This window comes from Spinacia oleracea, chromosome 5 (genome assembly GCF_020520425.1).
Source record: "Spinacia oleracea cultivar Varoflay chromosome 5, BTI_SOV_V1, whole genome shotgun sequence".
Classification (NCBI taxonomy): Eukaryota; Viridiplantae; Streptophyta; class Magnoliopsida; order Caryophyllales; family Amaranthaceae; genus Spinacia; species Spinacia oleracea.
This window is the reverse complement of record NC_079491.1, coordinates 62,894,628-62,966,716: the sequence shown is the minus strand read 5'-3', so window position 1 is coordinate 62,966,716 and position 72,089 is coordinate 62,894,628. Positions and strand designations below refer to the sequence as shown.

The 72,089-nt window shown below is 37.1% G+C and overlaps 1 protein-coding gene and 2 pseudogenes across 2 annotated transcripts; all 3 read left to right on the top strand.

Annotated features, from left to right (window-relative positions):
• The first annotated feature begins 32,498 nt into the window (after window positions 1-32,498).
• Window positions 32,499-38,403, top strand: LOC110792066 (alpha,alpha-trehalose-phosphate synthase [UDP-forming] 1). 2 transcript variants are annotated; one of them, XM_021996871.2, is made up of 18 exons: window positions 32,499-32,763; window positions 33,169-33,347; window positions 33,432-33,529; window positions 33,632-34,020; window positions 34,190-34,304; window positions 34,679-34,780; window positions 35,082-35,232; window positions 35,530-35,618; window positions 35,830-35,878; window positions 36,036-36,136; window positions 36,257-36,444; window positions 36,545-36,668; window positions 36,749-36,922; window positions 37,000-37,122; window positions 37,220-37,307; window positions 37,391-37,521; window positions 37,604-37,702; window positions 37,794-37,972. In XM_021996871.2, exons 2-18 carry the CDS (start codon window positions 33,206-33,208, stop codon window positions 37,827-37,829), a joined length of 2,199 nt encoding a protein of 732 aa, XP_021852563.2. In that variant the 5' UTR covers window positions 32,499-32,763; window positions 33,169-33,205; the 3' UTR covers window positions 37,830-37,972. The 2 variants fall into 2 exon arrangements, with proteins under 2 accessions (XP_021852563.2, XP_021852559.2); XM_021996867.2 differs by having other exon boundaries at window positions 32,500-32,763; window positions 37,787-38,403.
• Window positions 38,404-39,601: 1,198 nt separating this feature from the next.
• Window positions 39,602-44,126, top strand: LOC110792067 (glutamate receptor 2.7-like; annotated as a pseudogene).
• Window positions 44,127-56,519: 12,393 nt separating this feature from the next.
• On the top strand, window positions 56,520-60,597 carry LOC110792060 (glutamate receptor 2.7-like; annotated as a pseudogene).
• Window positions 60,598-72,089: the final 11,492 nt, after the last annotated feature.

Genomic DNA, 72,089 nt, shown 5'->3' with positions numbered 1-72,089 from the left:
GAGCTTTTGGTTGTAAATGCTTTGTCCACAATAATGGCAAAAGAAACTTAGGAAAGTTTGATGAAAGAAGTGATGAGGCAGTGTTCCTAGGTTATGCCTTAAATAGCAAAGCCTACAGAGTATATAACAAAAGGTCAATGTGTGTGAAGAAAGTGTACACATAATTTTTGATGAGTCTAACAAATTTGATGCAGCACAGGAACAAGAAAGTTTCGAAATTGGTTTGTCCCGTGTTTCAGATAATGATGAAGAGATTCACCCAATCAGACAAATGGCTAAAGGAACAGTCCAACAGAACCAACAAGTTCCAATTCAAGAGGAACAACCAGAAGATCTAGTTCCAGAAGAACCAGAAATAGCATCTGAACCCGAGGAACTCCATGGCATACAACAAGGAACTGAGGTCACAGAAGGAACAGAGAGAGTTGTCACAACACCAGTTGCACAGTTCCAACCCAAACCTTGGAAGCACCAGAGTTCCCATCCAATAGAACTCATTATGAGTGATATTAGAAAAGGAACTCAGACGAGATCTCAACTGAGGAACTTCTGTGCAACTCATGCGTTCCTCTCCATGATTGAACCAAGAAACCACAATGAGGCCTTGGAAGATGCTGACTGGATAATTGCCATGCAAGAAGAGCTAAATGAATTCAAAAGGAACAAGGTATGGCACATGGAACCCAAGCCAAAACATCAAAAAGTGATAGGACTGAAATGGGTGTTCCGAAACAAGAAAGATGAACATGCAACAATCATAAGGAACAAGGCAAGGTTAGTTGTTAAAGGTTATAATCAACAAGAAGGTATTGACTTCGAAGAAACCTTTGCTCCTGTTGCTAGACTAGAAGCCATTAGAATTTTAATTGCCTTTGCTGCATTTATGGGTTTTAAACTTTATCAAATGGATGTTAAGTGTGCCTTTTTAAATGGGTTCCTAGAAGAAGATGTATATCTGGAACAACCTCCTGGCTTTGAAAAACTTGAATTTCCAAACCACATATACTAGTTAGACAAAGCACTCTATGGACTAAAACAAGCCCCCAGGTCTTGGTATGAAAGACTTTCAAAGTTCCTTTTACAAAATGATTTTAAAAGAGGTAGAATAGATAAAACTTTGTTTCTAAAATAAAAAGGAACTGACTTATTAGTTGTTCAAATTTATGTAGATGATATATTATTTGGGGCAACTAATGAAAATCTGTGCAAGGAATTTGCAAACCTAATGAGCAGTGAATTTGAAATGAGCATGATGGGGGAACTCAACTTTTTTCTTGGTCTACAAATCAAACAAACAGAGGAAGGAATCATGATCCACCAGCAAAAATATGTGAAGGAACTCCTAAAGAAATATGAGCTGGATTCTGCTAAGGTGAATCACACTCCCATGGGAACAACCACCAGATTAGACACAAATCCTAATGGGAAAAGTGTAAATCAAACGAAGTATAGAGGTATGATTGGATCACTCCTATATTTAACTGCTAGTAGACCTGACATTTCTTTCAGTGTAGGACTATGTGCAAGATTCCAATCCAATCCAAAGGAGTCTCACTTAACTGCTGTAAAAAGAATACTTAGATATCTCAAAGGAACTGATGACCTATGCCTATTCTATCCAAGAAGTGGATCATTTGAGCTAAAAGGATATGCTGATGCTGATTATGCAGGTGACCTAGTAAATAGAAAAAGCACACCAGGTATGGTGCGGTTCCTAGGTCCATGCATGGTTTCTTGGGGTTCCAAGAAACAGAATACTGTTGCTCTATCCACAGCTGAAGCTGAGTATGTAGCTGCTGCAGCTTGTTGCTCACAAATTCTATGGATAAAACAACAGTTAAGAGATTTTGGTATTATCTATGATTGTGTTCCTATCTATTGTGATAACACTAGTGCTATCTGTATTTCAAAAGATCCGGTCCATCATTCCCGGGTCAAACACATTCACATTAGACACCACTTCCTTAAAGATAATGTTGAGAAAGGTTTGATTAAATTAGATTTTTGCCAAACTGATCAACAAATTGCTGACATTTTGACTAAGCCCTTAAACAGGGAGAAACATGAGAAAATGAGGATGGAACTCGGGATGATCAAAATAAGATAACTGCAAAAGTGAAGTTCCTCTGAAGACAAAGACAACAACAATGGTGCATGATACTGATTATTTCAAACACAATTTTCGTGTGCAAACACAGTTGAAGCTTACCATCGTAAAAGATCGACTCACACAACATTTAAGCCAGGTAAGCACCTCTCTAATAAATCAGTAAATATTAGAAAATTAATCAAGCAATTTTTATTAATTTTTTTTAAAACAAAAATGAAAAGCTATTACGTTTTTAAATTTTTTCAAAAACAAATCCTATTTTTTCGTTCCAAAATAAATCAGTAATATAAAAGAAACTCTTCACCTTCCATCCATCCCCCCTTCTCAATTCCTTCACCTCCCACACGGTTTTCCCCCCTTAACCACATAAATTCCCTACACCTACAAAACGCCTACAACCATGAGTGCCTCAAATCACACCATCAAACTTCCCCAACTCAAAAGAAAAAGAAATCCTAACTCTCCGATTCCGATGGAAACCTCACCCGCTCAATCACCAATCAAATCACCATCACCACTCCAAATTCAACCACCCCCTGTACTCGCTCTCACCTACGGCGAGTGGACCGACCAACCAATGGAAACCCAAAGTCCCACTCCTCCACCTGGCCGTCGATCTTCTTCAAGAACCAAAAGACAAAAAATCGACAAGACCGAGGAACCGGAAGCTGAAACTCAGGGGGAAACAGAGAAGCTAGAGGAACTGGCTAAGGGTCTCACTGGTGGGTTTGCGATCAACTATGTGTGGTGCAAATCGGAAAAATTGGAACAGCTCGTTGGAATTCTCGACCACCAACAATGGGTAAGCCTTTTTGATACACATGCAAGACTTCCAATCTATCCCCTAGTTGTCAATGGATTTTGTGACAAATTCGAGTGTAAAGATGGGGTAGTTTCTAGCATAGTCAATGGAAATCCAATTTCTTTTGATGCAACTTATCTGTCCAATCTGTTTGGTGTACCCAACGAGGGTTTTGAGGAATATGTGAAAAAGAAAACCACAATCACGATAAATGAAATTGATAGTAATCAAATTGTGGCAAACATAGGGGGAAATCTCAAAGAATCATCCATCACTAACCACAATCTTCTTTCACCACTCCATAAATTGCTTTTCAACTTTGTTTGGAGGGGGGTAGTCCCTAGGACTCAAAAGAGAGATGATGTCATTTTCTATGATGCATGCCTAATCTACTGCCTTGAATTTGATGTTCCAATAAATTTTCCAGCCATCATGATCAAACACCTAGCCCATTGCATTTCTGGTAAATACAAAATTGGGTATGGTTCCTTACTCACTGCCATATTCAACAACTTCGCAGTTGACCTGAGTTCCTATGAATCCCAACCCCTAACCCCTTCTCAAACTATTCAAGACAAATTCCTAAGAAACCTGAAGTTGGTTGTGGTGGATAAGGTGTTAAGTTTCCATGGTAAAAAGGAGGTAGAACCTGAAGTTCCTATTGTGGAAGAAACTGTGTCATTAAAGGCTAAGAGTGTTCCTAAGAGGGGTCTAGGAAAAGTATGAGAATTGCCACCAGACCTCGCAAAGTTCTTGCTCCTCTTATTTATATGGATATCACCTGTGAAGAAGAAGAGGAGGAAGAGGACACAGGAACTAAGCCAGTTCCACAGGAAAAACAGGAACTGACAAAGGCTCTTAGGACCAAATCACTAGTTCCTAAGAAACCTGCGTTTGTTCCTTTTACTAAAGGAACTGGAACCGTTCCTGTTCCTCAAGCTGTTTCTGCTAAGGCTCCAGGTTCTCTAGGTGGTTTTGCTGGTTTCTCTCGTTCCTCTAGGTTTGGAACACCACCTGTTTCTGCTAAAAAATTTCAGGAACTCCAGGGTTCGTTGACTCGCTTAATGGCACTGCAGGAAGGATCAAACCTTCGAATTCAACAGATGCAGACACAATTGAATGCCTTGGTCAATGCTGTTCAAACACTCCAAACCAATCTGCAATAATATGCTGATCAAGCCAACAACACTCGCACTGAGATTCTGCAGAAAATCAACTACCTTGAATCTTTTGAGGAAGTTGTGGTGGAAGAAACAACAGCCTCAGATTCTCCTACCCAAGCCCAAACAACCCTTCCTATCTCTTTTATTACTGCCTTGTTTATGGAACAATTTTTTTTTTTTGGGTTATGTATAACTAAACAATGGGTCTTCCCTTTTTGGTTTTGACATTTTCAAACTTGCTTGGTTTAATATCTATATATTTCTGGTTTATATGGTTGTTGCTTCTTGGATTACTATGGTGTGTAAGCAGGTACAATACTTTGAGGCTAGCTTGACTTGCCAAACGTTGATCGTAGGGCACTGTGCTTGGAATATATGTATTTGCATTGTTCTTTTTGTTAATGTCAACAGGGGGAAAATCACTTGAGCAAACTTCTTAAGGCGATCAAACTTGGTTTGAGACTCAAATTCCTTGTGTTCCAACCACATTAAGGGTAACATTTTTTTTAATTGTTTATTTTATTTTCAGACTAAACTTCACCAAATCTATGTATGTGTTTTAATTTCTTATAGTAAAAAGTTTGCGTATGTTTTCATCACCAAAAAGGGGGAATATTGTTGACCCTAATTTTGGTTGATGACAAATAACAAACTTCCTGATTATGTTTCTGTTGTGTCTACAAGTAAAAGTTCCTGAGATGGCTGCTGTGAAGGAAATAATGCCCTTGGTCCAAGTATGCATTCTATGTTAAGTCTAATAAATGCAGTTCAGTATTAATTAACAAGTTAATAATTCAGTGAGATCAAGTGAGCTGAATGCCTAGCTAGAGGCCGCTTCAGTTCAAGTGGAATTAATGATATTAATCCACAGCTTACTCTTGACTGAAACCGTAGGGTCACACAAATAGTACGTAAACGGATCAAGTATTTAATGACATTAAATACTCTATCTATGGATATTCGGAATCGACGGATCTTGGTTTCAGTGGGAGCTGAGATCGTCACAAGCAAGAAATGAATACTCCGGAAAACGATGATATTGCCGGAAACGGAAAAATGGATCGTATCGGAAATATAAATATTATCCAAGTCGTAGATGTTGCCGGAAACGGAAACATGGTATGTATCGGAAAATATTATCGGAAATGGATATATTGCCGGAATCGGAAATATTGCCGGAAACGGAAATATTGTCAGAATCGGAAATATTATCGGAATCGGAAAATAATTCCGGAAACGGAAATATTAAATATTTGTTCGAAACGGAAATTAATTCCGGAATCGGAAATAATAAATATTGTTCGTATCGGAAATGAATTCCGGAATCGGGAATTTAATCGGAAGCGTATCGTACGAATTAGCATCGGACGAGGCCTGCTAGACGAAGGCCCAGCACGAAGCCAGGCCATCGACCAGCGAGCCGCACGCACCAACGCACGCCTCGACCAGGCCCAGTGCAAGGCCAAGCCCAGCCAAGGGCGCGCGCGCGCGAGAGCACAGCAGCGTGGGCTGTGCGCCTGTCGTGGGCCACAAGGCTTGCGCGGGTGCACGGCTCGTGCAATGCTTGTGCGGGAAATCCTAATCCTATTAGGATTTGTGCAAAGATTAAAATCCTAATCCTATTAGATTTATTTTGTTATTTAGAGTCCTAATAAAGTTCTAACTAGCAAATCCACATCCTAGTAGGATTACAATTCCTTTTCCATACTCCTATAAATAGGTGCCTAGGGTCACAATTTATGGGCACGGTTGAAGTATTCAAAGGGTAAGTTTTTGAAATAAAAATCAGCCATACACTTGCAAACACTAGCCGAAATTCCTAAGCACCTTAAGGGCGATTCTAGTTGGTCTAACTTGAGGCGGATCCGGACGTACTGTGGACTATCTACGGAGGGACGACATTTGGAGTCCTAAAGACTTGTTCTTTTTCGGTTCGGGCGTAGCTAGGGAAGGCACGCTACAACATGTATGCATCTATTCTATGCTAAATGATTATGTGTAAATAATATGCTTTCCTGGCTTTATGGTTTTTCCGCATGATTTATGAATTGTCATATGTATCATAACCTAACAGTGGTATCACGAGCCTCTTATTATTTTCATAATCTAAATTGCATAAATATGGTTAAATATTACAAATTTGCAAGAATTAAAAGGGGTGATTAATTTTCGTAATTGTTAATTAATTGCAAATTGCGTTTATTTAATTATACGTACGCAGTTTTTCGGCAGTTTCTTCGTTACTCATCCAAATCGAGTGATTTTTGTGTCAATTCCGCATGTAAAAGGCATTCTAAAATTTTGACAAAAATAGGCATTTTCGGCCGAACCCAAAATTCTCAAATTCGAAGCCTAACTATGACTTTTCGGAGGTTTTAGTTTTTCGAACGCAAAATTTCGTAAATTTAAGATGTTAAATTAAATATTTGCGATTCTTGTTGTTAAATCTTGAATTTTTGATTGACCTACTGTATATGTTTAACAAGTTTGAATGCCTAGCCTTGTTAATTATGCAATCTAATTTGTAATTATGATTAATTTGTTGAAAATTGGAATAATTTAGAATTAATTTGATTTTCATAATTAGTTATAATTTAATTAGATACCTATGATTAAAAACCACCATAAAAAATTGTAAATTTATGTTAAATTTTAAATTTTTATGACCTAGACTTGAATCCATGTTAATCGGAAAAATTAATAAATTTTCGATTTTTCGCCCTAAAATTATGAAATTAATATGATTTATTAATTTGTCATTAATTTTGAAAATAAATTTTTAATTTTTTATGCGATTCGCTCATATAACTTGCACGCACAAAGCAATGAACGCTACGTGTTACCCTTAAGGGGTGTTGTATAGTGCGGGCATGCGACGACGAGCAAGGGAGCTCCTCGCCCATGCGGTACGAATGCAGGGAGCAAGGGCATGGTGCACGAGCACAAGGCAGCAGCCCTGCCTTGTGTCGTGGGCTGTGTGCGATGGGCGCATGGGCAAGGGCGAGAGCAAGGCACGAGCAGTCGCGTGTGGGCAGCAAGCGAGCTGCGCCACAACGCGCACTGCCTCGCGCAAATGTGCGACGAGCGCTGCGCCCAGCGATGGTGAGCAGCGTACTTGTTGCGACGAGCGCTGGCGCGTGCCTTGCGATGGTGAGTAGCAGCGATGCGACGCAGCGCATGGGTTGCGCGCACATGGCCAGCGATGGCTGTGTGCGTGTGGCCTATGGTTGTGCGTTGCGTGGTGATGTTGCGTCACGATTAGATCGTTTTAAAAATTTTAATTTGAAATTTTCAGTTTACGTAATTTTATTTAATTTTAAAATTAATGATTTAAACTATTTTCTTGGATTTTAATTTTGAATATTGTAATTATAATAAATTTTATTTATTCTAATTATTTTACTAAAATTAAAATCATGAATTAATTTAAATACGACTGAAAATAAATTAAATTTGTGGATTCAATTATAAATTTATATGAGCTTTTAATTTTAATTAAATTTGTATGTTTCCGGTTAGACTAGAAATACATTTTTATGTTTAAAATTAGTAAAGCATATGAATTTAGTGGTTTAAGTGGGAGCCCTTTTAGTCATAAACTCTTGATTAGGTCTACAAATCCTTAAGGTTAAAACAACTTGATTAGAATTAATAAGGACTGAATAATTGATAGATTATTGGTGCCCTTGATTAATTGCTGCAAATGTTTATGTGATGCATAATGTGTTTTACTAACCAGCTATGTGGGCCATTCATGATAATGAATGGGTGAATGGTATATATTGTATATGTACTGTTTTGCAGGTTATGAAGTGACTAGTATGACCCAAATAGGATAGAAAATATGGTCTGCGTACCATTAATTTGAATGTAATTGGTCTAAAGTACCAAAATTGTTTTTCAATTCAAATATGGTCTGTGTGCCATCAAATAGTTGTAATTAGTTTTAATTATAGCTTATCCTATTTGAAGAAAATGGTGCCTCCCACGGAGATTTTCAAGACGGACTTTGAAGTTGAAGCTTCAAGATGAAGTCGGGCCATACTAGATAACATTTATCTTATGCATGTTTTAAGTTATTTATTGCTTTTAAATATGTCTTAAATATGCATAAGATCAAAGCTTGATTATGTTGCATGATTAAGGATTTTAGTTCACTTAAAATCTAACCAACATAGTAAGAGCCTTAAGTTCCAAACTTAAAAATTGAGTTAAAAGGTGCCATGCCAAAATATACACTTGCTTGGATATCCTTTACATCAACTAGTAATAGTTTTCGCTCAGCGAGGTGTTACTTATTGGTCCTAAAGGGGCAAGGTACACAAATAATTGTGAGTACATGTTAGTTTTGGTGAAACTTAACGATATAAGTAAGGAGTCCTTTGATGTCGTGGCAAAATCGATAGGTTTACCTAATAAGTTCTTAGACGTACCTATCAACCAAGAATAGTTTCTAGACTATTAGCAAAAGGCTTTTGCTTACCTAAAATGTTTTAGAATTAAGTCGACAAACTGTGCTTAATTCTTCAATGATTTTAGGATCTTGGAATCATTTTATTCACACCTGCCGGAACACATAACTTGAATAAAATGCTTAATGAACATTGAATTATGCATGTATGCTAGAATTTAAGTTTATTAAGAGAAACTGTGAATGGTTATTTATTTGTTTATTCTTTTCAATTGTAGTTTTAACTATGGCAAACAACAATTCATTCAACATTCGATCAATTCTCGAAAAGGAGAAGTTGAGCGGGAAAAACTTCCTTGACTGGCAAAGGAACTTGCAAATAGTTCTTATGCAGGAAGAAAAGGAGTATGTCCTGGAAGAGGAGATGCCCGAAGCCGCAGGCGACGGGGTCACTCAGGCAGCCCTCAATCGTTGGATTGATGCGAACAAGGATGTGAAATGTCTAATGCTCGCCACCATGAGTGCAGATCTGCATAAAACGTTCATCAACTCAGATGCTTTCACAATCATCAGTGAGTTGAAGAACATGTTCCAAGATCTGGCTCGAGTCGAAAGATTCGAGACTCATAGGCAAATTCTTGAGACCAAGCTTAAGAAAGGCGAGCCCGTAAGTCCACATGTTCTCAAAATGATTGGACTCATTGAGAATATGAGTCGGCTGGATCAGCAATTCTCTCAGGAAATGGCTGTAGACACCATCCTCCATTCTCTTCATAACGGGTATGATCAGTTTAAACTGAACTACAGTATGAATAGTCTGGACAAAACGCTCACTGAGCTTCACGGTATGCTGAAAACCGCTGAAAAGACGCTCAAAAGTGATAAGCAAGATGTGCTTATGGTGCATGGGGGCAAGTTCAAGAAATCTGGAAAGAAGAGGAATGCTAAGAAAGGTGGCAACAAGGCCAGCCCAACTAAGCAAACTGGCGCCAAGTCTGAAAAGAGGAAGGTCAGTCAACCCACTTCTGAATCCGAATGCTTCTACTGCAAGAAGAAGGGGCATTGGAAGAGAGATTGCTTGAAGCTAAAGGAAGATCAGAAGAACGGAACAGTCGTTCCATCTTCAGGTATTTTCGTTATAGACTGTATACTTGCTAATTCAACTTCTTGGGTATTAGATACAGGTTGTGGCTCACACTTATGTTCCAATCCACATGGACTAAGAAGAAGTAGAAAGTTAAGCAAGGGTGAAGTCGACCTACGAGTGGGAAATGGAGCACGGATTGCTGCATTAGCTGTAGGAACTTATTATTTGTCGTTGCCCTCCGGGCTAGTTTTGGAACTGGAAGAATGTTTTCATGTTCCAATTCTTACTAAAAACATCATTTCAGTTTCTTGCTTAGATGCTAAGGGATTTTCCTTTTTAATAAAAGACAATAGTTGTTCGTTTTATCTTAAAGAGATGTTTTATGGATCTGCTAGATTAGTCAATGGACTTTATTTATTAGATCATGACAAACAAGTTTATAACATAAATACCAAAAAGGCCAAAAAGGAGCATTGTCGATTAGGCCATATAAACTTGAAACGCTTAGAAAGACTTCAAAAGGAAGGAATTCTAGAACCATTTGACTTAGAGGATTATGGTAAATGCGAATCATGTTTACTTGGCAAAATGACAAAGCAACCTTTCTCTAAAGTTGGAGAAAGAGCAACTGAACTATTGGGTTTAATCCATACAGATGTATGTGGACCAATGAGTACAAATGTTAGAGGTGGTTTCAGCTACTTTATCACTTTCACTGATGACTTCAGTAGATATGGTTATGTCTATCTAATGAAGCATAAGCCTGAATTCTTTGACAAATTCAAGGAATTTCAGAGTGAAGTAGAGAATCAATTAGGCAAGAAGATTAAGGCACTGCAGTCTGATAGAGGCGGTGAATATCTGAGCTATGAATTTGATGACCATCTGAAAGAATGTGGAATTCTATCAGAATTGACTCCTCCTGGAACACCACAATGGAACGGTGTATCCGAACGGAGGAACAGAACCTTGCTAGACATGGTCAGGTCAATGATGGGTCAGGCCGAACTTCCATTAGAATTTTGGGGACATGCACTAAATACAGCTGCACTCACTATAAATAGAGCTCCGTCTAAAGCTGTCGAAAAGACTCCATATGAGTTATGGTTTGGAAAGCCTCCAAATGTGTCTTTTCTTAAGATTTGGGGATGTGAAGTATACGTCAAACGATTAATTTCAGACAAACTTCATCCGAAATCTGACAAATGTATCCTTGTGGGCTATCCAAAGGAAACAAAGGGGTATTACTTCTACAATACATCTGAGAACAAGGTGTTTGTTGCTCGAGATGGTGTCTTTTTGGAGAAAGATCACATTTCCAAAATGAGAAGTGGGAGAAAAGTAGACCTCGAAGAAATTCGAGTCGAACAACAAACTCTAGAGAATGCTCAAGATAACATTTAGGATGAAACTCAGAGATCTTTAGAAGTATCTGGTGAGAATCATGGTCAATCTAGAAATGTTACCCCGCGTAGATCGCAAAGATATAGATCTCAAACGGAAAGGTACTTAGGTATTTTGACGAACGAGAGCTATGATGTTCTATTACTTGAAAGTGATGAACCTGCGACTTACAAACAAGCTATGACGAGCCCTAGCTCCAAGCAATGGCAAGAAGCCATGCAATCTGAATTAGACTCCATGTCTGAAAACCAAGTATGGGATTTGGTCGATTTGCCAGATGGCTACCAAGCCATTGGAAGCAAATGGGTTTTCAAACTGAAAAAGGACAAGGATGGGAAACTCAAAGCTAGATTGGTTGCAAAAGGTTACAGGCAAGTCCACGGTGTGGATTACGATGAAACCTTTTCACCAGTTGCAATGCTAAATTCTATTCGGATAATGTTAGCAATCGCTGCATATTACGATTACGAAATATGGCAGATGGATGTCAAAACCGCTTTCTTAAACGGCATTTTAACAGAAACTGTGTTTATGACACAGCCTGAAGGTTTTGAGGATCCAAAGAATGCTAAAAATGTATGCAAGCTAAAGAAATCAATCTATGGATTGAAGCAGGCATCAAGGAGCTGGAATATACGTTTTGATGAAGCAGTCAGTGACTTTGGTTTCATCAAAAACGCAGACGAATCTTGTGTATACAAGAAGGCCAGTGGGAGCAAAATTGCTTTCCTAGTATTATATGTCGACGACATATTACTTATCGGAAATGACATTCCTATATTGAACTCAGTCAAGATTTGGCTTGGGAAATGTTTTTCGATGAAGGATCTAGGAGAAGCACAGTACATATTGGGCATCAAGATTTACAGAGATAGATCTAAAAGGATGATTGGACTTAGTCAAAGCACTTATATCAATAAGGTGCTTGATAGGTTCAAAATGGCAGACTCCAAGCGAGGCTACCTACCCATGTCTCATGGAATAACTCTAAGCAAGACTCAGTGCCCAAAAACACTTGATGAGCGTAGACGAATGAATGGGATTCCATATGCATCATTGATTGGTTCAATAATGTATGCTATGATATGTACACGCCCGGATGTTGCGTACGCACTCAGTGCTACGAGCAGATACCGGTCAGACCCAGGAGAGGCGCATTGGACTGCTGCCAAGAATATTCTGAAGTACCTGAAAAGGCACAAAGATGACTTCCTGGTCTATGGTGGAGATGATTAATTAATTGTTAAAGGCTATACGGACGCAAGTTTCCAAACCGACAAAGATGATTTCAGATCACAGTCTGGGTTTGTCTTCTGCCTCAACGGAGGTGCAGTAAGCTGGAAAAGTGCTAAGCAAAGCACCATTGCGGATTCTACAACTGAAGCGGAGTACATTGCTGCACATGAAGCAGCAAAGGAAGCTATATGGCTAAGGAAGTTCATAGGCGAACTTGGGGACATAGTCCCCTCCATTAAAGGACCAATAGCCCTGTATTGTGATAATAACGGAGCTATTGCACAGGCAAAGGAGCCTAGACACCACCAGAGAGTCAAGCATGTACTTCCTAGATTTCACCTTCTACGAGAGTTCGTTGAAAGAAAAGAAGTCGAGATAAGCAAGATTGGAACTGATGACAACATATCAGATCCATTGACTAAACCTCTGCCGTAGGCGAAGCACAACTCGCACACTGCAACTATGGGAATCAAGCATATTGGAGAATGGCTTTGATATCCTTATTTAAATGTTTTAAAGTTTTAGAGTTTAAATCTTTGTAAAACATTATTGGTTAATCATTCACAATAAATGAATAGAATTCATTTTTCCATTTAATTTGTGGTTTATTAAATGATGAGTCCCTTCAAATTGACGATATATTCAAGATAGACTGTCAGGACCAGTCCTGTGACTAAGAAATGTCTATCAAGTGAACTTGAATGTCAAAAGTTGAAATTGGTCCCTGGTCGGAGTTTTCTATAAAATAGGACGCATAGAAAACGTTGGACGACTAGAATGCAAGATGACTAGTAGTTCTGTTTCTTGAACTGTGTGGACATGGCAATGTCATAATCATTTGCATAAATACTTACTTTGGGAAGACTAGTATCGGACAGACCTATGAAACTTTACTGTAAGAGATGAAAATCTGTCATAAGTAAATTTCATTAAAATTATTAGACACTAAATCCTCAATACCTGAGTGATTTGAGATTACTTGTTTGAGAACTGGTTCCTTTGACGTTGACCAACCGTCGCACCGTAAAAGGAGGCTATAAAGGCAACGCTTAGGTAATCACCTATCAAACGAAGTCTAATTTCAAGATCGCAAGATTGGGATTGTCCTCCCATAAATCGGGATGAGATGCTTAAAAGTTGTACAAGACCACTCGGAGAGCTAGAAACTGTGAAATCCATGGCCGTGCTCAGATGAATCATAGGCTATGATTATCTGTTTATTTGATCAGTTGAACTCTGAAACCGAGAAACACCTTTGGACATAATAAGGATGACAACTCTTACCTTATGTTCAAGAGCAAGCATCGAGCGACAAAGGAATTAGGAAATGCACACTTGTCCCTAAGGACAAGTGGGAGACTGAAGGAAATAATGCCCTTGGTCCAAGTATGCATTCTATGTTAAGTCTAATAAATGCGGTTCAGTATTAATTAACAAGTTAATAATTCAGTGAGATCAAGTGAGCTGAATGCCTAGCTAGAGGCCGCTTCAGTTCAAGTGGAATTAATGATATTAATCCACAGCTTACTCTTGACTGAACCCGTAGGGTCACACAAATAGTACGTAAACGGATCAAGTATTTAATGACATTAAATACTCTATCTATGGATATTCGGAATCGACGGATCTTGGTTTCAGTGGGAGCTGAGATCGTCACAAGCAAGAAATGAATACTCCGGAAAACGATGATATTGCCGGAAACGGAAATATGGATCGTATCGGAAATATAAATATTATCCAAGTCGTAGATGTTGCCGGAAACGGAAACATGGTACGTATCGGAAAATATTATCGGAAATGGAAATATTGCCGGAATCGGAATTATTGCCGGAAACAGAAATATTGTCAGAATCGAAAATATTATCGGAATCGGAAAATAATTCCGGAAACGGAAATATTAAATATTTGTTCGAAACAGAAATTAATTCCGGAATCGGAAATATTAAATATTGTTCGTATCGGAAATGAATTCCGGAATCGGGAATTTAATCGGAAGCGTATCGTACGAATTAGCATCGGACGAGGCCCGCTAGACGAAGGCCCAGCACGAAGCCAGGCCATCGACCAGCGAGCCGCACGCACCAACGCACGCCTCGACCAGGCCCAGTGCAAGGCCAAGCCCAGCCAAGGGCGCGCGCGCGCGAGAGCACAGCAGCGTGGGCTGTGCGCCTGTCGTGGGCCACAAGGCTTGCGCGGGTGCACGACTCGTGCAATGCTTGTGCGGGAAATCCTAATCCTATTAGGATTTGTGCAAAGATTAAAATCCTAATCCTATTAGATTTGTTTTGTTATTTAGAGTACTAATAAAGTTCTAACTAGCAAATCCACATCCTAGTAGGATTACAATTCCTTTTCCATACTCCTATAAATAGGTGCCTAGGGTCACAATTTATGGGCACGATTGAAGTATTCAAAGGGTATGTTTTTGAAATAAAAATCAGCCATACACTTGCAAACACTAGCCGAAATTCCTAAGCACCTTAAGGGCGATTCTAGTTGGTCTAACTTGAGGCGGATCCGGACGTACTGTGGACTATCTACGGAGGGACGACATTTGGAGTCCTAAAGACTTGTTCTTGTTCGGTTCGGGCGTAGCTAGGGAAGGCACGCTACAACATGTATGCATCTATTTTATGCTAAATGATTATGTGTAAAAAATATGCTTTCCTGGCTTTATGGTTTTTCCGCATGATTTATGAATTGTCACATGTATCATAACCTAACATGCTGATGTTCCTGAGGTGGAATGCGCAAAGCTGGGAACTACAAGCTGACACACATCAGAGGAACAACAATGCAAAGAAGGGTGAAGTTTCCTTGTGATGAGTTCCTCTGTCCCTTTAGAGGAACTCACATGTTCCAGAGTAGGAACAATTGCAGCTGCTGAGTTGTAGCTCCAGTAAAAGAGTAAACACGAAGCTAGGTAGTTAAATACTCTTAGATTTCTGTGTAAAATAATAATAGCTATAAGATACATTATGGAACTAGGATACCAAATTAAATATTTATTAAGATTTTATCAAATTATTTAGCAGCAAGTTTTAAGGAAAATTACATAAATAAATTGTCATTTTAATTCCTTAAATAAAATCTGATTTTATCTTTTAAACCAAAACAGTTTTACTGCTCTTAAAACTTCTCTTAAAATCTGATTTTATTTTACTAAATATTTTCACAAATCTTTTAGTGGTTGACAAAGTCCAGAACCACGATTTTCTCTAAAACAGTTTAAAGAGAAGTGGTCTTCCCTTGATCCACAAGTTATGGATCGTGGAGACCAAGTAGTGTAGGTGTGTGTGGGCAGTTGAGATTTAAAGGGAACTAACCCTAAGGATCATCTCTATAAAAAGGGTCGTTTTTCTTCTGGTAAAAATACACAAATTATCTACAAGCTTTCTTATCTATCAAACGCTTTCAAAAGAGTTTATAAAAATGATTTGTGTCCTAGCAAAATTCGAGTTCCTAAGTTCCATAAATATCAGAAAAGCTTTATTCTTATTTAGAGTCTTCAAAACAAATTGTAATCTGAGTGAGAGGAGATTGAGTAATCTTGTAAAGGCTTTGAGTTAAAGTCGAGAAAGAGAGAAACAGAAGAGAGAGTAATTAGAGTTAATTACTGTAAGATACTTGAGTTAGAGAGGAACTCAAGTTGTTATATTATTGTAATTGAGGAATTATTTTAATATAAAAGAGTTTTGAGGTTTTCTCTTCTTGATTAGTGTCAAGAAGTTTCCTCAAATTGAGTAACTTTTGTTTCTGTATTTTTCAGTTCCTTATATTGCTTTAAAGTTTGAAAGAAACTCACTCAAGTTCCAAATACAATTCACCCCCCCTCTTGTGCGTGTTCCTATTAGACTATCACGTCCGTATGTATTAGCCCTAGTAGTTCGCTTGCTCTTTCTCCCACCTTTCAGAAAGGTTGCTTTGTCATTTTGCCAAGTAAACAAGATTCGCATTGATCAATCTTCTCTAAGTCGAATGATTCTAGAATTCCTTTCCGTTGAAGTAATTCCATGCGCTTTATGTTTATATGGCCTAATCGACAATGCCACAGAAATGTGAGATCCGAATCACCAGTTTTAGCCTTTTTGGTATTTATGTTATAAATGTGTTTGCTCGTATCTAGCACATAAAAACCGTTTTCTTGTTGTGCTGAACCATAAAACATTCCATTCAAAGCAAAGGAACAACTATTGTCTTTAAATTGAAAACTAAAACCTTTAGAATCCAAACTTGAAACGGAAATAATGGTTCTGGTGATACTAGGAACATAGTAATAATTTTCTAGTTCCAAAACAAACCCACTAGGAAAAGAAATAAAATAAGATCCTACGGCTAATGCAGCAATCCGTGCTCCATTTCCCACGCGTAGATCCATCTCGCCTTTATCAAGCTTTCTACTTCTCCTTAGTCCCTGTGAATTGGAACATAAGTGTGAGCCACAACCAGTATCTAATACCCAAGAAGTAGAATTAGCTAGATTACAATGTATAACATACATACCTTAAGGAGAAGCAACGTTTCCGTCCTTCTTCTCTTTCTTTAGTTTGGGGCAATCTCGCTTGTAATGACCAATTTCACTACAATTGAAGCATTTGCGATGTAGAAGGAGAAGCATTCCTCTTCATCTTGCTCTTGGAAGGCGCCAGATGCCCTCCGGGAGTGGACGAAGATGCAGCCTTGCTTTTCTTCCCCTTGCATACTTTCTTGAATTTAGTGCACCTCACATTCAAAGGGTCTTGATTGAACTTAAGGATTTTCTCGCATTTCGCGAGTAATTCCACAAGTTCACAGAATGTGCTCTCTTTCTGATGAAAGAGATAGTGCATCTTAAAACCCTCATAATCCTTATGAAGAGAATTCAGCACTAGGGCAATAGCTACCGACTCTTTGATGGAACCACCAAGTCTCTCAATTGTGAAAAATAATCCACACATCATATCCACATGAGACCGAATTGATGTGTTTTTGTCCATCTTGACAGGAGTAAATGCGCCTTTGTGCCTCTAGAAGTTAGATTTCTAGGGACGACTTGCGTGGGTTTATGAGCTTGAGATCGCCCATCGAATTAGCTAATTCGTCAACCCCATTGCCACCAATTTGGCACAAGGGTCGAAAACCCGCACACTTATCCTCGAGGCTACTTAGGAGAGCTTGAGGTTCAAAAGTAATGAACCTCCCTCTCCAACTCTCAGGGATAGACTTCAGGATGAATTCCGTGACAAGGTACTTGTGAAGTGCCCAACTTCTGTACCTTTCCGGAGTCATGACTCGCGCATCATAGCTAGGGAAAGGTTGTTCAATGACATAGTGTATGCCATTAACTTTCAAAACTTCGACAAGTTTCTCTTTCCATTCAAGAAAATTAGTCAAGTCTAACTCGACATCCAGAATTTCAGCTGATATGATTGTTGTTATGTTTGCGACCATTTTGATTACTACAATCGAAAAGAATTTGCAATAAATAACCATTCATACAATTCAATAACTTTGAAATAAAAGAAAAACATGCAATCATTAAAGCTATTAAAACATTTCATTCATGCAAAAAGCAAAAACACGGTCCAAAATGAATGAAACGATTCCAAGACCCCAAAAGTCCTAAATCCTTAAGCAGCTTTAGCATGTCTTAAGTAGTTTAAGATTTTAGGTAAGCAAAACCTATTGCTAGTAATCTCCAAATTACTCTTGGTTAATAAATTAATGCCATAATTTATCCCATTGCCACAACTTAATGCCATTGTTGTTTGAGTTGTAACCATAATCAACGTGCTCCTTTAGGACGCCTTACCACCTAAGTCAACTAAAATAGCACCTCGCTTTAGCGTAAACCTACTATCTTAGATCCCTAGATTTTTGTAAGTGTTGATTTGGAAGGCAATTTTTAAACTCAATATTACTTGGACCTAGTTGTTTCTATGTTGGTTCGATTATTTAGTGAACTTAAAACTAATCGATTCATAGGAAACAACATGTTCATACAAAGCATACATACATTCATACATTCACGCATAATATATATATATAAAATTGCATAAATAAATGGTGATCTAGTATGGCCCAAAACGTCTTGTCTTGAAGCATCCAATCTTCATCACCTCCTTGTTAGCTTGGCATCGTCTTGAATCTTCGTTCAAATGCTAACTTAAAGTTCTAAACTTAGAAATACTTGAAAATAATAAATTACATCAACATTTCCATGGTACGCAGACCATATTTAAAACTTTACATTCAAAGATAGAACGGTACGCAGACCGTATTTAACTATCCTAAATTGGCCATACTAGTCACTTGGAGTACCTGCATTACATAAAATATACATTCTATACATTCCATTCGTGTGCTAAAACGAATGGCCCATGTAAATATGCAAGTATTTACGTGAATTAATTAAAATTCACGTTCACATAAACGCGTCCTAAAAGATTAATCAATTTCCAAATTATTATCCTTAGACTTTTTTTTTTTTTTTTGGCAAATAAAGTTATTTTATTACCAAAAGGAGAGGGCTAGTAAAAGAACCAGCACAGTGTTAGGCACAAGCCACCAGAACACCAAAAAACAACAAGCACAAAGCTAAACACTAGCAAAAAAGGACACCTCTAACACAAACTCAGCATAGCAGCTTCTGACTGTCAGTGGCCCTACAAGCCACCCTAAACTGGATATCATGCACTAAATCAGCAGGGCTTCTGCATTGTTGGTTAAACACCATCTCATTTCTCTGAAGCCAAATGCCATAAACACTTTCAGAGAAGAACATCAGCAGCAATTTATATCTATCACCAGTTCTTTTAGTAGCTTTCAATATCCAAGCAAGTTCCTGATCAAATGGAGCAGGATTTCTGTGAAACTGCAACTGTTGAAGGATCTTTCCCCACACAGCAGCAGAATATGAGCACTCAAAAAATAGGTGACCAGTAGATTCATGCATGGTTGAGCAAAGTGGACAACTGTTAGCAGTGACAATCTTCCAAGCTAGCAGCCTATCTCTGGTGGGAAGTCTGTTCCACAGTGCAAGCCAAGTGATAAACACACTCTTAGGGGAAGCTTTATTATTACAGACCACTCTTTTCCAGGGAACTTTGTCATGAACACCAAGGAGATGTTTATACATCAATTTAATGGAGAATTTCCCTTTCTGCACAACAGCATCCCATCCACCAACATCATCAATCAGAGTGTGAGAATCCAGAATCTTCCTCAGTGACCAAGAGATTGTAGTTGGCCATTGAGTGGAAAGAGGCCTGTTTTTAATGTAATAGGTGTGAACCCATCTGCTCCACAATCTGTCTTTTTTGTGAGTTAGAGCCCAAAGCAGCTTAGACACAACAACTTTATTCCATAACCCCATTTCCTTAAGGTTCCACCCACCAGCACTTCTAGGAAGACAAAGAGAGTGCCATGCCACCAGGGATCTTTTGGAAGGATCAGTAAGACCAGTCCAAAGGAAAATCCTACAGAAGTTCTGGATTTCCTTTAACACTTTCTTAGGTAAAATAAAGATTTGACACCAGAAAGCTTGCAAACTAAGCAAGATTGCTTGAACCAACTGAAGTCTACCAGCATAAGAGAGATGCCTAGCTGTCCAAGACTTAGCTCTAGCCACCACCTTGTCAATCAAAGTTCTGCATTGGTTATAAACCAGTTTTTTAGTAGAAAGTGGAACACCAAGATACCTAAAGGGGAATTGCCCCTCTGGAATATGAACTGCATCAAGAATAGCAGCTTTGGTAGCAGCAGAAACCCCACCAATGTAAATGTTACTCTTGTCCAAATTAGCTTCAAGACCTGAAGCTCTTGAAAAATTATTGAAAGCAGCAAAAAGCATCTCAACTGACAGAGTATCAGCTCTTGAGAACATAAGAAGATCATCAGCAAACATCAAGTGTGTGAGGGCCAACTTCTCACACTTAGGGTGGAAATTGAAATCTGGCAAATTCTGCAGCTGCTGTAAGTGTCTTGTAAGATATTCCATACCAATAGCAAAGAGAAATGGAGACATTGGATCACCCTGTCTCAATCCCTTCTTTGCTCTGAAGGGTTGTGATGGCTTCCCATTGATCAAAATGCTATAAGAAACAGTAGAGATACAGGTGAAAACCCACCTCACAAAGCACACAGGAAACCCAAGTTCCACCATAACACTTTTCAGATAAGACCACTCAATGGAATCATAAGCTTTCTTCAAATCCACCTTTATGAGACACCTTGGAGAGATGTGAGTTCTGGTATAACCTTTGATCAGCTCAGTTGCTAGGAGAATATTATCAGAGATTTGCCTGCCAGGAATAAAGCCAGATTGAGCTTCATTCACAACATCACCAATAACACTCTGCATCCTGGTTGTGAGAATCTTTGCCACTAGCTTATAGATAACAGTACAGCAAGCTATAGGCCTAAAATCCTTAACCTTAGAAGGGTTAGGAACCTTAGGGACAAGAGTAATGGAAGTACAGTTGAATTGAGGCAGCATAGTGTTAGTTCTGAAAACTTCAAGTACAGCTTTATACACATCAGCCTTAATAACATGCCAAGTTCTTTTAAAGAAAACAGCATTGAACCCATCAAGGCCAGGGGCTTTGTCATCACCAATCCCTTTAAGAGCTTGGTCAATTTCTAAAGTGGTTACCTCTCTGGATAGCCATTGTTTAGCAGGAATACTGAGAGTACTACCACTTCTCAAAGTAGGAATGTGAACTGCAGGCAAGGACTGAGCAGCTGACCCAAGCATTTTTTTATAAAAACCAACAATTTCACCCTGAATAGCATCAGCTTCAACCAATTTGTTTCCACAATCATCAAACAGAACTGTAATCCTGTTTTGCCTATTCCTTTCCTTGACAGAAGAGAAGAAGAAATGGTGATTAGAGTCCCCCACTTGGAGCCATTGAATTCTTGATTTTTGCCTCAAAGCAATTTCATCCACCCTAAGCCATTTCCTCAAATTATCAGTGAAAGTTCTCTCTTGTTCAAACAACTCAGGAGAAGGAGTAGTTTGAAGAGAGGTTTGAACTATCTCTAGCTGAGATCTAGCCATTTCAATTCTCTCTTTGATGCCACCAAACTCTTCAGAATGCAGAGCTTTCAACTTGTGCTTCACAAGGTTCAAATTAGACCACAAACTAAACATAGCAGAACCTGTTTTCCCTCTGGTACCCCAACTATTCTCAATCAGAGAAGCAAACTTACTATGATCTGCAAGGTAATTCAGGAATCTAAAAGGTTTGCCTCCCTCCATTTTATCAGGTAAACAGTTCACCAAGAGTGGAGAGTGGTCAGAAATGGAAGAGTTGAGATATTGAACAGGAACACCACTAAACTTATGGATCCAACCAGCATTACCAAGCCCCCAATCAATTCTACTAGCTGTTTTCCCATCACCAGAACCTTTATGCCATGAGAAATAGTTACCCACACTTTGTAGGGGACAAAGACCAGCAGTCAAAATGAACTCATTAAAATCTTTGGTTTCAGCAATAGAAACCTGAGAGCCATTAATCCTATCAGTGTCAGACAAGAGGGAATTAAAGTCACCAGATAAGAGCCAAGGGTGAGAACCAACACTAGGGAGAATAAGCACAAGGGAGTGCCAAAGATCCTTCCTAGTTTCAATGGTATGCAAACCATAGACTGCTGTAAAGAAGAAAGAAATATCACCAGTTCTATCCCTAATCACACAGTGCAAAAACTGCTCATGAGTATGCAGAATTGACAGATCAACTTCTGATTGTTGCCAACCCAACTAGATCCTGCCTCTAGGATTCAAGCTATAATTGTTCCCCCCAACTCCAGTGTCTACCAAGTTTAGAAGACAACCTAGGAAATTTAGCTATTTTTACTCTAGTTTCTAACAAAGCAATGATATTAACATTGTTAACTTGCAACAGATGCTTTACCTCAGAAGCTTTAACAGGATCATTAAAGCCTCTCACATTCCAAGTACATAAGTTAACCTTCTTCATGAGGTTCATGTGAGGTATTCTGCACAATCACACCATCACTATCCATTTCTCCAGAGATCTCCTTGAATCCCAAATCACCAGAAAGCACAGTGAAAGGATTACTAGGGCTCAAATTCCTCATCCTGCTAGGTCCCCTAGTTCTCCTTGTTACAATGTTCCAATCTTGGCCACTAGTTTGAACTACAGGTGGATCATGATGGGGAGTAAGGATCCCCCGTGTCTGTTGCTGTGGGGCTGAAACATGCTGCTGAGTTGGCTTAGCCACCCAAACCTTCTTTACAGCTGGTTTAGGAGCTACTTTAGAGGGCTTGGTACAATCATGGCATGCTGTATTGCACTTTTTACAATAGAGGGGTTTCCAATCATACACTACAGCCTGTTTGAACACAACTCCCCTAGCATCTTCAATCCAAACATGGTCTGGTAACACAGTAGTAATATCCATCTCAATCAAAACCCTGGCAAATGAAACTCTCTCCTGCTTTGTTGTACACTCATCAGCACACAAGGGAACCCCCAACAAACTACTGATCCTACTGAGAGAATCACTCCCCCGGCAATGCAAAGGCAAATAAGGAAATTTAACCCACAAGGGAATCACTTTGAGAACCTCCTCATAGAAGTTGAAATCTGCTGCCCATGGCTTAATGATCACTGGCTTACCATAAAAGGTGTAAGGACCCCCTGCAACAATGCGATTCTTATCCTCAATGCACTCAAATCTAATGATAAAGTACCCTTCATCATGAAAAAACACTTGAGGAGTAGCAACTTCACTCCACACAGCAGCCATAAATCTCCTTACAGAGGCCAAAGTTGGTGATTCTCCTACAACATACATAACTAAAGAAGCTTGCCATTGATCAGCCATAGTGGCAAGCTCAGATTGCTGCAGTTGTGCTACTTTTTTCCCATCTTTAACCAAAGGTGTCACAAATTCCAGGGGAGCTCCTTTGGAAGCAAGCTTAGCCCCAACAAATAGATTCACCCATGGTTCCTTAATAGTTTCCCCCTCCTTAGGAACCTGTGTCGAACCACTAGGAGAAGCTTGATGCTTCAATGGTTGACCAATAACACCCACATGACCAGAGTTTCGAAAAACAGAGTCCGTACTACACTGAGGAATCAAATTCCCCTCCCCAGTGAGCCCCAACGATTGATTCAAAGCAATAATGGTGTCATGAAGAGCTTTAGGAATCATACCAGCCGAGGAGTGCACTAGATTGGAGTAAACAAGTTCTTCATTCTCAGAGTTCGTCGCGCTATTTGCAGCAGCTGGGTTCGATTTTTGGCCCCCTTTTGGAACCAAAAGAGACTCATTTCTAGGGTTAGACTGAGCGGAAACATCCTCCGAAGCCATTGGTGAAGTTACAATCAAGCTAGCCTTCTTCTTCTTTGCCATTGGTGAAGGTGGCGCACGTTAGTAAACACCCTTAACGTACACCCTCTCAGCTTGGGAGAGAAGAAAAGCAATTGATGTACACTCTTTACGTATGAGCCTTAGACTTAATCCTTAGACTTTATTCTAATTAAAATTGAATTTAATTAAAATAATGCGACCTACGAAAATAATTAAAAATAATTATTTCATTTTAATTTCATTTAGTGGCTCCCACTCAAACCAATAATTATTCCGGATAATTAATTATGAAATATTAAATTAAAACTCGCGGCCCGGCCCAAGCAAATAAAATATTAAATTAAATATCCCGTTAGCCCAAATTAATGCAAACATACGAAGCCCAACGAATTAAACGATTTTTAACAAAAAAGTCCAATTACTTAGGCCCTGTTCTTTTTGGCTTAATTTCAGCTTCAGGACTTATTTGGCAGTTCAGTTCAGTTCAGTTCAGTTCAGTTCAGTTCAGGAGCATTCAGTTCAGTTCAGGAGCATTCAGTTCAGTTCAGTTCAGTTCAGTTCAGGAGCATTCAGTTCAGTTCAGTTCAGGAGCATTAAATTCAGTTCAGTTTAATTTAGTTTAATTCAATTCAATTCAATTTAATTTAATTTAATTTAATTTATTTTAATAATAATAATAATTATTATAATACATTATTATTATTATTAATATTAATTATATTATTATTATTATTAATATTAATTATATTATTATTTATATTATTGTATTACTTATTATTTATATTTATATTATTATATTATTATATTACTTATTATTTATAATTATATTATTATATTACTTATTATTATTATTATTTATAACTAAATATTTATTAATAATTAATATAATTTATTATTATTTTTATTAATTTGTATTATTTATTATTTATTATTTATTATTTATTATTTATTTCGGTAATATATTCTGTTAAGTTAAGTAAAGTTCAGTTCAGTTCAGTTCAGTTCAGTTCAGTTCAGTTCAGTTCAGTTCAGTTCAGTTCAGGAGCATTCAGTTCAGTTCAGTTCAGTTCAGTTCAGTTCAGGAGCATTCAGTTCAGTTCAGTTCAGTTCAGGAGCATTCAGTTCAGTTCAGTTCAGTTCAGTTCAGTTCAGGAGCATTCGGTTCAGTTCAGTTCAGCTCTAAAGAACAGGGCCTTAGTCGGGCTAGGCTTGCGCCCAGCCCCGCCTTACGTGAGGCCCAAGAGCACACAAGCACGGCTCGCACACCCCAGCCCCAACGCTTGCGTGAGGCCCAAGAGCGCACGAGCAAGGCTCGCACACCCCAGGCCCCATCGCGCGCGCACACCGCGTCCCCGAAGCATCGCTGCCCCTGCGTGCGTGTTGTGCGTCGTGTGTGTGTTGGACGTCGCAAGGCTTGCGCTTTGCTTCGTCGCAGCCCCGCAAGCTCATCCACCTGCCCTTCCTCGCCCAGCGCGCACGAGGCACGCAGCGTAGCTGCTGCTGCCCGTGTCGCATGGCTCGGCCTAAGCACAATGGCCTCGTATGGCTCGACGAGCCATACATCCACCATGCTCATGTTCGTGCCTTTGGTTCGTGATACGGACCAACTTAATTAAAATTAAATTTAATTCACGAACTTGCATTAATTTTATTTTTCAAAAAGTTACGATTTTTATTTTCGAAAAACAACGATTTTTAACGATTTAATAAACTTTAACGACAATCCAATTTCGTAAAATTAATAAATCAAGGGCTAAAAATATTCAAACTTTTATGAACGAACGAATCAACATTAAAGTTTGAACTTTTAATTAATAAAATCCGAAGCTTTAAATCGTTCTTTAACAATTAAATTTCAGATTTTTAATAATTTGGTTTAAGTGCTATTAAAATTAACGAAACCATTCAAAGTTTTAATCCAATAATTTTTAAAATTAGCCACTGACCCCTGAAATTATACCCCCTTTCCAAATTAACCGAATTATTAAACCAAAATTAATTAAAATTCAATTAGGGTTTCAAATTTTACGAATTGGGGAAAGGCAACATTAGGGTTTTTACTTATCGGAAAAATCTGAAAATTTTACAATAGATCAAGCATGTACCCAGCAACATTGTGTCAAAATTTCAAGCAATTCTGAGTAGTATAGGTAGACCTTTTAATTGAATTACTGTCCGACACTTTTAATTTTTAATAAAAAATTAACAAAAACGCCCAAAAAACGAAGCTTCGAGGCCTGTTTTCGCAATTCTATTCTCATGAGTTGATCTTAGAAAATCGTTTTCCATCAGATTAGGGTTATAAAAATCGAAAAAGAGAATATTTTTGATTTCAGACCTGATTATTACGCAATTCATCCAATAATTCGTAAAAATTCCGAAAAATCAACAAAAATTCCAAAATTTCGACAGATGCAAAAACAATAATAATCATGCTAATTCATGCTTTGAATATATAAAGGCTCATGATACCACTATAGGGGAATACAGTTAAACATAATAACATGTGCGGAACAATCCCCAGAGCCAGGAAACATGTATAAAGCACAGATTAAGCAAACTTACATTCGAAGCGTGTTTTCCACAATAATATGTCAACGAACACGAACAAAGAAATCCACTTGTCGTTCCTCTACTTGGTTCACCGGCACGATCAAATCCGTCTTGATTATCGTAGCTTAGACAATTGATCAAGATACTTTGCCTTTTGGGATGAACACACTTTGGAGGCACAGAGAGAATTAGGGTTCTCTGTTTTCTCCTAGGGTTGTGTGTAATCTGAATTGTGATTGTGCTAAGTTGGAAAATTAGGTTGTAAGGTTATTTACATAACCTTACTAACCGACCAAGCCGAGAGGCAAGGCCGGCTAGCAAGCTTGCACGCCAAGTCACACGGACACGCACGGCGAAGGGCCTTGGGCCGCGCTGCTGCTTGTGTCGTGGTCTCGGCCCGCTTGCATGCGCACAGCCCTCGCCTCTTGGGCCTCGCTGCTGCCGCGCTTTGCTTGCTCGCCTATGCGCGCGCCCATGGGCCTCGAGTGCTCCGTGCACTCGGCTCGTGGGCCGCTCCTCGTATTCGCGATTAAATATATTTCCGATATATTTATTTATCGTTTCGTATACGACGAATCACCGTCGTACGATACGATTTATTCGTGTGGCCTAACTTACGAATATTCGCGATACGATATACGATTCCGATGCAAGGTCGTATCGTATAATATGTTTCCAACTTAAATCCCGAAAAGCTATTAAATGAATTTCCGATTCATTTAATCCGGTGATCTGTTACGTGTCATTGGTGTGACCTTGTAGGTTCAGTCAAGAGTAAGTTGTGAGTTCAATATCCATTAGAACTCACTGATCGGAAGCATTGCTCCAGCTAGCTATTCCGATCACTTGATCTCACTGAATTAATTGTTCGCAATTAATCTGAACCTTGGTATTAGACTTAATGCACCTTGGGTGAAAGACATATTTCCTTCAGGATATTGGTTCACTCTAATGGGTCTCTTGACATCTGCTAGGCAAAGCTTTTGTAGCTTTTAAAGTATACGGGGGTTATTCATGGAAGACAAAAACAAATATTGGAGCAATGTGTTGCTCCTTTTGATTTTCGTATCAATGCCCTTGAGATGGAATTGATGGTAAGCACCATTTATAGTGCATGAAAAGACTCATATGAATTGAACTTTTTCTACATAAAATATATGAATTGTTTCATTAAAGAAAAGTACTGAAGTGGGTGCATTTTGAAATTAGTGCAGAGGCTAACTATAGATTGAAATCTATATGTATCCAGTGTCTTCTTTGCTTCTTTGCTTGTGGACTTCAAGGACGAGATGATTTCCACCTCACTGTTTCATGATCGGATTTATAGATGTTACCTCTGGTATAGTCACGTACTCATACTATCAATCCTTCCCTTGGTGTGCTTAATTCCTATGCTTCGATGATCCAACTGGTTAACCATAAAACACATGAATATTTTATTTGTTTCCATGAATATTATTTCCTCTAAAGCAACCTAAGAGTTTATCTTATGTAGACATGCTTGCGCCCTATATGTTTTACTTCTTGTACTGACAGGTTCATGATATGTCTTTTGCTTCAGAGTAAAGTATGGGAGTGGAGTGACTGGTAAGGGTGTTATTGGTGGCCCTGCTCTGAAGAAGGCAGTAGGAGCAATGAGCAACGAGCAACGAGCAACAACCAGCTAAATGGTCTGACTCCGATGATCACTTTTAATGAATCAGCTTAACGTACATGTTTTTATGTATTTGGATATCACAATTTTTTTTGAGGGGATTTGGATATCACAATTGATGTAAAGTAAAAAAAATACTTATATTTTGGTAATATTATAAATTATTATAAAATTATCAAGCACGTTTAATTGCTGATTTTTCAGGCCTGAATATGGATTGTTTATGCTTTTTTTTTTAAATTAAAATAAATAAAAAGAGACCAGTTACCTATAAAAAGGGCTCTCTAGCTCATGTATAATAATAAATATTAAAAAATTCAAAGAGACCTCCTATCTAACATAGGGGTCTGAATTTTTTGTATATAAAAATATTAAATAAAAATTCAAAGAGACCCCCTTTCCCAATAAAGGGTCTCTTCTTTCTTTATAAGAGACCTCATCTAATAAGGGGGTCTCTTTATCAAAGAGACCTTTGAGATAGAGACCTGTCCAAAGGAGGTCTCTTTGGCATATTTGGACAGGTCTCTTTGCCTATTTTTGTAGTAGTGATCTCATATATTTAAATTATTATTTTAAATTATGATTAATATGTTGATTATTATTTAAATTGATTTTTGGATTGAGATTTTGGATGATTAATTATGGATTATTGGTGATTGTTGGATATTTTGAAAGTATTTAAAGGAGTTATAATCTTCAGATTTCCCTAATTAATAAAGCATGGGTTTTTAAGTGTTTTAAAGGGTTTTAAACATGCTTATTGATTAGGTTTTTTAATTAAGGATTATGATTAATTATTTAACATAATTAGATATTAATTTTAATTATGATAATCAATTGTAATTTTCATATTGGTTTATGAACTTTAAGAGTCAATTTTAAAGGTTTTATGCATGACATAAATTAATTTTCATGTTATTGTTATAAGTAATTAATTAGAATTATTATTTAAGTTAAAACGATTAATATATATCTAATTAATTAAGTCGATTTAAAGTTAAAATATGTTGCTGGAAATTTAATGAACATGGTGATTAATTAAGGATATTTATTTTATGATAAGAGGAGGTTTATAATTAAGTTGAATTGAATCACAAAGCGGCCCCAGTACTTAGGTACACCAGTATGTACAAGTCTAGGGCAACCCGAATTATTCATGTGAATACATGTTATGTTTATGATGTTGTGATTCATGTTTACTAGGATTAGAGATTCATGTTGAGTATGTGAGCAAGCATGCTAGTACGATTTTATGTTTGTTGAATTTAATTAGCAAGCATGTTGTCCAAGTATGTTTCACGCATGTATGGTTTATGTGCATGTAAACTTTGTACGTAAGGTCAAGCATGTTGGTAAGTTTATTTATGCTTAGTACGTAAGGTCAAGCATGTTAAGAGTTATTTATGCTAAAGTACATAATGTCTAGCATACAAAGAGACTAAGTTTATTCATGTCTCGCTGTACTAACCACATATACTTCGGTCAAGTAGGGTATACATTTACAGAGTTATTTTAGAAGGTGAAATGAATTAGGAGTTATTCGTGCCTAATGCACAACCTGCAGGTTAACAGGCATGTTGTGGACTTACATGCGAATGATCATGTTGAGTAGGAACAAGGTATAATTCACTGGAGTGAAGTGCTTTTGATCACAAGTCATAAAGGGTTATAAAAGAAGCTTTGTCTGGTTATTTAATTAATTAATATTTTATTTGATTGTGTCTTGATCAGTCGACCTTTGAACAAAAGATTAATAAACTTAAAATGAAACCGAATAAGTTCCAAAACTCTGTGAACGTATGCACCTTGAGTAGAATAGTGGGGGGGGGGGGGAGTATTCGGTCGTAATGTCATTTACTTCTAATGGTGATACAAGGTGTTGTATAACTATTTTATGTGCAGGGAACTCCGCCACAGTAATTGTGGCTCATGGTTACTATTTTTATATAGTGCATGTGTGGAGGGCTCCCAACATTGGTCCATTTGGGCTTAGGAGGAAGGAAACTCGTTCGATGCTTATTCTAATTAATCTATGAAGTCAAGAGTCGTGTCAAGAGTAGAGTCTTGTGTTTATGATTAAATGTTTATAAGATGGCTTTTGTATGTGGATTTATTATGGTATTCAGGAGTAAAGCATGTTTATTTATAGGATTTGTTTTAGCTTGTAGTACTCAGCTTTTGTTGATTACGTGTTTTATGTCTTTTGGTCATGGTCTTTGCCATAATGATCCTATGTTGATCCATCAATTGCATTTGCGTTGTTGGGGAGTAGCATTTGCTAAGCAGGACTCGTAGAGGTCACTTGCAAGCCAAGTAATCTTTCAGGATGGGATTGATTGTGAACGTTTTATTTTGCTTGCATAGTTTTGAACTCTGTTTTAATAAATAGTCTAGACTGTACCTAGGTAATGGGTTGTTTTGAATTTGATTTTATTTTGGTTTGGGCCTATATGGTTCCAACTTGTAGTAGAGGCCATTAACTATTTAATTGGGTGTTAAAAGTTAGTTATTTCCGCTGCTTAATTGTGGTACTAGGCTAAGAGCCTTAACCGTTATCACGGTGGCGGTAATATTCTAGTAATTCCTTTACTTAAGTAAGAAAATGGTTTAGCAAAGAATTATTAAGGTGTTACAGCTCCTTATAAAATTAGGGGGCATTTGTTGTACACATTTTAAAACATACTCTTAACAAGGATATATGGTAGGCAAAATGCCCTAAACTAATAAGAGCCCAATGATAAAGTCAGGCCCAATCGAGTCATAAGCCTAAGAAGAAGAAACATAATGGCCCCAATGAAGGAAAATCCCAAGAGAGGCGCAAGCCAATGAAGATCAAATTCTCGGCGCCAGATGAAAGGAGGTTAAGAAGCGTGGAATAAGCTAATTGGCTGACGTGGCCACGATTACCCTAAACTAATAAGAGCCCAATGATAAAGTCAGGCCCAATCGAGTCATAAGCCTAAGAAGAAGAAACATAATGGCCCCAATGAAGGAAAATCCCAAGAGAGGCGCAAGCCAATGAAGATCAAATTCTCGGCGCCAGATGAAAGGAGGTTAAGAAGCGTGGAATAAGCTAATTGGCTGACGTGGCCACGATTACCCTCTTTCTCTCCTCTGTTCAAGCAGTTATGGGGATAACTCCCACTCTCCCACAAACTGCTCTTCAGCTGAGGGTACAATACATCAAAAACCGCATTTGGGGGTATAATTTTCGTAGCTTTCTTCAGCTTTAGCCCTAGTGCTCAGTGCAGCTCTAGGCGTAGCCTAGCAGTAATTCGTAAAATTCTCCCATGTATTGAAAAACTTTTGGAAGTTACGTTAGTTTGTTTTCGAAGCATTCAACCATGAAGGCACATCTCTTCATGAATTAATGGTTGTCCAGTTTTTATTACATATCAATCAATGATATTTGTTTAACTTTGTATGTTGTTTTCGCAACACTACAAAATTATGCATCAATTAGAGATGGATTTTGAGACGGATACAATAAACGTCTCAAATTTGAGACGAATTACTAAAATTCCGTCTCTAAATTAAAATTGAGATGGAATTGTATATGGATTTCAAAATTTTCGTCTCAAATTTGTAATGGCTTTGCAAGAATTCCGTCTCAAAACTTTTGAGACGCCCTCTATAGAGACACCCTATTTCCGTCTCAAATCCGTCTCTAAGCATCATTTTGAGACGGATTTGAACTATATAGAGACGAAATTACTCGTCTCTATAAAATGATTATTTTGTAGTGCAAGCAATTCATTTTGCATTAACTTTGTCATAAAAAGAGTTACATTTGGTGATTTCTTACAAATTACTCGTTCACGAGCGAGGCCTCTTTTAAGGGCAGTAACCGTAGGCACCTTTATTCGCCCTACAGAATAAGGTGTTATTTGTTGTTCGCGTATAGTATCAACAACCTTACAATATTTGTTGTACATTGCGTATAATTAAGTTTTTTGTGTTGTCGGTTTAGTAAAAAAACATGAAAAATATGATAAAAAGAACATCCAGGATGTAGGTGTAATACGTAGTACAATCTCTTTTTATAATGGAACTCTTGATGTGGTGTCAAATTTCGGGAGTGCCCTTATTACCCTAATTCATTAAATTAGATAAAAATGCAGCCCTAGAAAAAAAAAAAAGGTTTATTAAACATTGCTTTTATAACTAACTAGCGTAGCGCAAAAGATATTATCTTTTATGATTTTTTTTCACTTATTTGTGCAATATAAAATGTGGATATTTTCCTATCTTAAGAGAGGGAAATCAATCTTATACTACATTTATTTATATTTATGAGTATATATCTTTGGTGTATTTTGTATAATTTGTTTTCTATATTTGTAATAATGTTTATGCAATTTTTCTTCTTCTCGTTATGCTATAATATTAATCTTTTATTTAATTGACGCTCATAACGCGTGCATATAACAAGTGAATATATAATCGAGAGTATGATCTAAGTTTTGATTTTTAATTTGATAACAAATCTCTAGGAATTAATTAAAAAGCAAGATACAAAGTATTAAACAATCAAAACTCAAACTTCTTTTTACGACTTTTGACCATTCACATAATATACTTACCTTGAAAGTATTTTTGAGAAAGTGGTAACTTTTGTTTTTTAGTTCTGACTTCTGAGAAGAATAGGTTAAAATAATTTCAGTTAAGAAAAAAAAAAAGTTAACATAAATTCATTTTAGAAAAACCTTGGGCTTTCCAAATTGAATTTACAATTACTCATAGACGACCAACGAACACTTAATCGATCGAGTGTATCCATACAGAGTAGTTATTGTTTCCTTAAACAAAGATTTGAAATCTTGTTACTTAAACATATTTTGTGTCGCGCATTATAAGAGATACATATAAATTCGGGGATATAATCCAAATCTTCATTTGAGGAAACAATATTCTCTCTCCAATCTTTCTCCCTCTATAAATAAATTCATAATCCACTCAACATGCAATTATCTCAATTAACTCTAAGGAATTATTCATAATTCTGCTTCACTAATTTGGTGAGACTTCTTTTCAAATTCCGCGTTCTTTCTAAATTTGCGCAATCTTCTCAAATTTGTACTACACTTCATAATCTATAATCTTGATTGAGTTTATTGTGCTTCATTTTAGGTGGGTTCTTTGGTAACTGATTGAATTCTTGTTATTTTTGTGATATTTTCGACTGTTTTTGGGTTTAATTTTGTGCATTGAACCCTTAATTCTTGTTCTCTCTTGTTGGGTATTTTTGAACCCTTAATTCTTTTTGTTTCTGGGGATGAATCACATATTGACATATACGTGAAATTTGATAAAGTTTATGATTAAAAGTTGTATTGGTAGTGTAATTTGTATGCATTTAGCAATGTGATCATTTAGCATAATCAAGAAATAATTAGTAATTAAAATGGTTGTTGTACATGTAGAGTGTGAACTGACGTGGATACTAAGAATTTGAGTACGATGGGGTGTGAGAAAGAAGAAAATCCGTACAAACAAAGATTGCTGGTGGTAGCTAATCGGCTTCCAGTATCGGCAGTAAGGATGGGTGACGATAATTGGAAGCTAAATATTAGTGCAGGAGGGCTCGTTAGTTCTCTCCTGGGTGAGTATCAGAATAGATGGTTGATTGAGATTGAGATTGAAATTGAAATTGAAATTTGTGAATTTACTTTGTCTGTTTGTACAGGTTTGAAAGGTTTCGAGGTCAAATGGATAGGATGGGCTGGGGTTAGTGTAACTGATGAAGTTGGACAGAAATCACTTACAAAATCATTGGCAAAAGAGGTATTATTCATCATCAGTTTGAATTTAATTGTACATTTTGTAAAGATATGTTTTATTAGTTTATCAAATTCTTGCTGATTATTGATATATATATGGTGTCAGAGGTGTATACCAGTTTTTCTTGACGAGGAAACTATTGATCAATATTACAATGGCTACTGCAACAAAATCTTGTGGCCTATGCTGCATTATCTGGGTCTTCCTCAGGAAGATCGGCTTTCAACCACCCAGAGCACTCAGTCTCAATTTGACATGTATAAGAAGGCAAATCGTATGTTTGCTGATGTTGTCAATAAGCATTACCAACAGGGTGATATTGTGTGGTGCCATGATTATCACTTAATGTTTCTTCCACAAGTTTTAAAAGAATTTAACACTCAAATGACAGTTGGTTGGTTTCTGCACACACCTTTTCCGTCCTCTGAAATACACAGGACATTGCCAACTCGATCAGAATTACTCAGATCTGTTCTTGCAGCTGACATAGTTGGGTAAATTCTTTTGCTCTACTATATCATCAGATGTCATCTTTTTTTAATCTAAGACTTCTTTTTATCTGTTTATCTTTCTTGTATTCATATATGTGTTACATAGAACTGTTTATCATGTTATATTATTTTTAATTTCTGGGATTACTAATTGGTGGATTTTACCTTATAGCTTTCATACATATGACTATGCGAGGCATTTTGTTAGTGCCTGTACCAAGATCCTGGGACTAGAAGGTACCCCTGAAGGAGTGGAAGATCAAGGGAAACTTACTAGAGTTGCAACGGTATGACAAACACATCATTTTGTTTTCATTTACATTATAAGATCAAGGTCCTGAAATGACAATAACAACAACAATATTATGTATAGAAGTCCTAGCAACTATTTGTTTATTGAGATATGTCTCACCCTTTGCTAAACATTCAATAAACATACATCTTGGATTTTCTGATTTTTTATTTAATTTATCATTGGTACTTGTCGTTGCTTATTTTCTATTGTGAAACGGCGACTGAGGAGGGATTTTTCTTTTTGAATGGTTTCAACCAGAGTTTTAGTGATGTAGACTTTTAAGTACACAAATTAGAATGGATTCCTACATACTCATTTAACAGTGATCTTTCTGATACTTCTGTCTTTATTACATTTGTAATGCAGTTCCCTATCGGGATAGATGCAAGTCGATTTATACGAGCTCTTGACCTTCCTGAAGTGCAGGAATACATAACAGATTTCAGGGAAAGGTTTGCTGGAAGAAAGGTATGCCTGGTTTTGTTCTTGGTTGTCTCAAAATTATGGCACCCTTTTTTTTTTTTTTCCAAATCGAGCTAATGGTTTTCTTTAAATTCTATGTGTAACTGACTGGTATAATTAGATATGTATAACCACATAATATTTTAACGTCCTTTGAGGTAAGTGGTGGATTTTCAAAATAGAAGGATCATATGAAAATTTAATTACCTTCTATTACTTTATTTTATGTGTGTTTTCCCTAGAAGTTTAGTCAGACTGGTCAGCTGCTACTTGCTGCTTAATTTATATTGCTTCTGCATTATGGCAGTTAATTTTAGGTGTCGATCGCCTGGACATGATCAAAGGAATCCCTCAAAAGTTGCTTGCTTTCGAAAAGTTCCTAGAAGAAAATCCAGATTGGTGTAGTAAAGTTGTCCTTTTGCAAATTGCTGTGCCAACAAGAACTGATGTTCCTGAATGTATGCTTCTGGTTTTTTTATCTCTTTGTTTTTCTAGCTAATGAGTTACAAAAATTCTCATTTTCCATGCTTATATGGAATAACAATTTACAAGCCATTTTCCATTTGGAAGAAAATTCATCTTTCATCACATGTTAAATTAAATTGTTGTCAGCTTGTGACATAATACATTGCATTCCCAAGTAGTGCAATGTATTCCATGTGTTGTCTTTCTCTCCTTCCTTTCTCGCAACTTTTTTCCTGTTCTACAGAATTATACAAGCTTGGGCTAACAAAATTCTTTTTTTGTTTTGACAGATCAGAAGCTTAAAAGTAAAGTCCATGAAATCGTTGGACGCGTCAATGGAAGATTCGGGACACTTACCTCTGTCCCTATACATCATTTGGTTTGTACTCTTCTCCCTGAACTGCTCTTGTACTGTCTGTTATATATGCATGCGTTTCATTTATTTGGTTTTATGTAAAGAAAAGTACCTTATTTGAGTGGTAAACAGTTGTTACATCTCATGAATTTTCGGGATTATTGCTTCAGATTGGTATATTTGTGTACATTTGTTGTATACGAGATTTATTGGATTTGTTGTTTACTTTACACAGGATCGGTCTCTTGACTTCCATGCATTATGTGGACTATATGCTCTTACTGGTAATCTTTCATGTCTCAGTACAAAATTCAGTAACATCGTTACCTCTAATCTCTTGACATGTTGGACACGACATATTCTCAAAGCCGCACTTATTCTTTATCCGTAGACCAACTTTTGTACTCTGTATTTTCTTATTATGCTTAGTTTTCTTGTCAGATGTTGCACTTGTGACATCTCTAAGGGATGGGATGAATTTGGTGAGTTACGAGTTTGTTGCTTGCCAAGCTTTGAAAAAAGGCGTTCTCATTCTTAGTGAGGTATGATCAATAATTTTAAATTTTGGTATGTTTTAGATGAGTTGAGATAGAATAGAAACCATTCATCATTGGTACGTATCCGTTGTATCCCGTTCTAATATTTCAGGTGACTTAAATTAGTTTGCAGGTGCAGCACAGTCTCTGGGAGCTGGAGCTATCTTAGTAAACCCCTGGAATATCCCAGAGGTTGCTTCTGCAATATCCTATGCATTAAATATGCCAAGTGAAGAAAGGGAAAAGAGGCACCAACTTAATTTCATGCATGTGACAACTCATACTGCCCAAGAGTGGGCAAAGATGTTTGTAAGGTATAACATTCTGTTGATTAAGTTTCTGTTCCTGTAATGTTATAAACATGTCCATGAAAGTGAATTGATATGTTTTAATATTTTTGTTCTGTATGGTAAGTGAGCTTGATGAAACTGTTGTTGAAGCTCAACTACGCGCAACACAACTATGGGCACAGCCATCACTTCCTGTCAATGTTGCAATCGAGCAATATGTGAAATCTGATAACCGATTGCTGATTCTGGTATGTCACTCTCTCTTACTCTAAATGTTGCAATCTCAGCAATATGAAGCGTATGACCTGTCATCCATGTTTGATTGTAGGGATTTAATGGAACATTGACATCAATAGAAAATCCAATAATAATAGATGATCAAATTATAGACTTGGGACTTAGTTTGCATCCGGATTTGCATGAACCGTTGAGAAGGATCAGCAGTGACCCTAACACAACTGTAGTTGTGCTCAGTGGAAGTGAAAAGCATGTCCTGGACGAGGTATTTGTTGATTGTTATCTGTGATTGTTGTATTGTAATATCCTGTGAGCTGATTGAATGAATGATTCCTGTTGCAGATCTTTGGCGGCTACAACATGTGGCTGGCAGCTGAAAATGGTATATTCCTACGTCATCCAACTGGTGATTGGATGACGATGATGCCAGAATTCTTGGGTATGGAATGGGTTGGAAGCATTAAGGTACAAAACTAATAATATATATCTAGCATCTCCACCTTAAATATCTTACTTTGCCTGACCTACATATATGATATATATATATATGTCTATTTTTCAGCATATTCTTGAATATTTCACTAAGAGAACTCATTATTCTTTTCTGGAGCAACGTGAAACCTCGCTTATCTGGAATTATCAATTTGCAGGTAAGGAGTAAAATTTGTTTCAGGATTATGACATTATAATGATCAATTTGTAGTAGGTAATTTTGTATTTGTTGGTTTCATAGAGGCCAAATTTGCAAGGCACCAGGCGAAGGACATGTTGTTACATCTTTGGGAAGGTCAAGTTTGCAGTCCTACTGTTGATGTTTATCACGGTGCACAATCTGTAGAGGTCCGAGCTGTTGGAGTAACAAAGGTTAAGTTTGTTTTATGTAGTTTATACAGGTTTCGATCTTTCTTGACTTTAACTTATGTTTGTACTGTTGGCTTATATACAGGGAGCATCAATAGATCGTATACTGGCGAAAATAGCTTACAATAAAGTGATGAATGCACCCATAAATTATGTCCTCTGCGTAGGGCACTTTCTTGGCAAGGTAATGGGTTTGAGGACAAAACCATTTAATAAAAACAAGTCCATAATTTTCATCATTGTCCATTGTTTTAATGGGTTTTATCAGGATGAAGACATCTATTCATATTTCGAGCCAGAGCCTCGTGTGAAACCTTTAAGGGGATCAAGAAGTAAGGCAGTAGATGCAGAAATATTGGCTTCTCCACGGATTCATACTGGGTTAAGATCATTGTTTAAATCAGATGAAAGTGGCATTCATCATAGAGTTGCAATATGCTCAACTATGGAGAACGTAGTAACATATGAGGGTACTACTGTATTAGATCTCATAGGAGAGAACTACTTTTCTTGTGCAGTTGGGAAAAAACACTCAAATGCACGCTATGTTCAGGGGTCATCAGAGGATGTCGTTTTGCTACTAAAGGCGCTTGCTCAGGTCTCATCACCATAATTTCAATAACATCTTAGGACTATTAACAATACTTGGAAAAGTTAGGACGTACTAGATGTGATATAGTTTTAACAATACTCGAGAAATCAGGATTAGATATGGTACAGTCTTAACAAAGTGAGGATTCTTACACGATATCAAATATGATACCTTAGGATTTAGCATAATAATGACCTTGCTGTTAACTTTCTCTGCTCTCCAACAGTCCAACTCTGATGTTTTATGTCATATCTCTTGCTCATTCAGCTTCTAATTTTAATCACCATTTCCTCTGTTTTCTCTATTTTCTTTGTCATAAGTGTAACAACTACAATAATGTTTATTGCCATTATATTTATATGTACATGTTTGTTAAGTGTTCACTGATCAAGTACATACAAGATGGACTTGGAAATGCACATCCAGCGGAATAATAAGTACTAATCAACTCATAACCTTAATATTCTTTTTATATAAACCTTTTATTCATTTTTTTCAATCTCCTCGGAAGACCCTTTTAATTGAATAATTCTCTTACTCTCGATCCGTCTTCTATGTTTTTTTTTTTTTGTTTTTTGGGTGTAGAGAAAAGCCACTAAGGACAATACAACAAATGGAATAGACGTGATTCGATCTTAGGCCTTGGTATCACCCCCTCTTAGACTTTATCAACCAAGTTAGTTGTCATCTACATCTCTCTTCTTAATTTAGTTCATTCAACTGCACAATTACCTCTATTTTATAAGGGACGAAATGATGAGGACTTGATTTCCATGTAAAAAGACAAAAACACCCTCATTAAATTACTAACTAAATTGCATTACTACTTTATTTTATAAGCCAACTCTTGAGAAAATTTGGCCGGTGTCCACGTAAACTTGCAAATTTCCCTTTTTCTTTTAATTTTTAAAATTATTTTAGTAATGATACAAGATTAATTGTTTTAAGTAGTATGTTAATTAAAAATGCCCAAAATAATGAAAATAAATTCAAAAACATAAATCATTAATAACAAAATTTAATTAGGAACAAAAATAAAGATTAACATCAATCACGTGCATAAGATCTATATTATATACGGAGTAATTGAAAAGCTGAGGTTATTTAGTAAATCTATTTTTGGTGTCACCTCTAGATTATTAAAATAATAATCCATACTTATGTAATAAAGAATATAATGACAACTTACCCAATAGAAAAAATCCATAGAAGCATTTTAATCAATTTAGCCCCTTAAATAAATTTTTACCATTTTAATCAATCTATTTATATGAGTTCGATTTTATCTAATTTATTTGTTTCTTATATTCGCATGCATCTCATTTATATTATAGTTTTTTACATGTTATTTCAAAATTAAATGTAATAACACAAATCTATTTCTTATATCCGCATGCATATAAGACTAGTAATATATATAAACGCGCAAATAGGACTAAGTCCTCCTATATAAGAGCCGGCCCTTAAACATTATGAATCTAGATCGAGGTGAAAATTCTTGGAAAATTCTTGGAAACGTCCTCTTCAAAATTAGCTAGTAAGATTACAAAATTGGTATTTTGATATTTTCTTCTACCTTCCCTGCAGTCCATTCATTTCTTTGTCCATTCTTCATTTTTGTTGAACTTGACTCGAAGTCAACCAAGTTTTATATATTTAATTAATAATCTTTATCTTTTATCTTAATCACAAATTGCAAAAAATATTAAAAAATTTTAAAAAAATGGCTAACAATTATGCAAGTATCTGGGTTGTTATATGTGTCGTTGTTAATTTATATAGACACAAAGTTGTAGCTCAGAATGACGGCAGCTTGATGGTAATGAACATCGGGGTTTTTGTTGATCCGAGTTCTCGAATAGGGAAGGAGCAAAGAGTTGGGATGGAAATTGCAGCAGAGGATTTCAACAACAAATCTCAATATAGTAAGATGGAATTACATGTTCAAAACTGCACTAGCAGTAACCCCCTTCAAGCAGCTTATTCTGGTAAGTGAATGTCTAAACTTAAACTTGACTTTTATTCACTAATGTGTTCTACCTCACTATTTTTCTTTTTCCAAATTATTTATAATAATTCCGTTTCATAAATATATTTACGGTTTCTCTTTGCACAAATATTAACACAAAATATTAAAAATTGGTTTGAATTTAATAAATATGGATAAAGTAACGGAAATTGGTAAAAAATGGTGGATGTGAGAAATTAATGAATAAAGTAAATGGAAAATTGTTTATGTTGTAGGATAAAAAAGGTAAGGTAGTGAATTTTCATGTTCAAAGTAAAATAAAGCAAAGTGTAAAGAACATTATGAAACATATTAAAACGGGAAGTATCAATTATATATTATGAATTATCAATTTGAAACGGAGGTAGTATCAATTATCCAAAATATGAAATTTGAATGCCTTATATTTCATGAATTCATGCTGTTTTGATTATTTGCCTTTAGTTGATATTTTCATCGGTTTTTTAAGTTAAAGACAAATAAAAGAAAATAAATTATTAAGTGTAATAAGAGGGAAGGGTAAACCAACTACTATGAAGTTTCATAAGAGGGAATGGGAAAACGCGAATGCAATATTGTTAAGGAAAAGACAACAAAAAAAAAAGGCAAAGAAGAAATTGATGGGTATTTCAGTAATACATACCACGGTTACATAATTAGTAATTCAAAGCTTTATAAGTGTTAGGATTTTATTGATAATTAGTAATACCCACCTTTTTTATGAAAATTGTTCAAGTTAATTACATTAACCAAACTTGGTACCTTTGCTATTTAAAATACAGCAATCGAGTTGATCAAAGAAAAGAGAATCCATGCAATAATCAGCGGGACAGATAACTTTGAAGAAGTGGCATTCACTATTGCTGGAAGAAATCGCAAATCAATATCAAGTGCCAGTTCTTTCACTTTCAACACCTTTAGTACACTCATCTTTTCGAGTGAAAAACAAGTCTTTCTTGGTGTATATGACCAACAATTATACATCACAAATTAGTTGTATCGCGTCTTTGATTAACAACTTTGGATGGAAGAAAGTGATTGCAGTTTATGAGGATGTTGGATATGGTACCACCATTTCATCGATGTTGGATGTTTTCTCTCAAGCGCTCCAAGAATTTGGTTTGGAGATTGAATATCGTTTAGCTTTGCCATCCTCAGCGTTTGAGCCCAATCCCAACGATATGATCACAGAAGAGTTAATTAAGGTAAAATATATGCTTGATTTATTTTCTTAATATCCACGACATACAGAATATAATTAGTTGTCACATTGTCTCGATCACATGATTGAACAATATTTAAAGTTATTTCAAATTAATTATGGCTAACATTTGTTTCATTTTATCAAAGGTGTTCAGCATGCAGTCGCGTGTATTTGTACTACTTCACTCTTCCTTACCTTTGGTTGTTCAATTGTACAAAAAAGCTAGCAGTATGGGGCTTGTGGGAAAAGAGACGGCGTGGATTATTACAGACAACACGGCAAACCTACTTGATGCTCTTAATTCTTCTACTAAATCATCATACATGGAAGGCACTCTAGGGATTAAGACGTATTATAATGAACACAGTCAGGAATTCATGGCTTTTAGTAGAAAGTTTTTATTGAAATTCCTAACACAATACCCAGATCGATATCGATGTTGATGGTTTTCACCCTGGAATTCATGCCTTAAGAGCATATGATGCCATAACAACCATTGAAAAGGCCTTTGCAAGGTAAGGAAACAACCATATTCAATTCATGCCTTATTTTTCTTTTTTTTAAAAATTAATAATTAGTCAGTGCTAGCTTGTGTTTAAAGTTGTATGAGTGTAACGTTGTCGTGTGTTGTATTGTATTAGGATAAGAGTTATGGAAAACAACACATCAATTTCACCTGACATACTTTTAAGGGAAATTTTAACCAACAAATTCATAGGATTGAGTGGTAAAATTTCAATAAAAGATGGAGCACTACGATTTATAGGATTGTAAATTTGGTGGGAAAAAGCCGGATTTTTAGAGAATTTAAGTGATGAAGATCGTGGAGAAAATAGTAGTGAGAATTAAAATAAAATGCTAAATGGAGTGGTAAACTGGCCAAGAGATATTAAGCACGTTCCAAAGGGTTGGGAAATACAAAATAGAGCAAAGTCCTTAAAGATTGGAATTCCTGGCAACCCACCTTTTGACAAGTTTCAAGTTTGTGATGGTGAAAAATGATACAAATAAAAACAAGACTACTTACTCGGGCTTCTGCAATCTGCATTGATGTCTTTCTTGAGGTAGTCAAGATTGTTGAAGAAAGTTATGGTCTTCCCTACGAGTTTGTGGTATTTGATGGCACCTATGACGAATTAGTTGACCGCGTCCATGATAAGGTATATAGAGATTAAAATATCGATCATAAATATATGCAATTATAAAAATCTTTAATTTATTAATTTGTTGTGATGGCAGACGTTCGATGCTGTGGTAGGTGATGTAACAATACTGGCAAATAGATCAAAATTTGTGGAGTTTTCTCAACCTTATACCAAATCAGGATTGTCGATGATAGTGCCATTGAAATCCAAGGAATCTCAAAAGGCACTAATGTTCACAAAACCATTCAGTTTCCAGTTATGGTTGGCTGCCCTCGGCACCTTGTTGTATACCATGTTTGTTGTTTGGTGGATTGAGACTCGAATTACTAATAATCCTGATTTTGATGGTCCCTTGATAAATCAACTATACGCTGCACTTTGGTACACCTCCAGCTCCGTTTTCTTTGCCCAAAGTAAGTAGCTGAGCTAGCTAGCTAGCAAATTTCAAAGTTACTTTCCATTGGGCATATAAAACAATAGCCTCGTTTATTATATACCATATACAAGATACAACTGGTTGTAAGTACGTGTTACTTTCTTGTTTTGCAGGGGAGAACATACAAAGCAATTTAACTCGGCCAATGGTGGCAATATGGATGTTTGTGGTGTTTGTATTAACATCAAGCTACACAGCAATGTTGACGGTTCCTTTGTTAGAGCCAACAAAGGTGAAAGACGTGGAGTGGCTAATAAAATCAAATTCTCCAATAGGTTGTGATGGTGGCTCAGTGTGGGATTACTTAGTAAACGAACTGCGTTTCAGCCCCGAAAACATCAAGAATATTAGCAGTCAATATGATTATCAAGGGTTATTCGACAGTGGTACCATTGTCGCTGCATTCATTGAGGTTCCGTATAAGAAACGTACTCCTCGTCAACCAGTATTTCAATAATAAGTCAACCTAGCTTGTATATGAATCGCGAATTTATACAACTACTTCGGCAATATTTGATATGATGCCTTTCTTTAATTGACTTAATGCAGGTATTTCAAAAAGGGTCTCCTATACTAGACGATGTATCCAAGGCGATACTAAAAATATCCCAAAATGGAGTGCTTAAAGAATTGGAAGACAAATGGTTTCCCATATCTTCAGAATGTTCAACTTCCTCAGATAATCATCATGTTAAGAGATTAAACCCAAAGGATTTCTTTGCACTTTATCTTATTTATGGATCAATTTCTGTCATTTGTTTCTTGTGTTCTATAGTTACCATGATTAGAAGATACCAAGCAACCAATAATGCAATTGCGTCTAGGGATTGGTGTTTTGTCCATCGTTTGTTCAATATTTCCATGGTGGAAATCATAGACGTTCACAAATATCGCCTTTTATTGTTACAACTGAGATGACGCAAACAAATGAATCGGGTGTGAGTACGTTGGAGTTATCCAACATATCACCATTATAAGATAAACATCTTATCTTGTTATTATATTGTGTAAATAAACAAAGTATGTTGTAATAGCCAGAACTTTAGGGTACGTAGTTTCTTCGTTTGAATGTACTAATTAATCATCAAACTTGTATATCAAATTCATAGATTATGCAAATAATCTAGTTTTAAGATGTACATTTTTGCGTTAATATTTTCCTTGTATATTTATACTAGGATATTAGCCTAATTTGTAAGGATATAAATACTCTACCGATAAGAAATAATAGGTGATAGAATATATATAATTCTTTCATGGTATTATGCTAGGGTTTTCCTTTCTCCTCTCCGCTGCGCCCTAGCTTTTTCGCCGTCTCCGTCATCTTCCTCCCTTCAGCTTCCACCATGTCTGACTCAAAGTCGGCATTTCACCTCGCTTTTGCTACCTCCAATATTAAAAACCACATCCTCGTTACTCTTAAACTTGGGAATGGGCAATATGGAACATGGGCAGATTTCTTCAAAGTTCACCCTCAATCAGATAATATTATCCACCATATTATTTTTCCCAAAAAAGGCATGTAGAAGCCCAAATCGAAGACTGATGAAGCTAGAGCGAGAACATCGGTCGACCCTTGACGTGACCGTGCTTCAATGGATTTATTCGACAATCTTGAATGATCTTCTGAATACTACATCTTGAACCAGATTCAACGTCAATGAATGCTTGGAATAGAGTGCGTGACATATTTCAAGATAATTAGACACCTCATGCATACAAACCCGTTGGATTCGAAACCTTCTCTTGGAGCTACATTGTCCGGTTTGTTAAGCTATGTTGGTCTACGGTGACAACGTGAGTGCGATATATCTTTTAGGGAATCCCGTAAAGCATCAGCGCACCAAACACATTAAAATGGACATTCACTTTGTTTAAGAGAAGGTTGCACGGGGACAAGTTCATGTCCTTCATGTCCCATCCGGATATCAGATTGCAGATATTTTCAGTAAGGGTCTTCCGCTTGTAATTTTTGAAAATTATTGGGATAGTATCAACATTAATAAGCCCCATGTTTGGATTGCGGGGATGTGATAGATTATGTAAATAATCTATTTTTGTGATGCATATTATTGCCTAAATATTTAGCATGTATATTTCCTAGAATATTAGCCTAATTTATAAAGGTATAAATGCACTATCGAAATCCTTTCAAAAAAAATATATACACTATCGAAAAGGAATAATAGGTGATGGAATATAATTCTTTTAGGCATGTGTATAGTTGAACCGAGACTGTATCTCGGTTAATAACTTGAATTTTGGCTTAAATGAAGATCCTTTTTGTTTGTTAAATTTATACCTATTGTTTTAAAAATGAATTATCTCTATTACATAAGTGAAGAGTTGAGGGTTTTTAGGTAATTCCACTTTTGGTGTCCCCCATCTAAAAGACCAAAATAACCTCCTATTTCATTGTGTATCGCTGCTTGATGTTGAGCCTCTCTCCCCCTCTCACTTTCTCTATCCTCACTTTTCCCTTACCACGCAAGAGCCATTTCTAGGGTTGGACTTCCTCTTCATCGTCCCTCGCCAAATCGCATAACAATCGCCTCCATTCTCAACCGCCTTGGCGGCGGCGTCTCCCTCAGTAGCCAAATTGTCGTCATCGGAGGGTGGGTTCCTCTCCCTTTCTCTCTCCTCTCACATTTGAATCTTTTTTAATTTCTCTGCTCCTCCGATCTCTTCCCTCCCTTTCCTCCCTCCTGTAAATCCTGGAAGCTTCCATTAACCTAGCTTCTTCAATTCAATTCAATTTTGTTCAAATTGTGTGATTTCTCAGAATTTTCAACGATGCTTTGTTTGAATTTGGTTGAATTTTTTGCAGGTCGAAGTTGAAGGATGAGGTGTGTTTCCAGCATTGGCGACTCTATTTGCTTCCTCTATATGGCTTTGACTCCTCTCATGGGGCCGCCGTTATCCCGAATTGTCGTTGTGCTCCTCGCCGTCAGATTGCAGTTCCGCCATGATACTATACCTCCCCACAGACGGCGCCAAATGTTATGGGATCTTTTGTGCTGATGACGTGTCACGCGTTTCTCGGAGGTATCAAGTATGCACTGGCACGATCTTCCTGCAACCTACAAAACAAGAATATTTTCGTAGGAATATTCCCTCCGATGCCTAAGTATAGGTTAGAGAGAGAAGTGACTTTTAGAGAGAAGGCAAAGCAAAGATAGTTTAAGGTAGGTGAGAATAAATTGAATGTCCCCTTTTACCTTGGGATTTAAACTATTTACAGTGCTAGGATTTTTTGGGAATTGATCCCAAACCCTAGCTGTATGATTGGAAGACCTCAGGGATAGGGACATGTGTCCTCTAGAGGATGTTTCTAGGGCTTAGTGTGCTTTTAGCGCTGGGTCTGCTTTTGGGCTTTTATTTTATTTCCTTAATGCGATGTTTCTTAAGTGCCTGTTTTATCATACAAAGATCACGTGTCACTTTCAGATTAGGCCACATCAGGCATGATAGCCCGCGTGCTATAATCTTTACGTACGGCTGTTTTATGGCTACATAGAAATGATATCGTCTTCAGAAAGATTGATCCTAACCCCACAAGTATAATATTTCTGGTTGATAAGCATGTAAAGGAAGCACTGGAGGCTTAGGATGAAACAATGGCCAAAAAGAAACAGACACCACCAAATGGGTATGAATAATCTGCATGTTCTCAAAGCTTCTCACAATCCAGTGTTTGTTAATCTTATTATTGCGGGAACTTGGAAGAGAATTAAGAAGAAAGGTTATGATGTTGCTGTGATTGGGTGGAGCATTGATGATAAAAACAGGGTGCTTGCTCAAGATGGTCAGAAAATTGAAGCCCTGGATGCTTGTCAAGCTGAAGTAAAGGCTATCTTCGTCAGTCTTCAAAAAGCTATCTATCACCAGATACGAAGCATAAAGATTTACACAAGCTGCATGGGTATCATTAATGCTATTAGTAGCCACCCTGCTTGCAGAATCGATCTGGTCACTTTATGTAGAGATATCAAACGAATCGCTAATGACCTAGAATACCGTGTGATAGAAAAATTCAGTAAGGAGAAGACTATGAACGTCAAGAGGTTGGCTGCGGATTTTAGAAAGATTAGGTAGTTTGTGTTATTGGTCCTTATTGTTTTGTTTTTCTTCTTTGCTTGTATGTAATTACTGGCAAAAAAAAAAAAAAAAAAAATAACGAAATCTTTGAAATGGAGAATATTCTACGCATTTTAAATAACAAAGGTAAAAATGTAAAAAGAAGTTAATAGAAAAAACAAAGGTAAAAATAAAAAGGAGATAATTGAAAAAAAAAAATTAATGAAAAAAATCAATCTCCGGCTTAGATTGAACCCATGATCTAGATCATCAATTCTCACAAAGTTGTCAATACCACTAGGCCACAATAACTATGTGTAAATTTGTTACTAATAAAACTAATCATCCTTTGGACTTATCAAATTTGTGGGCCTTTTCTCAACCTTGGGCCCTAAGCAGGCGCACTCTTCACCTATCTCTCAGGATCGGGCCTGTCTATATATGGAATTATTGCTTAGTTGATTCCTCTACAACCTTGAGCTTCTTGGAAAGTCACATGGGTCAATAATCCTTTAAGTAAAGGATAATGTCGTATAATTTTTTATTTTTTTTTGGCAAATAAATATGAGATTTATTACCAAAGGATATGAAACCAATTGTCCATCAAAACAACAAAACACAAAAAAAGATTTAAGTTACTACCTCCCAGCCTTCTAGTACATAAGTTAATACCTCCCAGATTTAAGTTAAATCAATATCTAATATGTATTTGTGAAATACATATCAGATATTGATTTATACTTCCTCTCTAGTACAGTATGTCGCACAATTTATTTACTTGTTTGTTATCTTTTAGTTTCCTAGTTTTTGGAGAATTGTAATTAGGAAACTATTAGTATTTTCGTATATATATTTATATTCCTACAATTATTTAGTTTTGGAGACTAACTAGCAGATGATGGTTTCTAGTTTAGCTTATACAAGTGGATTATACCTAGCTTAAAAAAATAAGAGGGGTCATCATTTTGGGTTATTGTATTATTTTGTCGAAACTTAATAATTAGCTATTATTTAATTTGAGAAGATATATATTCCTTCATAAATCATTTATTATTGTTTTTGCAATTTGCTCCGCATTATATTTACAGGTTTGATAATAATCTTTCGTGCTGATAATGACATAGTGTACTAAACATATTGATTTAATTAAAATCTGAAATTCATTTATGTGTGTCTCAATTTTATAACATTGTGTCTCAATTTAATAAGGGTCGCTACATAACTCTTATTTGAAACACTTAGCTTTCTCGTTTTTACATAACTCTCTTTTGATAACGTACTCTCTGATTTTGATATCCTCTAATGGTGCTCGTAATGGGCTATTGGGCTAGCTCTTTTTTGATAATCTTGGACCAAAATATATAAATGAATAATAAAAGATGGACGAAAAGTCTAAACCTTAATACTCCCTCCGTCCCGGAATATTCGACCCGATTTGACCGGCACAAAGTTTAAGGACTTGAATTGACTTATTTAATTTAATAGGTAGTAGTTGATAGTGGGGTATTATTTTAATGTAGTTAGTGGGAAATGTGTAAAGGGGTGGGGTTGGGGGAGAGTAGGGGTTGAATTTTTAATTATTTTTGTATGGAGTAGGGGGTAGATGGGTTAATAGGTGTGGAGTGAGAAATAATATAATATTGTTAGAATATTTCCATTTTTAGAAACAGGTCAAGTATTAAAGGACGGCCCGATAAGGAAAACAGGTCAAGTATTCCTGGACGGAGGGAGTATTTGCTAAGGAGTAAGAATGAGAAACTTTAGAAAAGGACATCCATGGTCAATAAATAAATTTTAACGAAAATGATAAAGATCATAATTTGCGATTTTTAAGCTATGTCGATCACAATGATGACATGACATTTTTATGTGGCATAATTTAAATTGATAACTAAAATATTAAATTTATATTCCCTCCGTCCCAAAATATAGTGTATGTTTTCCTAAAATGGTGTCCCAAAATGATGTGTCTATTTCTATTTTAAACCATTTTTTACCCATAATATTGTTCATGCACTAATTTTAATTCCAATATTGTTCTAAAAGTCATAATTTTTACTTTGAAAATTATACTTTTTGACTTTTATTCAACTCATGTGCTTGATTTTTGTATTTTTAAGGCTCATTTATTATGTACACACCTTTAATATCTAATTTCTCTCCCCATAAAAGCCACATAGCATGTACTTTATCTTGAAAGTATAAATAATTATTGTTTTATTATCAATGTTATCATTTACCTTAATAACCGTAACTTTGGTCAAACGGGCACTCTATTATGGGACGGATGGAGTATAACTTACTATACATGTACAAAAAAAAAGGTAGGAAAATGTTAATATTTAATTTACAAATTGAATAATGTAAGTTTTTAATTTCAAAAAGTATTTATGATTTGTATAGGAAATATTTGTTTTTTTTCTTTGTAACGGCTATCTTACCTACATATTTTCATAGTAAAAATATTCCATTGATAGTAAAAATATTCTGATGACGCGTGGCTTACATGGCGCCCATTTGTACAATTGAGAATTCGACATATAATATTATCGCAACTTACAACCTTTACCATCACCCAAATTATAAATCTATGAAAAAATACACTAATAAATACTTGAAGCTAGACAAAAACCATTAATGAATATTGGGAAATGGACAAAGTCTAAACCATAATTTCCAAAAAGTTGAATGGGAAAAGTCATGGAAGTGAAACCGCATAATAATGGTGTTATCTATATGGATTTGGACCTCAAATTATATTAAAACATTATAATAAAAGATTCAAGACTAATACATCCCAATGGATTATTTGAATAATACTGCCTTATACATGAAGCCCAAACTTCCCTTTTTGGTGTTGTTTTTCGCTTTCTTCTGCACAATTGAAGGACTAGCCTCCATTGGAGGTGATGGTGAAACTACAAAAGTTGGGGCAATTCTTGACTTGGATTCCCGTATGGGTAAATGTTTATGCCAAATTTTGTATGGACGACCTTTGGTTGGGACATAGACGACTAGATTAAATAAAGTAAGTAAATGACAAGAAATAAAGGGCAGAAAATAAAGAGAGACGAGACAAGAGATGGTGACGCGGAAAACCCGAAAGGGATAAAAACCGCGGGTGGCAATGAGTCCACCAATCCACTATGTTGTTGGCGTGAAAAGCCTTGTTGAGTATAAATACAAAGTATATATATGCGTATACGTAAATATAGCTAATGGCAATGCTTAAGTAGAATGTAATACAAGATCATAAGTGGATGAGGATTATCGGAGAAGGTTATTGGTAATGGACGACTGATGTTTCCAAGGTTTGCTTCGTGGCGGATGGTACTTCGTGGAGGAAAATGTATAATGGGAAAGTGTATTATTTGAGAGATAGATCAGGTTAATATCATTAGGAATAAGTAGTGGAAAGTCTAGGTGGAGCTTAGGGGAAGTAGATTTGTTATTCTCTTGTTGTTGTAGGGATGGGCTACGGGCATTACAAGGTAATGCAGTAGCTAGTTTAGCTTTTAGGAGATAGTTTGGCAGAGGAAGTAGATAGATGATTGTAAGGGTTTTGCCGTGTCCCTTCACTGTAGATTGGTGGTGTTTTTATAGTGCTAGGTCAAGCATAGAAGACAGAATAATGATGTTAGTTGTCCCTTGAAACTCTCAACCGATCCCTTGATTTCCTCTAACTGTTTGTTTGACCCCTGCTAGCTTCCTTGACCTTGTCCAACAAGCAAGAAGTGGAGATAACGACTCCTTGAATGTAGGAACCGACTGCAACATGCGTGATACAAAACGACCCGTAACAGTAGCCCCCATTTTTCTAATTGCAGCGAGCTGGAAGTTAGGAAAATAATCTTCAAAGTCTGTCACCACGTTCATTTGCTGTCGACGTTAATCTGTCACTGTCTTCGGTTTGTCCGTCGTCTTCCGTACTTAATTTTGATCAATGACGTCGCCACCCTGTGTCACCCATGATCTCCAACAACACTTGATCGTCGTACAAACATTGATGTTTTCATGTCGACGTCGACGTCACCAACTTTGATGTAAACCTGACATCTTATGAAAGAATCGTCTTTCTTAACGAACATAAGAGAACATAATGTATTTCTTAAGAAACTTGCGTGAAAATATGTTGAGACACAACGTTAGTTAGGTATCTGGCGTCATGACCAACTTTTGTATCTTAGTTTGTCGTCTGATGTTTACAGGCGCCATGGCCAATTGTCGTGTCTTAGTCTGTCGTCTGATGTTTACATGCGTCATGGCCAACTGTTGTATCTTAGTCTGTCGTCTGATATTTACGAGCGTCATGGCCGACTGTTGTATCTTAGTCGGTCGATAGATGTTTACAGGCGTCATGCCCAACTGTTGTATCTTAGTCGGTCGTTTGATGTTTACAGGCGTCATGGCCAACTGTTGTATCTTAGTCGGTCGTTTGATGTTTACAGGCGTCATGGCCAACTGTTGTATCTTAGTCGGTTGTCTGATGTTTACAAACGTGCCTCTATTGTCGCTGTTGTGTGACATCCATCGTATGCAGGCGATATAAGCCTCTTCGTTTGTTCGTAGTCATGCGAAGAATTTGGAGAAGGAAGTTGCGTCGAGTGGGCACAATGTAGAATTATTTTAGTCGGAAGTAATGTCGTGTGAGGGTAGGTAGCAGGCGACTAAGTTGAAGTTACAGGTGAATGAAGTGGATGGTTTGAAGCATTCCGGGTTGGCTTCGTTTGTCGTAAGTGTTGAGGGGGAAAGACGCGTGTTTTTCTATTTTGTATTTGGCGATTGGTTAGGCATTTGGATAAGTGTCGGGGTGCATACATGTAGTTAGCTTAAAATGTTGTTTACGATGCCTTTGTTGTTCGCTGTGGAATAGATGTCACCTATGAGGTACTCGAAAAACTAAGTTATGTGCACATAAATAGTACCTGCGTCGTCTGTAGTGGCCGCGCTTAGAAGCGACATGTCGTCGTTGGGATCCAATAAGTTCAAGGGTCATGACCATGGAGACGTTGTCCCTTGTAGTCGATAGCGTCGTTCGTTGATGTCGTCTTCTGATGATGTCGTTCGTTGCTGTTGCCGTTGGTGATATCGTCACCAAGTGATCTATAGAGAATAGAAAAGGTAGAGGTGGACGTTCGCTTGATGCGATGTTAGCGTTGATTTTCAAATGAATAAGATGAAACATAAATATAATATAATTGCGTTTGGAAAGATATATTCAATGCGACAAATAACGAAAACTGAAATTGAACTTTAATCGCAATGTAGTAAAAAATGTAATAAATTAATTAACGCACGAAGTAAGTGTTAGATATTACTTAATATGGGCTTATGTAACGAAATTACGTCGTGTCGTTGACTGTCCCTTGATGACGATTCTACAATCAACAGCATTTTCCTGATGTCGTGACACCTCTCGTCGCCGATCTTGTTTTTGTTCCTGAGATCATTGTCATCGCTTGTACCATCGTCGTCACATCTGGCGTCGTACCGTCATGTTGAATGATGACGCATCGCTGGTCTTGACACTGTCCATTCCAACGTTGGTCAACTTTCTTGTTAATCGATTGACGTCCTATCACTTGTCGTCTTTGGGAAACCCAATGACTTTTCTTTGTCCGCCTATTTCGACATGTGATAGTAGTTGAGCCCCCAATGTTTGTACATTTGTCTTAGCGTCGTACCTGTTACCAAAATCTCATGACAAGATCACCATGAAAATAAATTGTATCACATCATTAGTTAAATTTCAAAGTTGTAACAAGTATATTAAACTGAACAGGAGTATGTACTATCTTGCCCCCCTGTGGCAACTTTAGGAAGATATTATGACTGAAGTCGGCCACAGATATGATGACGTTCGTTTATATTTGACGTCGTACATGCGTGCCAGCATGATGCAACCTCCAAACGTTCTGTCAAGTCAAATTACCTCAAAACGATTTGATAAAATGGTTTAGTCATTACAGAAATCGAGATATTCATGGTGCGATGCAATAATTTATTAGTTAACTTGATGAAAGTTGAATACGAGGCATATTAATACAAGAGAAAAACAACGAATGAATTGAAATGAGAAGTGTGTGAAAAATAGTTTAGAAGTTACTCATGTGTCATCATGGTCATTGATGATGATTATTCGACATTCCGATTTCCTTAGCTTTCTCGGTAGTCTGGTGGCGTCGTGTCATCGGTCATTGTCATCTCGTGGCGTTGGGGCATACCTTCATGATCAAGGTAATCTGTTGTCATTAATATACATACTAACGTGTATAGTCGCGGCATGTCGTTAGTGAATGAAAAATAGTTATCACGGAAGATATGTGAGAAAATTTCAACATGCATGAGGTGTTAGTTTGTAAAATTTTGACGTCACTAATTAACATAAATGAATTGAGTCACTCATACCATTCGATTGTGTTGATGACCCTCACGATCTGCGATGTACATGGCAGCGACAATACGTATCTATTATAAATAAAAGACAACTTACTTCGAAAGTATGTTCGTACCTTTAGCTCCCATTGAAATTCATGTATCAACGATCTGTTGGCGAACTTACGAAGAAATATATTGTTAAAATAAAGATATTAGATAATTACTTCTACGTACCATGTTTAACTCCAAGAAACTTCTTGTCGTCATGGGGGTAACCGTAATGGTCGCGTCCTGCTGTCGTGACTTGCTGTCGTGGCGTCATGTTGTGCCGTCGTGACCTCATGTCATGTCGTGACCTCGTGTAACACTATCACCAAAGAAATTAAAAAATGTTAGATATTTATTTCTATGTGTCATACTTTACGCCAAATGATGTCTTATCTTCTTGTGTGGCTGATCACGTCCTGCTGTCGTGACATGTTGTCGTGACAACGTGTTATGATGCGCTGATGAAGAACTTGGTGATGAGGACATGTGGAAAGGACACAACGTTGTGTTTATGATGTCAAGTGGTTTGATGTTGGTGGGGGGTGAAAATATGATGACATGGAAAGTGTGATGGCGAAGGGTTAATTTTTTGAGAGGTGATTGTGTTGTAGGCTTGGCAATGTTGATGTGGGAAGTCACTTCGAGGTGTTACGTTTTTTGGGTCCGGTTGTGTGAGTAGTTATTTGATGCCGAGCCCCCGATGTCACGTACCTGGCTAACATCTTGTTCACAACCACATTTTCATATGAGAAGTTTATTCTTAACTAAACTTGAAATTATAACAATCGACATGCATCAACATGGTAATAATAATTCAGATACTTTTGAAAATTAAATCGCATCAAAAAATATCGTATGAAATTTAAATCAAATAAAGTATACTATATGCTCACGGTCTTCTAACGTTGGTCGCCTGCTTTACTCACGACCTTGCCAAGCGACACGTCAGTACCGGTAGACAAGACAATACCTTGTCACCTGCCTTCTAACGTCGGTCGTCTGATGTACTTATGACCTAGCCAAGCGACACGTCAATACCCTTAGACAAGACAATACTTGGCGACACGACATGATCAAACGACAAGTGGTGACGACGTTAGTACAAAAAGTGAGATAACAACGTATAGCATATATTTCAAAGTGCTTTTGTAAATTAAAACAAGCAAAGCATACTATATAAAAAGCAAATCAAGTAAAGTATACAATGTGAAAATTAAATGAGATAGAGTATACTATATGCTCCCCTGCTCCCCTGTGGCGACTTCAGGACGACTACAAATTCTCCTATTTGATATTTGTACTGCAGTTAGCCACAAAATCTAGTATTGCCGACATTTTGTTGTTGAATCTCCATTTGTCGCCTTCGTTTGTGGAGACGTCGTCGACTGATGTGGAGGTGACGTCGGATGAAACTACGTTGGCGTCATGTCATTGGTGGATGACGTCACGTGTTCGTATCTGTTTTAGTGACAACAAAGACTAGAAACAATATTAGTTTAAATTAAAATCACTGGGGTTGAGTTTTATACCATACTTTTCGCGACGTCAAGTGATCAAATCGTCTCGAGATCTTGTCAAGGTACGAGACAACTCATATTGTATCTTGTTTGTGGTGACATCTGCATGACCGTCCGTGACGTCTATTTTCGATGTCATCAAGCGTTGGTGTCGTTGTTGTCACGATATGCATCATCTAGGTTGAATTCGACCACTGCGACGCGTCACTTCTAGCGATGACACCTGCTGATGTCGACACCTGATCTGGCGACGACATGTACCCTGACGTCATACCATATTCCATCGACCAACGAGCCTGGCGACGACACCTGACCTGCTGACGACACTTGACCCGTCGACGACGCCTGACCGTCGACGACACCTGACCCGTCGACGACACCTGACCCGTCGACGACACCTGACCGTCGACGACACCTGACCCGTCGACGACACCTGACCCGTCGGCGACACCTGACCGTCGACGACACCTGACCCGTCGACGACGCCTGACCCGTCGATGACACCTAACCTATCGCCGACACCTGACCCGCCGACGACACCTGACCCGCGACGACACCTGACCCGTCGACGACACTTGTCATGTCGACGACATGTGCCCTGGCGCTGCTCCATCTCATGGTGGCGACACAGTATGACAACAATCCCTCGCCTGGCGGTAACTTTATTGGTGAGCCCAAGTGGGTCGGATATTGTGTTTGGGAGGATATTTGTAGATATGTGTTTGAAGATAAATCTAGCCATCTCCCCACAGACGGCGCCAAACTGTTTATGCCAAATTTCGTATGGACGACCTTTGGTTGGGACATAGACGACTAGATTAAATAAAGTAAGTAAATGACAAGAAATAAAGGGCAGAAAATAAAGAGAGACGAGACAAGAGATGGTGACGCGGAAAACCCGAAAGGGATAAAAACCGCGGGTGGCAATGAGTCCACCAATCCACTATGTTGTTGGCGTGAAAAGCCTTGTTGAGTATAAATACAAAGTATATATGCGTATACGTAAATATAGCTAATGGCAATGCTTAAGTAGAATGTAATACAAGATCATAAGTGGATGAGGATTATCGGAGAAGGTTATTGGTAATGGACGACTGATGTTTCCAAGTATTGCTTCGTGGCGGATGGTACTTCGTGGAGGAAAATGTATAATGGGAAAGTGTATTATTTGAGAGATAGATCAGGTGAATATCATTAGGAATAAGTAGTGGAAAGTCTAGGTGGAGCTTAGGGGAAGTAGATTTGTTATTCTCTTGTTGTTGTAGGGATGGGCTACGGGCATTACAAGGTAATTCAGTAGCTAGTTTAGCTTTTAGGAGATAGTTTGGCAGAGGAAGTAGATAGATGATTGTAAGGGTTTTGCCGTGTCCCTTCACTGTAGACTGGTGGTGTTTTTATAGTGCTAGGTCAAGCATAGAATACAGAATAATGATGTTAGTTGTCCCTTGAAACTCTCAACCGATCCCTTGATTTCCTCTAACTGTTTGTTTGACCCCTGCTAGCTTCCTTGACCTTGTCCAACAAGCAAGAAGTGGAGATAACGACTCCTTGAATGTAGGAACCGACTGCAACATGCGTGATACAAAACGACCCGTAACAGTAAAGAACAGAAAATTGCCATGGAAATCGCGGTTGAAAGGTTCAACAACGCCAATAGGGATATTTCTATTCAAATCATCAAGTACAACCAGAGTCCTCTTCAAACTGCCTTTGCAGGTTCGTTCCTTCGTACTACTACCTCTGATTGTTTAAACATCTTTACACCTACGAATATGTGTTCAAAATATGAAAACTTTTATCGTAATTTATCACTATTATATACTCATTTCGTCTCTTTTTGTTGTTTATGTTTTCGTTTTTGTTGTCCCAAATTGTTTTTTACATTTCCTTTTATATTATTACATAAATGATTTAATATTTTATCAAAATTTATGTCAAATGATTATATTAATCAATTAAATTTATTGATTTATTTAATATTATACATATCAAATGATTATACATAAATTTTAATAGAAGTGAAAGTATTGGGTTATTTACTATTTAATATTCTATCAAATGATTATATTAAATTTTGATAGAAGTGGAAATATTATACATAAACGTAATTTGTCTTGTTTAAATAAAAAAAAAAGAGGAATCTCGATGCACATTAATTAGTCGTTAAAACGTGTATAAAATATAAAACGTAAAGAATAAAAAGAGATGGAGGGAGTACTTAGTACATTAAAACATTATCATGTAAGAACTTGTTAGATTGAATTGGTCTAGAATCTAGATATTTAATTTCAAAATATCAATTTTTTATGAATTTTTTAGATAAAGAATTGGATATATTAGTCGTTAAATATTGCATTAGAATTCATACAAATAGTAATTAGTAAGTGTAAAGAAATTAAAATATCGGATATAGTATTATATATTAAAATCCATTTATATAAGTACGCACGTATTCATATGTGCATTGTCTTGTTTGCTGAAATGGTGAAATTATAAAAGAAGAAAAAAAACAAGGTATATACGTAGTATGATATGTGGATGAAATAGAATGGTTGTTAAATTTGGTAGAAATGTTGCAGCTGAAGCACTAATCAAGGAGAATAAAGTGGAAGTGATAATTGTAGGCATAGATGATTGGCAAGCAACGTCATTAGTAGCACAAGTTGGAACTCTAGCTCAAGTACCAATCTTGTTACTTGATGCATCACCTCCTATTACCTCACCATAACGCCACTCAACAACTCCAAAACATAGCATCCATTATTCACACCTACCTTTGGCGTAAAGTCATTGTAGTGTATGAAGATGATGCTACCAATAGTGGCACAATCACTCTTCTTACTCAAGTCCTCCAAAACATCGGATCTCAAATCGAATACCATCTTGTTCTTCCACCATTTGCATCAACTAATCATCCTAGAGGTGCCATTAACCAAAAAATGAAGGAGGTCATTGATGAAAAATGTCATTCTAGGGTTTTTATTGTTTTCAAAGTTTCACTTCCTTATGTCACCTATTTGTTTGAGGAAGCTAAGGGGATGGAATTAATGAGAAATGACTCTGTGTGGATTATGACCAAAAGTATTACCAACTTTGTTTCATCTTTCGACACCTCTATCATATCAAGCATGGAAGGTGCTATAGGTATCATGAGCAACTTTGATAACTCTACCATGGATTTTCAAATATTTGAGGCCAATTTTGGGATTAGATATCTTGAAGAATATCAAAACCAAACCTATTATGAACCCAGTTTTCAAGCTCTACTTGCATATGATACCATCACTACCGTTATCAAGGCTAAACATAGCATTAAAGATAATATAGCTACGTCTAAGAATTTTCTCAACGAAATTCTACAAACCAATTTCACAAGTAACGTTCTCTTGCTTATTGAATTCATACTAACTTAATCCTTTGTAAGTTTAAATTATACAATTAAATTAATTACATGTTGCTTTGTGAACAGGATTGAGTGGTAAAGTAATTTTCAACCAAGAGGAAAACAGTTTAGCAGCGAATGCTAGCATGATGAGATTAGTCAACATTGCTAGTTCAAATTACCATCAAGTATTGGATTTCAGTAGTGATGATATTGAGGATGAAAATACGGCGAAAAAACTAGCAAGTGAAATGAATTGGCCAGGGAAATTAAAGGGAGCTACTAATCCAAAGGGATGGGCTATGCCAACATACGTAAAACCAATGAGAATAGGAGTTCCAATTCACACTTACAATAAGAATTTCATCAATTATACAGGGTCACCTGCTTTAAAATTTGGAAGGTGACAATTACTGTTTATCGACAGAAATTTCAAATATAAATCAAAATGAAAAGTACAGTGGCTATTGTATTGGTCTTTTCAAGGAGGTGCTAAACATCTTGGATTATCAACTTCCGTATGAGTTTATTCCCTACAATGGATCCTATGATGATCTTATACGCCTTGTGCATAACAAGGTAACATATATTTTTTAATTAATGAAAAGCATATTGTTTGAGACAATGTCATAACTTCTAATCAAGCTTGATTATTATATATATATATAATAAACTTATGCATATGTACACCTAAAAATACGTAAAATGCTATTGGTTTTTAAGTAATGGATCTATTAAACTTGAATGTTAATATATTATGAGTTACCGTACATGTTTTCTGAAAGTTGAAACATGCATGCATCACGTGCATTTAGATCTAGTATGAAATGCGTAGGTACTTATAATTAATTATGGTAATTTCAAATTTTATTGGCAGTGCTTTGATGCTGCAATTGGTGATATGACTATATTAGAGAAGCGATCAGAACTTGTACAATTCACATTTCCATTTGAAGAATCAGGATTATCCATTGTTCTTCCAGTAGTAGAATCTTACAATTCTCACGGGCCATGGATATTCTTGAAGCCCTTCACAACGACGATGTGGTTAGTAACTTGGTCTGTATTCATATACACCATGTTTATCATTTGGGCTTTGGAACATGGAAGTAACTCAGACTTCAGAGGATCATGGAGAAATCAGCTCAGCGTAACACTTTGGTTTTCCTTCAACTCTCTCTACTTTGCTCAAAGTAAGTCGATCTATAACTCAATGAAATTAATTTGACAATATATCAACTTTGTTAAATATATTGTCTGCGCTTACTTAATTATATATGAAATATTTCTGGTTTAATAGGAGAGAAAATATCGTCGATAGCAAGAGTAGTGGTGATAATATGGTTATTCATAGTAATGATATTAAGTACAAGTTATACCGCGAATCTGACATCGATGATCACAAATGAACGGCTAAATCAAACAACAATCGACATTGAGATGCTTGAAAGAAACAATGCTAAAGTTGGGTTTGACGCTTTATCATTCGTGGATAAGTTCTTGGAAGATCTACTTAAATTCGATTCTAAAAACATAATCCCAATCAATGGCAAGTTTGAGGACATTGACAAGGAATTACAAACGGGTAATATCTCAGCAGCATGTCTTGAGTTCCCATATGCGCAACTCTTTGTCACACAGTACTGCAACAAATACATGATGACCAAACCAATTCATAGATTTGGCGGCTTTGGATTCGTAAGATTCTAGCTATTAACATACTCTTCAATTGGAATTGGAATTGGAATTGGAATTGGAATTGGAATTGGAATTGGAATTGGAATTGGAATTGGAATTGGAATTGGAATTGGAATTGGAATTGGAATTGGAATTGGAAATATTATTGACAAAACTAATTAATGTTTTTGGTTAATTGAAAATGCATGCAGGTATTCCCAAAAGGATCACCAATAGCAGTAGATGTTTCAGAAGCAATATTAAAGCTAACAGAAAAAGGTGAGCTGAAAAAACTGGAGAAAACCTACTTAAAAATAAGACCAGAGTGTTCCCGCACAAGCGATGACACAAATAACAAGAATGATGGATATCAAGGCATTTTAAGCTTCCAAAGCTTTCAATTTCTGTTTTATACGTCTGTCTCAGCAACTACCCTTTGTTTATTGGCATCTTTTATTCCCTTGTGTACAAACTACTTTAGAAGAACCACAACGCCACACCAACCACGTACAGCTTAGCTTATTACTTATTAGTAGTACTCGCATCATTTTTTCATAACTTTGATGATACTTTGCTCGTAAATTACTTCTGTTTATACAACTCACCTATTGGTATTAGTTAACACATGTGCTAATTTAACAACTCATTTGTGATGAAGCAACGATTAACAATAACAGAGAACAATTAAACAATCGGCAAAACAATTAAACAATCGGCAAACCAAGGTATGAACGAAGATAACGAAAGAAAACCCACCAATCTACATACTATATATGAAGCCCTAGCCCTTGGGTGCGGCCTCTTCTCTTCCACTTTTCTTCACTATTTTTATCTCGAGCTAAGGTCGATGTGGGCGCGACACCACCTTCCTTCTTTCTTTCTCCACACCTTGAATCGCTATGAAGCACAGAAACAGGTACACGGACAAATACGGGAGGGGTACGGGGAAAATCAAATTTTCAACAGACGGTACGGTAAGCATACGCCCCAGAACTAATCTTGACATTTATATATTTACATCTATAATTATTTTCTTTGTGAGAATAATTACAAATAAAATCATTATAATAATTATGATTTTTACTCCCTCCGTATTTATTTAAGGGATATACTTGTCTTTTCCGACTATATCCCTTAAATAAATACGGAGGGAGTATAATGTATTTAGCCATACAAGTTAGTATCTTGCACGCTATATATCAACAAAGTGATTAGTGTCCCTTGATATTAGAGATAAATATAAATTATCCAATAAAAGGCAAGACTTGAAAAGGGTATATCAATGGAAAGTGCGAATCGTGGACATCGATACAGAGCTTCTTCAAATTAGGAAGATTAATGATCTAATTCCATAACCAATAAATTTTTCCAGCGATTGAGTTTCAAGGATACAAGTGGGTACCTGAAATATATAGAGGAAAACTCTCACCAAACCTGCTGGAAAATACATGGAGTATCTCTAGATTTTGACGGCAAATTTGATGAATCCAGGAAATTAGAACAGATTCCAGTTAAGGTGATATAACAAATTAGGCAGAATGGATGGGGAGGGGAGAGAGTATGGTGATGAGAAGGTTGTCGGAAAGGCCGCTAATTCTATCTTCGCCTTCAATTTTTTTTAAAGAAAAAACTAGAATTTCAGGAGCTGAAACTCAAACATTAATCAGATTAACGTTTCAATATCAGTCACTTTATCCACCTTATATTTTATTTCAGCTACTTGCCAAACACTTCTAATTGTTTAAGGTAACTTATCATATTAGCACCTAATGATTTAAGGTGACTGAAAATGCTTACCAAACAGAGCCTTAATATGATAAGTCACCTTAAATAATTAGGAGTGTTTGGCAGGTAGCTGAAATAAAATATAAGGTGGACAAAGTGACTGATATTGAAACGTTAATCTGATTAACGGTTGAGTTTCAGCTCCTGAAATTATTATTTTTCTAAATAAAACAAATGATAATAGAATCCTAAATAATTGAAAATACTCTTATCTATACTAATATATTAGAAGGCGTAGTGGAAAACGTCTATGTGCCACATAATACTCTTCCCTTTGCGCCACATCATTCACTCACCAAGTGGTATGTTATGTCATGGATAACCAAAAATCAATACAATGAAGTTTGAACTCTAAACCTCATGTATGAATGATAATTCTCATTACCATCTTAACCAACCACCACTTGTGGTTTATTTCTTCACATTAATTTATAAATAAATGTTAACATGAAGTCTAAACCAACTAAATTTTTATTTGGTTTTTTATTTTCTATGGTATATTTTTAAAAAAAATAATAATAAAGAATTATGACAACTATGAAGAAACATGATGTCATGAATCTCATAAGCATCAACTACAGAAATACCTTGCATGGCTGCTTATATCTAATTTGGTGTTATTAATTTGAAGCACTTAATTCCATTAAAAAACAAATTATGCAAATTGTAAGATGATCTAATAGAAAAATTATTTGGCATGATAAATGACGCGGTGTGTCTGTTTAGTTGACAAACTTAATTGGTGTTTTTCACTTTATGGTATACATGCATTTCGTCAAATATTGAACTCAAAAAAGATTTCTAAAATTTTAACTATTCAATGTAGCGATCGGGGCATAGCCCGGCCTACACACTAGTTGAACTTTATATCTTGATCTCTGGGGAATAATTAACGCTTGAGTTTCACCCTGTCAACCGAAGTCAATCGACCCTCGACAGTCGTATTCGGTACGTGACGCTTCCTTCTACGCAAGCCCCTGCCAAGCAGCACGCAAAGCCAGGCCTAGCGAGCAAGGCAAGGCCAGCAGGCTGGCGCGCCCAAGCATGGGCTGCGAGCCAGCGCTGATGGGCCGAGCTCCTCGCGCGCGCGCCCAGCGCCCTTCGTGGGCTGTGCGTGTGTGTGCGTTGAGTTCGTGCATGCATCAAATCCTTAAGCGTTTAGGATTAGTTCGATTAAAGATTATTTTCCTAAAACTACTAGAATTAGTTGTTGAGCTAAACACTAAATTAATAGATTTAATTGGTATCTAATTCTAATAAGATTAGATAAGTTGAATCCTAGTAGGTTTCTAGTTCCGATAATCCTACCCTATAAATAGGTGATGGCAATCACAATTAATGATACATCAATGTAGACACCTACTTTTGTCCCCATTCCCGAAAGGGAAGGTTCGATGATGAGAACATAAATCTCCACTTGGCAACGCATCTCCTATAAAATAACGGATCTCAATCACCCTTTTCATTTCAGCCAAAGCTGCTATTTATAGAAACCTGCTAAAAATAGTAACTTCCGTAAGAGGTAGTTGTTAAAAGTGGCAAAATCATAAAAGATAGAAACCTGTCAGAATTAGGTGTTGCACTCCAACATAAATCCTAAAAGAGATAGAATTTGCATTCCTGGTATAATTCGAAAATAAGAGTTACGTATTAATTAAATTCCTAACGAACCTAGAGTTCGTAACGGGCCCAGACGCATTCCGTCATAAGTTAATACGCACTAAAAGACTCGGATAAATCTCAAAAGCTCCGTGTTCTAAGAGTCCAAATCAGACAAAGAACTCGGCCCAGATCCCATTTTCAACGCCTGGATCTGGGCGCCGAAATCTTTGGCGCCCAGCCTTAGGCGCTGAAAGTGCCTGGGGCCGTTTTATCTCCGGATTCTTTTTGGATTCGTATCTTAAAATATATCTTTCCACACACTCTTTTCCTATAAATACAGCCTAAAACCGACATGAAAACAGACACAATTCCATAATCTGAGTATCGACTCTAGCCTTAAGCGTAAGCCTCATGCTGCGAAATTGATCAGGCGTTCTGTCGCAATCGACCCAAAAGTCAAACAGAACGCATCCTGCCCCTTGTAGCTTGATGAATTAAGCTTAATTACTGGAACATTGCTTGGAAACCCGAGATTCATTAAATAAAAGGAGAAATAGCAAAGCCAAGTGGTTAGTTTTCTGAGAACCACAACGCACCTCTCAAGGGTGCGTTGTAATGTGTCCCTCATATGATTTAATCGCTTTCATCACCCTTTTATAAAATTGTCAAACTATTAATTTGATTGATCTATCACGCCTAATAAGATAATACCTTGGACAATTGAATTATCATGCTAGGTACCTTAAATCAATCTAAATAAGATAATCACGATCGACTTAGTATTATGTGTTGCATATTGCTAAAATCAATTCAGAATAGTTTAATAGTTTAACGCATGTCCCTTCAATTATTTATGCTGAGCTAGTAAGGATAACCTGCCTCTGGAGTATTATCGATGAGCACTCCTCTCGGTAGTTACAGTCCCCCGAACTCTCAATCTATGCCCTGCGGGTGTACGTTGAGCGATCCCCACACTAGGGATCACAAGGGAACCTATGGCCGTCGTGGTCGAACATAATGGCACTCCCTTTATGTCACGATAACCGGGTTTTGTCAGTTTTTTTCATTGTCGTTAAAAACTGAATGGCGACTCCTATATTACTAGTCGATTGAGTGTAAACTTACAGGAAATCCAATTACATTTGATCTGACAACGTCGCGCCCACGAGGGACGAGGTCACGCATTAGCCTCGTGCTTTTTTGACCCCCTCACAGTGGCGACTCTGCTGGGGACGTTAATGAAATACTCGTGCTCGTAGGTAATCAAAATAGCCGAAGGTTGAAACGATCCTACCCCGCGTTTATTTCCCTATCAAGTTGGGACGACCTGAAAATCAGCATATTAATGTGAACGGACAGAACCGCATAACGAATCTTGGCTCCCTTGGCATGTTTCATCTCGGGAGTTGGGAATAAGGATACCCATCGCCACCCGGGGGTGCATACGCTTCAAATGTTGTCCACTCGGCACTTTCGCTAGTAGTACACCTATCCCAAACCAAATCTCTCGCCCACTAGGTCCCTCTCATTGGTGCATGCCCCCTTGGCTTACATCGTGATTGGCCTCTTGAGACGAAATTCGCTCGTGAATGCACTTCCCCGACCGGGGCATGTGTTGGATCGACGATAGAGGAGGTACCAAGCCGGGGCAAATATTACCCATAGAAGCCTATCATAAACTACGTGACATATTATTTTGCTTCATGTTGTAATGTTAGTTGTGTGTAGCGAATTATGTGATTGTGTGTGACAAATAATACCAGAAAACCAACGACCCTAAAAATTTCCCAAACATTCATAAACACCAATTGGCCAAAGAGTTATTCCAAAATACGTGTTCCGCAGCCCCGGGCGATCGCCACAAAAATAAGCGACGCCTAGGACAGCCTGTAACGGATTCCACAACGCTGCACAACGCTTAAAGGACCTCATTAGGCAAGCACGCAAAATTAAGTCGCATGAACGAAAAAAGGATAGACGAACAGAATACGAGTACCAGTCAGGGACGCATTTTCAGCGCCCCTGGCTGGGCGCCAATCATTTTCATCGCCCCCGCTGGGCGCTGAAGTTGCTGCCTGGCCTTTAGGTCAGGCACAGCAGCACCGGTACCCGCGCATAAAGTATACGTAGCAATAAAAAAAATTCGTAACAAATTTGCTACGAGGACGTATGAAAAAAGGCACTCGGTTCTAAGAACGACTTATAAAATAAACAACTCTTTGTGTCGTCATTAGGCCTCCTATGACGACAATGTTCGGCACCAAAACCGAGCATGCTAATTAAAATAACGTTGAATGTCACACGGGCAAATGTTTCGAAAATCCAAAGAATGACCAAAAGAAGAGCCAAAAGTGTACTAAAGTGAGAATAGAAAACCAATAGAAAGAGTCAGAAGTCTAGACTAAGTAATGCTTAACTTTGGGCCTAAACTTTAGCTTGTCTTATGCATAGGGCTGGTTCTGCCACTTGGCGTCGATTTGAAAATCAAAGGTTAGTGCGTCTCGAAGCTACATCACCAACACAAGGTCTAGTAACTCCAAGCTCCATCCGTCATTCCCCCTTTCAAGGATCTCCGCTTCCCCAACCTCGATTCGCACCCTCAAACACGTCCATGGAAGAATTACGAGACCAAATGGTCCAAATAACCCAACTTATGAATCAACTGAAAATGGAAAACGAATCCTTAGCGGCTGCGCAAGCCAAAAATGACCTCGATAACGAGAAGAAGATCGAAAAAATGGTTCTGCAGCAAACCATGGGGAGCAAGTATTTCTCCCTCGATCCTAAACCTTTTCCCGGCAAACTACCGGAAAAGTTCAGTTCATCTGACTTACCAAAGTTCAAAGCCACGGACAATCCCCGTGATCTCTCTTGAGCTTTGTGAATGCCTTGAACTTGAAAGGTGTGGACAAGTCCATGTATTTGCCTGCCTTTCCTTTGTCCTTGGAACCTATGCCACTCAAATGGTACTACCACCAGGACCCTAAGCTCTTCCCCACTTGGGAGGACTTTGTCAATGTCTTCATCAAGCAATACTCGTCAAACATGGATTTTCAAGTCACCATGCGCGAGTTTGAAGTCCTCTTCCAAAAGAAAAATGAAGGTTTCACGACCTATTTTGCTAGATGGAGAGACCAAGCGGCCCAACTAATCAATAGGCCTCCTGAAACCGAATTGGTCCAAAAATTCATTGACAACCTAGACCCAGCTTATAAACAACACCTTAGGTACTTGGGCCTTGATACCTTCAAAAGGGTTTATGATGTAGGAATAAAGATCGAGGATGACCTCTCAAAAACAGTACAAAGCAAGCCTGCATACAAAAGTAACACCTACAACAGGGGCCACACGCCTCAAGCCCAAGAGGTCCACGCCGTAGAAGAAACCCCAACCCGAAGGAGCCCTGGAAGGTGGACCCGAGATCGAAAGTTTGCCCCACACTAGTAGAAAAAATGTCATTTGCAGCGCGGGTAAAACGGGCTTTTTGCAGCGTTTTTGCGCGCTGCAATTGTGATGGCAGCAAATACCAAATGTTTTTTTGCAGCGGTCATAGACGCTGCAAATAATAGGTTAATTGCAGCGCGGGTCGACTTGTACAAGTTGTAAATAGTGTATTAGTTGCAGCGCGGTTCGACCCCTATAAGTTGCAAATAAAAATTAATTGCAGCGCCTTGTTGAGAAATACGCACTGCGATTAGTTTTCATCTCGCAGCTCAGTTCCAGTACAGGCGCTGCAATTAATGCTTTTCTAAAAAAACATATATATAATAGCTCAGATCAGATCCATATTTATATATTTATCCCTGGACAATCCTATTATTTTGACAAAAAATTATAATAAAAACATTATAAATAGTTTAATAGGTTTGTACAACATAACCAAAAAAGCATGAAGCAATTACAATGACAAGAAATGCTGATTCTGGTACTAATATCTACAAAACCAGATGAACCAATTCCTTCAGAAACTTCAACCTCTTCTGACCTATCCTGCAGAGCGAAATCAAATAAATCATCTTAACAACTAATATTCATCTTCCAACAAGAAAATATGCAACCATATAAAGATTGCAAGGCAGAACCTTTAACATCTTTTCATGTTCAATAGCTGCCACGCTTGCATTTAATAAAGACCAATAAGACGAGCATAAAATAGTACCAACAGCCAACCATGAGCCATAGAGAAACTTCCGCGACATCAACGGATGCCTGCCTAGCGGAGTACAGCTGCACATAAACTGAAGAAAGGGAATCCTGTCAATAGTTATAGAAAATGAAAATCCATGCCAAAAAAAATGGCTGGTTCAGCCATACATGGTTACCAATACTTGTCAGTTAAAGCAAGTATATCTTACCCCTAGAATTGGTGTACAATGAATCTTCCAAGGTTTCACCAGCATATATTGGTAAAATACCAAACATAGCTTGTTTTATACCTGAAGCATGAAAATTAAAAAAGAAATCACAACATCTAATAAGTTTGTAAGCTGATCATACTTTTTCTTGACAGAGATAAAAACCCAGTGGATACAGATCATCATTTATATGAATTTGGCTCTGTGGAATACCGGTTCAGGTAAACTCATCTGCTGGTTTGGACTTAAAAACCGGTACATCAATTTTGCATCATAACAAGAGACTGGAAAAACAGAACGACTTAACTTCTTTAAGGGACAAATGGAGTATAAACGTTTTCTCAAAGTAGTTGATATAAAATGGTAAAAAACACCAATGCCTAAGACATAATCTCACTCTACACTTCCACTGAAACACCTCATTATGTCAGAAGTTCCCCAGTTTCTGAACTTATTTCATTCAAGAGCAAACTAAAAATTGATGTAAATTCTGCTGATCACTGTTTGAAGTTCCCTAGTTTCTGAACTTATTTCTTGCAAGTGTTTTGGTGTTAAGATTTTTAGGAATCAACTTCTCCAACGCAACTGACCTGTGACCAAAGTAAGGAAGGTAAGTGTGGTGAGGTTCTTCGTGAATTTCTAACCTAAGTGAGCCATGATAAGAAGACAAGTTATAGAAGCCAATAATTAGTGGCAGTAAAAATAATAAAATACATACAACGTAAATAATTCAGACCTGCTGTGTGTTGATATCTACACCAGACAGCCAACAACCAAATCCAGGATGCGAATGGTACCATCCCACAACCATCTCTGGCCTGTACCAAAAAGAAAATTTACCCTCGCTAAATTAATAGAAACCACATAACTACGTAATTGAGTACAATAGCAACGAACATAGATTGAGAACTATCACTTCCACAACAGAAGCAATGTTGTCATGGTACAAAGAAATGTATTGCCAACAAGGATCCGCCAACAAATGGAAGTACATTTGCGAACCCCATAGGCAAGGCCCATAAAGTAGAGAGTGTAAGTGGTAAAAAAGTCCCTTAGAAATTTGATATGATGTGACAACAATAATACTTTGTCTAAACAAACCAAGCAATAAACTATCGAGTGTCGACCATTAAATGCTTGCCAACGACAATTTTCAAAATTTTCAAACAATTTTCATAAAGCCTTAAAGGAGACCATTAATAAATAATTTAAAGGATTACACAAATCTACTAATCCATATAGCTCCTAAAATGTATCTAGATTTTCGATAATTTTGGAATGATATTCAGGAATCCCAAACGCCTAACCTATATATCTGGTCTCATTAGTCAAAAACAAACCCCATACGTAAAATGGCCTAAAACTGTTTCATTTGACACTGCAAAACGAAACAAAATTCTCCCAATTTCACATAACATTCTATTATAAAATTGTGTTCAGTATACATATATTCAAACCAAATAATTAACACAACCTAAAAATATTCATAAATTACCAGCCGCAAAACGCCGACATTTAGAGAGATTTTAAAGTGTGAGGATTGGCACCATCAACTGCAAATAATTACAAAATTTAACTTAATTGAGATGGATTTCTTGTTTTTAAAAACGTGGCTTTACTCTTAATTGTGTGAGCCCATTTGATATGTCAAGAACATTGTTACCCGATTCGCTAGTATGAATTGGGTACAGGTTCTTAAGAATATTCATAACATACACTCTAATCATGCTACCATTAGAAGCAATTCCCATTTGGAAATACAGCTGAATGACAACTGCAAACAAGTATTTAGACAACTACAAGTCTATAATTGGATGTAGAACTCTTAGGAAGGGTGAGAAATCCACCTGGCTCGGCGATAAGGGCTTCAATGGTTGAGCTCCAGAACCTCGCCTCGAGTGTTTATTAGGACTTTTCAAGTTACTAAACCAAACAATTGAATGGCAGTGACCACAGTATCCTGTGTTATACTTGTATCTCCATGATGGAACGACTGCAAACAAATAGAACGCTTCAGTAAAATGGTGATACAAAAAAGAACACGATACCTCCACAGTCCACATCACATGTTCATAGATAGGCAAAGAGAAAACAGGCTTGAGAGAGCAGTCTATTAAAAGGGCATATCGAATTGACAGTTACACAAAAAGCTGTTCACCTGAATTCATAAACAAAAAGAGAATTGCAATGCATCTCAAAAACTAATCAACGACCTTTTATGACATATGTACGGAGGCACAAGGAAAAGCCACCAACTGGGAACATCACAACAGCAGAGGCAACAGGCCCTGCAACAGAAAGGAGGGAGGAACCACTTACCTTAGTGGATGCAGCCTGAAAATGTTATTAAGGGTTTCTTAGCTGCAACAGTCCTTTTGTCTTAGTAATTTTATTAATTACTTTTGTCTGTTGCTAGAATTTTGGAATTAAAAGGGTAAGGGAGGAACAAGGGAGGGTAGTGAGAATTGTATTAGCTTTAGAGAAAGAGCCGAGACCTCTCAAAAGTCTCTGGTTTTGTATTTGCTAAACTTCATTCATTAATATACTTCACTCAACCTTTCCAAAAACTTTCTGTAACTTATTTGTTGTTGAACGAGTTGAGGAACTAGTCAGTTCTTTGCAAGAATTCACTTTGATTTGTCTCTCTTTATGTGTTATGTTAAAAGTGTTACGAGTATCACTTTATTTATAAAAATTGTGCTGTATGTTTTTGAAAATAGGCTTTTTTTTGGAAAAATGAACTTCAGGTTTGAACTAATTCAGAAATGTGGACATTTTCAATGGGACGAATGGAGTAGTCTATAGGTAATGTCAAAAGATAAGATGCAACTATGCCAACAGGAAGTCACTACGCCCTAGGAAATCATATAAATATTATTATTATATATATACCTAAATATAATCTTCTAAAGGAATCTTTAGTTCCAGTTATAGTCTGCATGAGAAACAAGATGAGTGAGACCTTAAATGAGCTCAAGACCACCAAGAAGGGGATTTATCTTTATTTTTACCAGTCATCTAACCTAAAGAAATATAAGAACACACAATTGAAAGTAAAGAGACAAAAGTAAAATACACATTTCTTAAGTAATATCAAACAATATGAATAACCACTGATTAACCGTAATTCATAACCTTGTTGTAACAACATTAGCAGTAAAGGGAGTCAAGACTCAAGAGTATGTATCCAACATCGAGCACAAAAGGATGATTCAATCTAAAAATTACCCAATAAAATTCTACCATACTTAAAGAGACCCAATACTAACTTGCGCTTACCATCAAAAAACACAGAAAGGTGATACTCCGTAGTCCATACCCTTTCCAGCATTGCAGTTCAAGAAATATTTGCAATGTTCGCAGCAATGGGAGATTCTGCAGCAAAATCCAGATTAAACAAATGCATCAGCAAAATTCCCAAAATCGAAATTCAGTATTCAAAAGGGGGAAGAGCTTAAAAAACAAAATCGACAAAATTCAACAAAATTCGACCACATTTACCTACTTTGGCCCCGAATTCAACAAAATCGACAGGAATAACAAAGAAATACAAAAAAATAACCTAAAAGGACCTGAATTGGTCTCTTGACCGACAGAAACCAGAAATTTATGTCAAATTAAGATGTTAAATGAAGAACAAGACATAAACCCTAAAAATAATCACCAACTAAACATTATAAATCAAACAAATTCGAAGAAAACAAAGGGTATACGAACCGAATTCTTACCGCAATCGACGAGGCAAAGATAGAACAATGAGCGGAAGTGGAGTTCATAGTCTTCCTCTCTCTTCCGCCGTCACTGTATTTCGTTGTAGACCAGGGTTGAAGATTTGACGCAAAATAGGAAGACTACAAGTTTCCCTTAACGTAGAAGAAGAAGATAATTAGGGCTGCGATTTTGTAGATCTACATGGAGGACTTAGATCTGCAGAACGATCGAGGAAGGGAAAGGTTGTGAAGACTTGTATTGCAGCTTGTAGTGAAGGGGCGAAGCTGCAATTAATTCAACTAATCGCATCTTGGGACACCTGTATGCGCTGCGATTTCGTGAAAACAAAAAAAAAAATCGCAACGCGCTATGAATTTAAAACGCTGCTAGTAGCTCATTTAACTCTTGACCCGCGTTGACCAAAGCCTTGTTGCAACGACTACAACTTGCATGAGTTGTAATTGATGGGTTGCAAATGACAATTTCTCTACTAGTGCCACTCGGGTCGACTCTGGTACAAGCCTTCCAAAGACTAACCAATCAAGGAAAGCTAAGGCCCATAGGCCCCACACCCGACCCTTCATTCAAAAATAAATATTGGGTCCAGGGCACCTATTGCAAATTCCATCAGGGAAATGGGCACGATACTGAAAA

Coding starts and splice junctions, on each gene's coding strand:
- LOC110792066 (XM_021996867.2), top strand. CDS start 33,206: ATGGGGTGTGAGAAAGAAGAAAATCCGTACAAACAAAGATTGCTGGTG. Junction 36,669..36,748: donor ATAACCGATTGCTGATTCTG/GTATGTCACTCT, acceptor GTTTGATTGTAG/GGATTTAATGGAACATTGAC. Junction 37,308..37,390: donor CTGGAATTATCAATTTGCAG/GTAAGGAGTAAA, acceptor TTGGTTTCATAG/AGGCCAAATTTGCAAGGCAC.